At 31.7% G+C, this 72,089-nt stretch overlaps 5 protein-coding genes across 6 annotated transcripts; 3 read left to right on the top strand and 2 right to left on the bottom strand.

The window, feature by feature from the left end:
• Positions 1-6,935: 6,935 nt before the first annotated feature.
• Positions 6,936-7,385, bottom strand: LOC137817955 (uncharacterized). The gene has a single exon (XM_068621180.1). It carries the CDS (start codon positions 7,383-7,385, stop codon positions 6,936-6,938), a length of 450 nt encoding a protein of 149 aa, XP_068477281.1.
• An 81-nt stretch (positions 7,386-7,466) lies between these two features.
• LOC137817954 (predicted GPI-anchored protein 58) lies at positions 7,467-7,973 on the bottom strand. The gene has a single exon (XM_068621179.1). It carries the CDS (start codon positions 7,971-7,973, stop codon positions 7,467-7,469), a length of 507 nt encoding a protein of 168 aa, XP_068477280.1.
• Positions 7,974-18,547: 10,574 nt separating this feature from the next.
• Positions 18,548-22,652, top strand: LOC137818792 (uncharacterized). Its single transcript, XM_068622401.1, has 3 exons — positions 18,548-19,879; positions 20,533-20,635; positions 21,816-22,652. The coding sequence occupies exons 1-3, from the start codon at positions 19,253-19,255 to the stop codon at positions 22,331-22,333; spliced, it is 1,248 nt and encodes a 415-aa protein (XP_068478502.1). The 5' UTR covers positions 18,548-19,252; the 3' UTR covers positions 22,334-22,652.
• Positions 22,653-42,482: 19,830 nt separating this feature from the next.
• LOC137819570 (UDP-galactose/UDP-glucose transporter 4-like) lies at positions 42,483-45,069 on the top strand. Of its 2 annotated transcripts, none has more exons than XM_068623455.1 (7): positions 42,483-42,750; positions 43,155-43,183; positions 43,273-43,474; positions 43,599-43,820; positions 43,959-44,060; positions 44,151-44,258; positions 44,567-45,069. In XM_068623455.1, exons 1-7 carry the CDS (start codon positions 42,625-42,627, stop codon positions 44,822-44,824), a joined length of 1,047 nt encoding a protein of 348 aa, XP_068479556.1. In that variant the 5' UTR covers positions 42,483-42,624; the 3' UTR covers positions 44,825-45,069. The 2 variants fall into 2 exon arrangements, with proteins under 2 accessions (XP_068479556.1, XP_068479555.1); XM_068623454.1 differs by having other exon boundaries at positions 43,599-43,841.
• Positions 45,070-62,577: 17,508 nt separating this feature from the next.
• LOC137817953 (uncharacterized) lies at positions 62,578-62,910 on the top strand. The gene has a single exon (XM_068621178.1). It carries the CDS (start codon positions 62,578-62,580, stop codon positions 62,908-62,910), a length of 333 nt encoding a protein of 110 aa, XP_068477279.1.
• The last annotated feature ends 9,179 nt before the right edge of the window (positions 62,911-72,089 follow it).

Here is a 72,089-nt window from a genome sequence, read left to right as displayed (position 1 = left end):
TAGAAGGAGATGGTCTAGCTTGTTGTACCTCCATCTTTAGCATTTTCTCCTCCAACCGTCTAATTGTTCTTTGAGCTTCATGTAATTCACCAAGAATTGAAGCTTTGGAAGGAGAATTCTGCTTGTAGGATGCATCACTTGAAAATCCAGCCATTGGTAATTAAAAAAACAGCAAACACACAAAAACAGCAAACAAGTTAAAAATTAGCAAAAACAGTGAGCTTATGGCAATGAAACTGCCGAAGTGAACTAAGGCTGAAAAGATATCACTCTCAAAGAAATAATGTTCTTGCACCAATCTGATCTTGAGGCCTTGGAATCCTCAAATGAAATATGTCAAAGCAAGCACACCAATCTTAAGAGCAAACCACCACAAAACCAAAGAAACAATAAAGACAAACAAGAAAAGGTATAAGCAAGGAAAGGTAATTGCAAAAGGAATACTATATGTAAGACAAACTCAAAGAGTAAGAAAGAAAGACAATCAAGAAAAATAAAGAACTCAATGAGAAAAGTAGGCACACAAAAGAATACCTAAGGAAAAGCACTAGAGTAGATGAAGAAAACAAAAAAAATTTAGCTACTGGAAATTTTTTTTTTTATGCAAACTGTGTTTGATATTCACTGATTTAACTGGAACGTTGTAGAGCGAACTGGATTATGAAATTTATACCACAGAAACTTCAAGATGTTAACTCAATAATGGCACTGGAATCAATTAAAAACAGTAAGCCAATTGAGAGAAATAAATTTTTTAAAATCACTGCCAGATTACCGTATTTTTTTCGGCAGGAATGTACACTTTTTTTATTTTATTTATCATTTTTTGTGTACTTCATATTTTTGAATGATTCTTTTTTCTATTCTTTTCTAACACTTTGAATATCTCAAATCCAGAATTTCAGAATTTTACAGTACGTAAATCAGTTGCAATAAGGAAAAACAGTAAGCACTTTTTTCAGAAACAGAGGAATCCTAATAGGAATAAAAAACAGGATGATGAACTAGCAAAGACATAATAGAAAATGATGTATTGGAACTTGTATAGGTCTAGAATACAAGTATGAACTCAAATCTAAAAAGAAAATGCACAAAGGAGCAACATCAAATCAGAAAATTATATGACACCAAAGCAAGAAACAATCAAAACAATAAAAGTACTACTAGAAGTAATGACATATATGGAATAACATGACTAAGACAAAACTTGACATGATTCAAAAATTAAAAGACACATCACAAATTGTAACAAGTGAAAGGAAGCTTAAGGTAAACTCTAGGAAGGATAATGCCATTCCAAAAGAGCAACCATACTCATAAGAATTATGAGTGCCATAAACCTTTCCACAAACACTTGGAGCAAAAGAAAAACAGCAAGAATACTCAATTAAAATTCTAAAACAGAAACTTAAATTGCAAGAAATTAAAGAGCTCTTGAAATAAAGTGCACACAACTCAACAATTAAACAAGAATGAACCTAAGACTCATGATACCACATGATGTGATTCCAATATCCACATAGAACAAGATTCTTGACATTTTTAGGAATCACCTTGAGCTGGAAAATATAGAGGCACTTTTCTTAGAGTTGGATCATGGTTCTAAGACAAGAACTCACCAATTACTAGTACCAAATCCCAAACTCATTTGGATGAACCAAATATTGTCAAATTGAATCAACAAAGGAATTAAAAATGAAATGACCGAACAGAAATAAACCAATACTCAATTGAACCGAACAGAATTAAGAAACAAAACAGAATATAGGTGCTGGAAAAATGGAAGAACCGAAACTAAAACAACTCAAAACACAAGGCAACATGAACAATAGAAGAAGAAGAAAGGAAGGAGAAGAGAATGCTCATGAAGATGGAAGGAGGATGGATGATCTCGCCACTAGAAGTGTGGAATGCTCCTAGATGAGAGTGATGCCGCCACTTGAGGACTCCATGGATCCATCAAGATAAGACTAGGGAAGAAGGCTCCAAAAGCTCTCCAAAGGTCACTCAAAATTTGAGTATAGTTTTCTTAGATTAATTCCAATCTGAATTTTACAAGGAAGGCACCTCTATTTATAGCCTAAGGTGCTGAAAATGAAAGCTAAAACAATTCAAAATTCCCTCCCAAATCATTCTAGAACCGGCGCCTATTTGCAAAGCAAGGAAGGTGTGATCCTTTCCTTCACTTTGGCACCTCCTATTCTACTCCTACACCTATCTACTAATACACCCCCCTAAAGCTTCTAACTAAAGCCTAAAAGATGCTATAACAAAAGAGGTTTCTAAAGTTTCCCTCTAAGCACCTTCAACTAAAGAAACTACAAAAAGAGAAAATAAATGTCCTCTAGCTCCCAAAGCTTTGAACATGCTTCTTGTAATCCTTTGAGGTGGACTTTGACCTCCATGGGCATCCTCCATTTGTGCCTCCACCTCTTCTTGAGCTTGATGAGTGGCCTCCATGTTCTCTTGAGCTTGATCTCCATCAGTGCGTCAGGGTGTAAGTTGCTCAGCTTCTTGGATGCCTTCTCAGGATACAACCAGATTAAGATGCATCACATGGACGAGAAAAAGATCGCTTTCATGACAGAAAGGTCGTGGTACTGCTATAAAGTGATGCCCTTCGGGCTGAAGAATGCGGGGGCCACGTACCAGAGGCTAATGGACAAGGTACTCGCCCCTATGCTCGGAAGGAATGTGCAAGCGTATGTTGACGACATGGTCGTAACATCCCTGGAAAAGAGCAGGCACGTCACTGACCTAGAAGAGTTGTTCACCACAATAGCCAGGTACAAGCTGAAACTAAACCCAGAGAAGTGTATTTTTGGCGTGGAGGCAGGAAAATTTTTGGGTTTCCTCTTGTCGAAGAGGGGAATCGAGGCAAATCCCGAAAAATATGCCGCCATTCTGGTGATGAGGAGTCCTACCACTGTAAAGGAGGTGCAACAGCTTACGGGTCGGATGACCGCCCTATCTCGATTCGTGTCCGCCAGTGGAGAGAAGGGCCACCCCTATTTCCAATGCTTGAAGCGGAATAACAGGTTCGTCTCGACAAAGGAGTGCGAAGAAGCTTTTGTCAAGCTTAAAGAGTACTTGGCGAGCCCGCCGGTTCTGTTTAAACCTCAAGTGGCAACGCCCCTCAGGTTATATTTTGCCATAACTGAGAAGGCGATAAGTGCGGTGCTTATTCAGGATCAAGATCAAGTCCAGAGACCCATCTATTTTGTTAGCAAGGTGTTGCAGCGCCCAGAAGTAAGATACCAGGCTTTGGAGAAAGCAGCGCTGGCGGTTGTGTTCTCAGCAAGGAGGCTGCGCCATTACTTCCAGAGCTTTACAGTGTTGGTGATGACTGACTTACCCATCCAGAAGGTTTTGAAGAAACCAGATGTGGCTGAGAGGATGGTGAAATGGGCGGTGGAGTTGTCGGAATTTGATATCAAGTATGAGCCCCGGGGACCGATCAAGAGCCAAGTCTTCGCTGACTTTATGGTCGAGCTATCCTCCGAAACAATATAGAACGCCGGGGATGATTTTCGTTGGGTGCTCTCGGTGGATGGATCGTCTAACCAGTTGGGTAGCGGGGCTGGGGTTATTTTGGAGGGACCCAACGGTGTGTTGATAGAGCAATCTTTGAGGTTCGCCTTTAAAGCAAGCAACAATCAAGCGGAGTATGAGACCCTGATCATCGGAATTCTTTTAGCAAAGGAGATGGGAGCAAAGGTACTGATGGCCAAGAGTGACTCGTTGTTGGTCACTGGACAGGTAACCGGCGAGTTTCAAGCCAAGGACCCGCAGATGGCAGCCTACTTGGAGTACGTGCGAGAGTTAAGGAGGTCTTTTGTTCTGTTTGAAGTGATACACGTTCCGAGAGAGCAGAATGCCCGAGCTGAATTGCTGGCCAAGCTCGCCAGTTCGGGCAAGGGGGGCAGGCAGAGGACCGTCATACAAGAAACTTTGAAGACACCTCGGGCTTTTGTCGCGGATCACCAGGTCCTTCACATTTGCAGGTCGATGGAAAGGACGGCGAGGAGCCATAGATCCCTAACGCAGGAAACTTTGAGGACACCGAGGGTCAAAGCGTGCCCAGCGGAAGAGGTAAGAACGATGCAAGTTTGCGCTATCCACGAACCAGATACATGGATAACGCCATACCAATGCTACATGGTGGATGGCGTGCACCCAATGGACTCGACGGAGGCCAGAAAGATGAAGAAGAACTCCAGCAAGTTTACCCTCATCGATGGTGAGTTGTACAGGTTCGGGTTTACACACCCTCTTCTTGTATGCGTACACGGAGAGAAGTGCACGAGAATTATGGCCAAGCTCCATGAAGGGATTTGTGGGAGCCACATCGGGGGTCGAGCTCTGGCAACAAGGACTGTCCGTACAGGTTATTACTGGCCCACAATGAGGGAAGATTGCAAGAGATATGTCCAGCGTTGCAAGCAGTGCCAGCAGCACGCCGATTGGCACAAGGCGCCCCCAGAAGAGTTAAAGTCAATCTACAGCCCCTGGCCATTCCACACGTGGGGAATCGATATTCTGGGACCCTTCCCGTTAGCGATAAGGCAAATGAAGTATTTGGTTGTCGCCATCGAGTACTTCACGAAGTGGATTGAAGCAGGACCAGTAGCCCAGATCACCACGCACAAAATCCAGAGTTTCGTGTGGAAGAATATTGTGTGTCGCTTTGGTGTGCCCAAGCGTTTAGTATCAGATAATGAGACTCAATTCGCAAGTCACCTATTGAAGAAGCTGTGCGAGGACATCGGAACGCAACAGGTGTTTGCTTCTGTGAGCACCCGCAAACGAATGGGCAAGTGGAGTCAGCTAATCGAGTTCTGCTAAGAGGCTTGAAGAGGAGGTTGGAAAAGGCCAAGGGGTCTTGGGCTGAAGAAGTTCCTCGCATAATATGGGCATATCACACCACTGAGCAATCAGGAACCCATGAAACCCCGTTTAGCTTAGTGTATGGATGCGACGCGATGATTCCAGTCGAAATCCAGGAAAGCTCGCCGAGATTCCAGAACTTCGTGGCAGAAGACTCGAACGAAGAAAGTAGAATGAACCTGGATTTGCTGGATGAGGTCGGGGAGGAAGCACGGGTGAAGGCTGAGGCAGTAAAGAGAAGAGTTGAACGCAAGTACAACTCTAGAATAAGACCAAGGCAGTTCAGGGATGGCGACCTGGTGATGAGGAAGGCCCATCAGTATGAGATGGAGAACAAATTGTCGCCCAAGTAGACAGAACCGTTCAAAATAACCGAAGCACTCGGGAACAACGCCTACCGCTTGGAGACGCTGGAAGGAGGGGTGATTCCTCGCACTTGGAACGCCACCCATCTCAAGTTTTATTACAGTTAAAGCATTGTAAGTAGCAATTATCTTGAACAGTTGAGGATGTTTCGGTTTGAACAGTTTTTCAAGGGGGCACTCTTTTTCCCTAAGTAGGGTTTTTAACGAGGTCACCCAATAAAAAAGGTTTTGAATTTTATCAAAGTTTCCAAGTTATTAAGTTTGCATGCTTATCGTTTTTTTAGTTTTCGAAAAGAAACTTCTATGCCCTTGCGAAATTTAAAACAACGGCGAATTCAGATCGCATGCATTCAGCGCAAAGTTTTAAAGCACATAGTTCTAAAACCCTCATCGCCGGCTGGCGATCGGAGGTATAAGATAAAGTTTTTAAGACCTCCTCGCCTCGAGCGGGTGTAGGCGAGAAGAGATTAAAAAGACCTCCTCGCCTCGAGCGGGCGTAGGCGAGAAAAGAGTTAAAGTCCTCCTCGCCCTGAGCGAGCACAGGCAAGAGCAGATTACAAGACCTCTTTGCATAAGCAAATTGAGGCAAGTTGAAAGCCCTCAGTGCATCCGGGGGGGAGGAGATGTAGCCCCTGGGCAAGTTGAGGCACCAGAGAAAGCCCTTCTCACCCTCGAGTGAGTTCAGGCAAGAGGAAACTGAAAGGTCAGAGTTGTTAATGATCTTAAGGATAGGAAAGGAAGGTCGATAGAAGACGCCTTTCCCCTTGAGTGAAACATCAATATTGACCTAGTAAGACCAGTTAAAAATAAGAGGTTAAGGGCGGTTGGGGGAGGTTCGCAGAGGACACCTCACCACCTAAATCATTGTTCTAAAACTCAGGGAGGTAGAGAAGGATCCGAAAGGCGGCTCTACCCCCAGATGAGGGGACAACGATATAAGCTATCTCAGGTTAAAGACTCGGGAAGGTAGAGGGAGATCCGAAAGGCAGCTCTCCTTCCAGATAAGCAAAGATGAAGTCACCAGATGGCCCCGCGAGGAACGTTTTCAGTAAAAGGGAAATGGCGTCGCCAAAGGCCCACGGCTTCGAGATCGAAATAGAAAAGGGATCACACGGCGAGAGCCGAATCGGAGAAGTTTTGGGCGATAAAGTAGAAGTGCGCTTGTCCTTTGGCAGACCGGGCGGCCGAGATTTCGGATGCTAAGATCGACTTACGCCCTACTGCCAAGTAAGTGGTTTCGCGTTAAACGTTATTGTTACAGACTAACCGCTCGTTTAAGTTAAGGTGATTTCCAGAGAATTAAGTACCAATTTGTGCGAAGTGCATTGGGTTGAACAAAAATACCAAGCGATCACACAACAGATAAATTAGAAGACCATATATATATATATATATATGCACACGAATATCAAACAGTTTGAGCAGAATGAAAGTTATTACATACAAGTCAAATCTAAATACGAGAGTTTCAAGGGCGATAAAGTTGAAGTGGCAGGTGGGAGCAGCAGTTAAGTCGGAGGCATGATCTTGCCATCCACCACTTCGTTATACACCGAGAACTCGAAGAGGTCGAGGTCGGGATATTTGCAAGCGAACTGCTCCAAAGCCGGAGGTGAGAACTTGGGCAGCTTCAAGCTAAAGCTCGTCGATCTTCGTCTTGAACCCGCTGTTTTCTTCACGAACTCAGGCAAGCTCGGCAGCAGTTTCGCTCAATTCTTTGGAGGCCTTATCCCGATCTTGCTCGACCTTTCCCAGAAGGGTCTCCCTCTCAGTCGACCTCTTCTCCAGATTGGCCATCTTTTTGGCGTTAGCTCTTTGGGCCTCCTCTAGCGTGGCAATTTTCTCCCTCAGGGGGACGAGCTTGCTCTCCAACTCGACGGCATCCTGAAGCTTGTCGTGCAGTTTCCGGTGCAGTTCCTTTTTGTCCTTACGCAAGCTTCGGAGCTCTTCGTTGAGAGCGTTTTCGACCCGCGAGAACTCTAAGCCTTGCATCAGCATGTCGCACTTGGCTTTTTCAGCTTCGGCTATCGCGGTGCTCGCCACCTCCTGATGGACGCAGTTGTCAAGCTCGAATTTTTCCAAAGAGTCTTTTAACCCTTCATCGACGATTTGAGGAAGGCACCCGTAGACCATGGCGTGTAGGCGCACGGTGAAAGACTTCAAGGCCTCTTGGAGAGGAGCAGGAAGGCTTGGGGCCGAGGGAGGAGCTGAGGGTTAGTGCTCACCGCCGCCCTCGCAAGGTTGGATGGCGAGGGGAGCCTCGAGGCGAGGCGGTGAGGCGGGATGTTCTGTGGCAGCTTGGGAGGAAGCTTGCGTATCAGCAAGCTGCTCAGGCGCAGCTTCGGCGGCCGAGGTGTTTGAGGCGAGAACGTCCCCAGCGGACTCAAAGGGAGTGGAGGCGCTGGGGGGATTCTCGACATAGTTGGGAAGGGCGGCCTCGGCAGCTGGTGGTTCTGTTGGAACTCTCCTTTTTCGTTTGCAGATTAGCTCGTCCTCGGTGCTCTCATCCGCCTCATCGTCCGACACGACCCTGGGGGCTTTCCTCTTAGCCTTTTGGGGTGGTATATTCTTCTGTTCAGGGGCAGGAAGAGCAGCAGCGTTGGACGGATCAACTGGTGAAGACTGGCCTTGGGCAGCGGCGATCTCTGCGACGGAGTTGGGGACGGTTTGAGAGCCCGCCGCAAGTTTGTGGAGTTTAGCTATGGTGCGCAGCTCAGCCATCCTATCTTTCCCTAGCATCATATCTGCATAAAGACACCAACAATTATGAACCAATACAGAGATTCAACAGTCGACGAAGCATAGGAAAATAAGCAGTGTAAGTCAATGCATGGAATAAGTTAAAACTATGCGTTAACCAGAACAGCGGCACCAAAGTAAACACACAGTTAGGCGAATTCGAGCCAGGGATAGAACTTAAAGACAAACCTATGTGGACATCCAGCTGGTCTTCGAAGAACTCAAAGGCGATGATGGAAGAGGTGGGCAAGGTCACGTTGGAGGAGGCAACTCCTTTCCAGAAGTTTCATAAGTCCCTGTCGAGCTCTTCATCTTTTCTAGCCCCCTAGCCCTCCTGAAGCTGGACTCTTTCTTTCCCTTGTTCACCCAATACAAGGGAAATCCGTCGAGGAGGGTAGGGTCTCGGGCGTTGCAGCAGACGCGCACGAACTTCCCTTTCCAGTCCTTATAGGATTGCTGGAAGATGGAGAGTATGGACCTCCCAGCGACCCCGTTGAGGCTAACCCATTGACGATCGCCCGGGTTCTTGTCCTCGAACAGGTAGAGGAACATGTCCACTGAAGCTGGATGTCCCAAGTGCGCGCAGATGATCTGGTAAGCCCGGACAAACGCCCAGCCGTTGGGATGAAGCTGGGCGGGGGCAATGTCAAGCTCGGTTAGGAGCTCCCTCTCGAAGCGGGTAAAAGGGAATCGGAGTTTGACCTTCTTGAACGTCGTGGCGTAGACGAAGCAAAACGGGACATCGTCGCTCCCTTGGTTATCGGTGCAAATAAGTCCTCCGGGAGGACAAGGACGCACAGATACCTTGTCATCGTGTTCTTTGCTGAAAGAGAGGTGATCCTGGTCACCTTTCTGGAGGCGGAGGATGTCGCGGTCGGTGTTGATGGAGGAAGTCTCGACCAGCAAAGCTGAAGAGGCCCAAGGGTATAGTTGCTTGTAGTCTGGAAGGGACCTCACAACTGCGCTGGTGTGAGGTGGGTTTGGCTGTGATTGGCTATGTCGAGAAGACGCAGGTCTCATGACCTGGCTCGAAGGGACGTTAGGATCCCTTGGGGGGACGCGGGAGGAGGAAGGGTTGGCCTTACGAGTTTTCATCGGAGGGTTGCGAGGAGATGGAGGAGGGTTTGGTGTAACTTTGGAGCGAGCCATCAGAAAAGTTGCAAGAAGACGAAAAGGGGAAGAGATGAGAGTTTGTAATAATATTAATAATATTAATAATATTAATAATATTTAATAATATTAATAATATTTAATAATATATAATATTTAATAATATTAATAATATTTAATACTATTAATAAAATTTAATAATATTAATAATTTTTAATAGTTAATAATATTAATAATAATAATATTTAATATTTAATAATATTAATAATAATAATATTTAATAATATTAATAATATTTAAATAATATATAATAATATTAATAATATTTTATAATATTAATAATATTTAATATTATTAATAATATTTAGTAATATTAATAATATTAATAATATTAATAATATTTAATAATATTAATAATATTTAATATTTAATAATAGTTAATAATACTAACAAAATAGAATAATTTTAAGAATATTTATTAATATTAAGAATATTTAATAATATTAAAAATATTTAACAATATTAATAATAATAATAATGATATTAAATATATGAATAATGTTACTAATTTTTATTTTATTAATTATATTAACATTGATAATTATACTCATAAGTATAATAATAATCATAACATGACAACAAAACTTGATTGGTGTAGTGGTTAAAGTTTTTATGGACATTCCTTAAGGGACTTGGCTTCGAGTTCCACCTGCTGCAGTTTAGTTTTAACATTAATTGTATCTCCCACATCATATATAAAAATTGGCAAACAATATATTTAAATAATTGAAAATAAAAAAAAAAAGATTCAAATAATAATTAAAATTTTAAAAATAAAGTATATTAACATTACCTACTGCATTTCGTAGGTAATTGCTGTTTTCGTTACCCACGGACACATTATGCGTAGATATATTATTGACGCCCACATTACATACGGATTTTTTTCCGTAGGTAATCCGTAAGTAATGTTGATTTACCTACGGATTTTGGCTGTTACCTACGGATTTCTTCCGTAGATAAATTGAATTTTTCTTGTAGTGAATTTTCTGACATTAAGCAACAACTAAGTTCCAAAGTGTTCAATTTTCTCAATTATAAATACTACACATTGGCACTTATCAATAATCTATGGAAAGCACAAAGAAACATGTAGTTGTTACAATGTAGTTGAATGGGGAAATATTGTACATTGTGAGCACTTCCTTCTTAGAGGAATTTAGGGTATGATAGAGGTCGAAACAGTATCATAAAAAAAAGCAAAACCTACTCTTTACATTGTTGAGTTCATTCTTGCAAACCGACTCGTCCAGGTTGTAAGCTTGAATTCCCACGCCTTTCTCATTAGTCTTTCTAATCGCTTGAAGATTGCAAAAAGTCTTGACCTTCTTTAAACAAGTATACCTTGATGTCTCCCTAAGGAGTTTCATTGTTTCCCCGGGGTAGGACACATCATAAGTAGCCATTGATAGAGGTTAAGAACTTTAAACCTTAATCTCAAGTAAAATTCTAGAAAAGACCAGTAGAAACAAAAGACGATCTCAAAAGCGAAACAAAAACTTGAAAATAATCAGAAAAATGGAAAACAATTTCAAAGGTAAAATGAATCTAGAAAAGAAAAACAAAAATGATAGGGTAATTTCAGAAACAAAATGGGAATACAAAAGAGTACAAGCAACAAGTGAAGAGAAAGAACAATACATATTTGAGAGGAAGAGAAACTCAAAGTGAACATTGCTCTAGAATGAAGAAAGAGGAAAGTGAAATAGAAACCCTTACATTTAAACCATTTGAAATAATGCCATGTGAAACGACACAAAGATAAAATAGTGTTTCATAATCGCTCAATCCAATGTGCCAAGCAAAACGTTACACATGGAGGGACCATTCAAGTAGGCGCAAAGTTTTGAAACGACGTGACAGTACGGTTTTAAAGACTCACGTGTATGTGATGTTTGAGTATCCACATAAGAGGTTTCTAGAATACTTTTTCAGGCTTTTCGCCTTATTCGGCTCAAGGTTGGGAGGTTGTGTACCGTCCCAAACTTAGGGGTCGATCCTTGTTTGGTCAAGTACATGGTGAATGGAACACCTCATAGTAAAGTAAATTAAAGGTTAGAGAAGTTTATGGTCTAAGCCTTAGGTAAGAGTTAGTCTCCCTTTAGTTAAATATGCCAATAATAGGGTGACATCCTTAACTAGTTTAGCGATATTATCGAAATTTCAGAAAGTTAAGAAACAACTAAATCCTTGAATTCTAGAACTCAATTTTTTGGTATCCTAAACATTTTACCTTTCAAATTTGTTTTCCGTACTTAACACTATCTAATGAAGCACTTAAAAGAATAACCCTTTTTAAATATGATATATATATATATATATATATATATATATATATATATATTTGAATTGATGCGAGGTTTTCATTAAAAATTTAATATTTATTTAGTTATTTTTTTTCAAAGTTAGAAAAACATATACATATTGAGAAGTAATGAGTTAGACCATGTCTATTTTTTAAATATGGGTGTGATTTTGTTTTTCAAGTTATTGATTTGTTGAGACTATTGTTCCTATAAAGTGAAAAATTACATGGCATTTAGTTGATAGAGAATGTAGTATGTGATAATAGGATAAAATAAGTACTTGTGCGTGTGCTCACTTTTAAAATAAGATTAAATCACAATTAAAATATAATTTAATAATACTTTAGTACTGAAAACTTATATTTAATCTAAATAACTTAAATGATTGGAGTGTGTTTATGATTGTACATGAATTAATATCATGGAATTTTTAAGTGTTATGAAATTATTACAATTGAAAAAAAGTAATAGCTAATTTAAATAAAAAATTATCTACTATATCTTGTTATTAATCTCTCTCAATCAATTTACATACTTATATTATTTATAGAGTAACATAATCAAATGAAAAAAAAATTATAAATAACTGCAAACATTTTGCAAAACTGATTTTTTAATGTTGAAATAAGTTTAAACATAATCTCCTAATATTATAAACTAAAATGTTGTACTAGTACTTAATTTTACTATTATTGAATTCATAACCAATTGTTATTTAAAAATAATAATTTATTAAGTTTAAATTTTTTTAAGTTGGTTTAAATAATAAAATAATAATTTAATATATTTTAACACTCTTTACAAATATCCGGAACTAAAGTCACCCGTGCACGAACATCACATGGTGCTAGATTTTGTTAAAAGTTCACTGATTTTTTTTTTCAAACTTTTTTTTATAAAATCACACTTTAAATTATACAATAAAATACCTCTTTTTTAGTATAATTAGAAGTTTAAGTATGATTTGAGTAACATGTATAGAAGAAAACTTATAAATTTATGTCTAAAAGGTAATGGATTAAAAGTGATATTATAATTTCTTAATTATATAAATTTGTTCATGATTTATTGATAGTAAGTTTTTTTTAATTTATAATATTCAAGAGATATTTAGATAAGATATTGTTCATGTTATTAAGAGAACAATTTGGTAAAAAAAAATCATTAAATGGGTGAGAGTAAACATATAAACGAGAGTAACAATTGTAGTCACTGATACAAAACATCAATAACACGACGACACTAGTGAATATATATTAATTGTATGCTAAAAAAAGAAATCAAAAGAAGGATTTCTACAAGTTTGACCTAATAAAAGATTGAAACAAAAACTTAAGAATAGAAAGGAAGTAAGTTAAAATAATTGAGAGTATGAAGCAATTAAAAATACAACACAAGGTAGATTGTTTGTGAGAAGTGTGAATAAAGAAAGAATGATATTGAAACATGTGTGAATATATAATTTTTGGTAGAGTGTTATATTATGGTTAAAAGCATAAGAGAAATGTGATGAAGTGGTAGGTATGTTATTAAAGTAAGATCCATGCATGGTCCTGTTGCAAAGCAAATCCTATATATGGACAAAATGTGGAAAAATAAGAGTGTCCCTATTATGCTATCGTCCAGACAAGGGCACAGCAGAGGCAGTGAGGAGTTGGTGTTTGTCCAAATTCTTGCATGTGCTCGGGCCCTGCACAGTTGCACATTCATTGGAGTCAACTCATGTTCTCTACCTTCATATCATTAATAACAATTCACTTTGTTTTTAATAGTTATCTTCTTAGATGTTTCATCATACGTGTATGGGATAAAACAAAGACAATTTTTACATATGATTAGACGTTTTGTTTTTTTTAAGTAGTGAGAAAAAGAATGGAAAGGGAACAAAGTCACTCGAGAGTGAAGTTGTTTGAATTAAAAAATAATGAAAAATAAAAAGAAGTGAATAGAAAGTTTACCACCATGAGTAGATTTACACAAATTTTGTAGACCTTATCCATTAATGTGACAAATGTTGATACTACACTGATGTGCACGGAAGAAAATCCTTCAATCCTTCATAAAAATGCCTTGAGGATACAATCAATGTGATGGAAGCAGTTCAGTCACAATACCCACAGAGTAAGGAAGTCCAATAAAAAGATAATTATAGGAGGAAGAAATGTACGTAACATATTAGAAAACACTTCTACATAATACTAAAATCTTGGTGAGATTTCTATAAAAAGACTAGGATTTAAAACAAAGTCAAACATATTTTTAGGTTAGACTTAGTTTAAATAAGTTTTAGAAAGTATATTAGAACATTTTATTTGGGTCATCTACTGGATCTTGGTTTAATTTTGGGTCTTGTATTTGAGCTAATAGAATAGTGGGTGCATATAGTAATAGACCGTCTAGGTTAAAAAAGAGTGACTCACCACTTGGCATGGATGTGATATGAACGTTCACATGACTCTTTCTCAATGGAGAGAATTTACACCAATTAAGAGGTGACATTTGTCAACCTCTCGTTTAAGAGGATTCTCTCAAATGAGAGGAAAACACTTGTCTCATTTGAAAGGATCATGAGCATGGAACATGTGACACCACTTGTCACCTTGCTAAGAGACAATTTTTAGGTTAAAACTCTTAATCTTAGACATCAAAGTCTCTTATAAATAGAAGTACACATCTCTTACAAATTTTAGCTTCAATGTGAAGAGTTATGTTGCCCATATTTTGTCATAAACACCTATTCTTGAGCTCTCTAAGGTAGTATCTTGTGTCGTCTCCCCTAGAATCCTTCCTAGTGAGTTAACCTCACCTCTCACTCTCCCAAACCTATTTTTTCCACTTCAAACACAAATTCTTCATCTATTTCCAGTAGCTTCCGCAACTCCATATAAAAAATCCAAATCAAAACAATGCTAGAAGAAGAGGATGCTATCACAACAGAAGGAAAGATGACCTAGGCAAAATATATAAAAGGGCAAATCTAACTCCAACGAAATCAAATTATACAGTCCATGTGTACCTCACTTTATAGTCCATGTATATGTGTCATTATGTGTACCAAGTCATCGTCCACTTAACTTTGTTGAAGACAACTTATAACAAAATGGACCATTTAAATAATGCTCATATCATATTGAACTTTCAAAAAACCAAGACACGAAAACAAGTTATAGCCTTTAAAATAGGGACACAAAATTTAATTAAACCTATTAATTTTAATATTATAATTATTATTTATGATTATTTTATATATTATTATTATTTTTTAGGATTTTATTATTGTTACTATTTATGATTTTCTAAATTTATTTTGAATATCATTATTATTATTATTATTAATTCATTATTACTATATACATTTATTTACATTATTATATTATTACTACTACTATTATTATTTATTATGTAAAATATTATTATTATTATTATAATATATTCGATTATGCTATAATTATGTTTGTTCAAATAAATTGTGTTCTAATAAAGATATTTTTTATGTGAGTTTCGTCGTCTTATCTCTTCGTATCTTTAAGGTTTTATTTGAATTTGAGAGATAGAAAAATGTAGGATTTGAGGAGAAGAAAATGCAAAATGAGATCGTTTAAATTAAGTTAAAGAAAATAAAAAATAAAAAAGAAAATTTATAAAAGTTAATAAATGATGTGATGAGTATATTGATATTTTTTTAATTGATAAAATTATAAGATTATAAATTTTTCTTTCTAGTTAAAATTAATTTGAGATGAAATATTATTAGTTATTTATGCTTGTAACTCCCTTTAGATTAAATTTTTTATTGCTACATCTACTGCACTCAATTAAAAAATAAATACGAATTGTTTTATATTATAAATACATGCAAGATTGTTGAAAATTAATTTTGGTAAAATTAAATAAGATTGTAAAAGAATGAATTATAAAATTTAATCAAAATTTTAAATTTTGTAAAATCTTATAAAATGAATCAAAATTGATATAAAAATTGAACGTCAAATTAATATTAAACATCAAAGCAAACAATACAATATGATAAAAAAATAGTGAAATTAAAATAATTTGAAAAAAAAATAATCATATGACGATGAATCATATGAGAACAAATATTATTCGAAAAAATATTGTGAATCTTCAAATTATTTTTATTGTAATTGGTCAATTTTTTTATATATAATAAATCCTCTTAAAATAAAATAATTATTCTTTATATTATTATTATTATTTTGTAAATTTATTTTGTTATTATTATTTTCATTACTACTATTATTTATTACTTTATTATTTTTAAGATTTTATTTATTATAATTATTATTTAAGATTTTATTATCTTTTAAAAAATTTATTACTATTATTTAAAAAAATATATATTTATAAATAATTAAACTCTCTTTATTATTACTAGTGGACACACAAGTGCTCCACATCTTTTATTTTTATCATTAACATTTCCAAAGTCATAATATAATATGACTACAACAATAGAGAAAAAAACGATTCAATATTTTATATTTATTAATAATTTTCAATTTAATGGAATGAAATAAAAAGAAGAATAAAAAGTGAACATGTCAAGAAAAGAGTGTGAGTACCGTCCTCAAACAATGATTTTAAAGGTCTAGTTGTGAAAGGCGTGACAAGAAGGTTGCCATTGCAAATCTAAGTTACGAAGACCAATTTTCTTTAATAGTCATTGTTCTATAATGCAGAGAACCTCTTACCTTCCTCACGCGAGAAAGATTCTGTCAGAAATCATAGATTCAAAATTCTATTAGCGAATTTGGAGTGAAGAAGAATAAGTGGCTTTGCTCCTCGTTCACATCTCCATCCAGATCGCCCACGCGAGACATTCGAAGATGGTTGTTTGCCAAATGTTGTTGACGGTGTCGCAGTCACATATTAAGTCAATTGCTGCTGCCATTCATTCATTTTTTTTGCAAAGAAAGAATAATAAACCAAGTGATAAGAAGGAATAATAACTATGATTTTTAAGAGAGATGAAGACATGGGAGAGAAAGTGCTCCATGTACAAAACATTTGAACGTTTGATAAACTACTCCACATTCAAAATTTAAAATTGGTAACTGTTTTCTACAGAATGATAGAATGTTAGTTTTAAAAATAAAAAAGAAAAACAATTTTCAATTAACTATAAGAATAATTAGTTATTTATTAAATACTTAAAAAATAATGAAATGATTAAGACGCCCAAAATAAAACAATAAAATAAATATCAATATAAGGACATTAAAATAACAGTTAAAGAGATGAATTCCCTTTATATACAGGTATAGATAAATAATTAAATATTAATTATATTAATATTATGATTTATTATTTTATTAGTAATATTATTATCTATGTTTATTATATACATTTATTTAATATTTATTATTATTTTAATTTATTTTAATAATATTATTTTAATTTATTTTTAATATTATTTATTCTTATTTTTATTTTATTTTATTATATTAATAATCGAAATAATACAGTAATATATAATCGATTATATATTAATATAATCAATTATATTATAATATACATATAATCAATTATATTATAACATAATCAGTTGTATGTAAACATTTAATTGATCATACATTATATAACCAACTTTTTTTTTATTTCGTGTTTAGTTGTAAGATTTCTTCATCACTTTATATTATCATGAATTTATTTTAGCTACCAAAAAAAGTGAGGGCTACAAAAAAGAAATTATTAGTAAGGGTGAAGTTTATTCAAGTTGGACACAAAAATAAATGTAAAATATTGTATCTATAATGGAGACCTTTAACTCACATTAAAAATTATTAAAATAATAATAATAAGTTAACATCTAGAATGGGGACACAAAATAGATGCAATGAAAAATTAAGTGACAAAATAAAATTGAGTCTAGAATGGAGACACAAAGTGAATCCAAGTTAAAAATTATTAAAATAATAATAATAAGTTAGCGTCTAGAATGAAGACACAAAATAGATGAAATAAAAAATAAGTTGCAGAATGATATTGCGTCCAGAATAGAGATACAAAGTGGATGCAAATTAATATTTTATTACATTCAACATAGGTCTAGGCGACACTAATATTTGTTTCCCAAGTAGTGTCCCCAATTACGATAATTTACTCACATTTGTTTTCTCACGTAGTGTCCCCAACCATGACGTTAAGTTTAATAATTGTTAGAGATCCCATATCGACTAGAGATTAGGACATTTCATAGTATATAAGTGGGTGCAAACCTCACCTTATAAATTAATTTTATGAGGTTGGATTAGACTTAAAGTCCATTTCTTAATATGGTATCAGAGTTATTTTAAGCCTATCGATCCTAACCATTGTTTGATGGGTTTATCAGGCCACCTACTATCGGTTGGTTATCTGACCACCCATAATATATAGTCTCACACATATAAGTGAGTGCAAACCTCACCTTATAAGCCGGGTTTATGAGATTGAATTAGGCTTAACATCAATTCTTAATAATTATTTAATTTTATATTCATTTTAGTGTTCCCAAACTTACACTATAGTTAAATAATATTTTCTTTTTTATGTAGGCTTAACCAACACTACCTTGTAAATTTGTGTTCCATTGGAGACTGTCTCTAATACATAGTCATCAAAAGATTAATTTCAATTTCTATTAGGAGACATTCCGCACTAGCTCCATGTAATTATTTTTTGCTTTTTTAAAGACTCTATCATCATTATTTCTTGTAGTTTTTTTTTTCATAAATAAGTAAATATAAAGTGGAAAAAGTAGGTTTTTCCCTCAGTCGAAAACCAACGAAGCTTTAAGTTGAATTTTACAGATAGAAAAAAATTGATTGGATACAAAATCTTACTATAAGTAATCCATCATAATCTGACCATTCACAAACCTACCTATAATATACTAAAAAAGGAAGATTAAAAAATAAAAGTTGTCTAAATTACTGAAAGACATGTTTCCAACCTCATCCTCCCTGTCACTATCTCACTCCTAACATAAAATACTATCCACCAATTCTTCCCAGAACCAACCACTCATCTACACTTCTTTTGTCTCTTTCCCCTTCACAACCCACACATTCTTAATTCATAAAATACCCTTTTATTTTCTGGACTTCTATAAGGTCTAAATATTACCGAAAATATGTTATTACTCGTTACTCTACTCGGTCATTCTTCTTATATTTTCCTTTCGTATTATTCTTTAGTATTTGATCGAAAATGATTTTGCAATTTTTTTTGTATTAAAATAAATAATATATTAATAATAGTATACCTTATTCTTATATAATCATAATAATGTTTATAATGAGTTATCTTATTTAATGAAGAGTTACATTTTGTGTTCTTAGCTTATGTTATGCATATAGTTTTCAAATTTAAAAAATAATATTTATATGAATTTGAACCAATAATTGAGTAATTGAACCAAAAATCTATAGACATAAATGTAACTGCTTTCATTTGAATATTACACAACAACCAACCACTATAGTTAGTTTCTGATCACTGCTACTTCACAGTCACTTCCAGAATTCACTTGCTTCAATTCACTATATATTATTATCACAAAAGGATGAGATATATATGATATGATTATGGAGATCTCCACCTAGAACCTACCTCTCTCCTTCACCCTCTCTCAGTCTCTCTCTCTCTGTTATATATATATATACTATTCTTATTCCACTCTTCAATTCTCCAACAACCCCATTATTTCCATTTCTCACTTTCTCAGTTTCTGAGTGTTTCATTATCACTGCTACACATTATTGCATTCATTCACTTTTCAAAATGAGCACACAGGTGCAGCAACTAAGAAGGTTCAACTCAATGGAACGCAGGCCCAGAATGCTGAAGGACTTCCTCACCGACAACCTAAACTCTTGTTCCTCAAGCGGTTTCAAATCATTTCCAAGAAAACCAACAAGCATGCACACCCTCATAGAAATGGAGCTCAAATCATCATCACCACCATCAAACTCACCCTTCCAAATACTCATGAACACCATAAGAAGCATCTCTTTCTTCACCTCAATCAGAAAATCACCCTCCGTACTTTCCCTTCCCAGAAGCCTCTCTCGCAAACTCTCATCATCAAGGAGAAGAACAACAAGAACAAGAAGATCCAGAAGCCAAGGTTGCAGCGATATCAGCATCACCACGGTGAAGATCAAGGACATCATACGGTGGAAATCGTTCAGGGACATCGTGGAACCTCCCCCACCACCTTTGGATTTCATGGTGGACCCCACTGTCACCACCACCACCACCGCCACTTGGAGTATCAGCAGTGGCTCTAGTTGGAGTGAGAGTGACTTTTTAACCTCTTCGTGGGAAGATCCACAAAACGACAGCGTTGAAGCGAGTAAAAGGTTTTCGTTTTCTCCCCTTGTTGTCGGCAAGGACCCCAAAGCCACGGTGAGCAACAATTTACTGTCACAAATATTCGTTCATCAATGGTTGTCTTTTGTTTTATTTTATTTTTTTTGTTACTTTTCATTTTGGATCTTTCCCTTTTTAATTTTACAAATAAGGACAAAAAAATGAAGCTTGTAGAAAATAAAGTTGAAGAACATTGTTCCTCGACAATATTTTATTTTATTTTATTTTTGTCTGTCGGTGGACAGTTGTTCAACACTTTTTGACTGGGGTTTTTTATAATTTCTGGTTAAGTTTATATTTTTCACTTTTGTTTATTTCTCTTATATTTTAATAGTGTTTTTAATGTTATACGCATATATGGTTTTTATAAATATGTATTTTTTTTCTTTACTTTTCATATGCTAGTTATATATACATAATAACGTGTTGATGAGTGTTATAAACTCTACTACATGTGAAAACCATGAAAATATGTAGTAATAATATTCTTTCACTGTTACCTAAAGCAGAAATATGTAAGTAACACTAGAAATTTATAAATAGAATGAAGTTAACTATTTGAGTAAAAAATAACTAATTTTTTGTAGTGTTGCTTAGAAGGGTTTACTTTAATGCTAATTTCGATACAAATTGGTTATTGGAATTATATTTTTTGACTGATTATATATATAAATATGTAATCTTGATAGGAAGCTTTAACTTGTGAAGAAGAACAAAGCAGTCCAGTTTCTGTTCTTCAAGTTGGAGAAGAAGAATTCTCACCTTTTGATCAAAGTCTTGCAAATATTCAAAGTAAGTTCCTTATTATTTTTCTTCAATTCTCTCTTTGAAGTCCTAAATCATTAACCAACACATTCTAAAGACCAATTGTGTGTTTGAATAATTATATTTTTAGATAAATAGTCGTTTAGAATAGATTTTTTTTTCTTAAATACTTGGAAAAAAAAATGAGTTTTTTCTTTCAAGTAAACTGAACCAAAGTTGCATATAGCTGTGTTGTCCTGATTAAGTAAGTAGAGCCAAAATTCAATAAACATAGTATTAAAATTTACACAAAAAGATTTGTGTTTTTCAAAATAATTAAATAATATATAATAAATATGTTTTTATAAAATATATTAATTTCAAGTTTACATATCATTCGTGAATCATTTATACAAAATAGTTTTTCAGTTACGCATATATTTTTTAAAATTCTTATTAAATATACTCGAAAAATCAACTAAATTACAATAAATTTAATTATTTATTAAATTGTGTTTTAAGAAAGAAGTAACCAACAACATTAAAAATAATTTGTCTTAAAAATTGAAAAATATAAGAGGAGAAATATATATCCGGAAAGATTTTAACTCTTACATCGAGTTCCACGAAAAAGCATTTGATATCTAATTTGTTGGTTTTCTAATATTTAGATAACACAAAGAGTTTCACTTCTGCACTTCAGACTAAAAATATGCTGAAATTTTACAATGATAAAAAAAAATACGAAACAGGAAAAACAAAAACAGACTATGATAGGAAAATAAAATATTTGTTAAGAAAAATTTAAAATTTTCATTTATATTTAACAAGGTTAACTAATAATATTTATTTCTCAATTTAATATTAAAATATTAATAAAATCGTTTTTTACAAATTAATAAATCTATTTATTTTTTTATTATAAATTATAAACTATAAATTACAATTATTTATAACTTTTTAAAAATATTAAAAATTAAAATATCTTGGTTGTTCAATTAGTCTAGAAATGATAAAAAAGAACAATTGTTTTATAGTAAAACTTTAAAAGAACATAGTATTTTTGTAGAACTAAATAAATATTAGCTGCATATTTAAATTTCTAAATAAAAATAATTATATATATAGTTAAGTTAAAAGATCCAGGGAGTCCAAGGACTTCTCACATGTCTACATGCTTTCTCTCTACCTAAGAAAATCGTGCTAATAACTTTCTACTTTTGAGCAGGGAGAAAGCAGAAGTTCATACAAACAGTTCAGAAATTGGAGAGTCTTGCAAAATTTGACCTTACAAACATAGATCAATGTCTCTCATTGGATGACAACTCTGTCTATGAAGAGTATGAAGATGATTGTGAAGAGGATAATGATGACATTGTAGAAGAAGATTGGAGTGAGGAAAAGGCACAAGAACTGCTGCATTGTGTGAAAGCAAGATGTTCAGCACATGGTTATAAAGACTACTTGGATACACTTCTGTTGGATTTTTTCAATGAAGAAGTAAGTGTTAGTAGAAAGCAGTGTAAGGATGAAAAGGAGTTGGAGACATTGAGAATAGCTGAGGATTGGATAAATGGATCATTTTGTTTTGATGCAGGGCTTGATAATAAAGAAGCTTATATCAAGGACATGGAAAGGAGAGATAACTGGAGTAGGTTTAAGGAAGAGCAAGAGAAATTAGCTTTTGAAATTGAGAAAGTTATATTTCATACTTTGATTTCTGACCTTCTTGACTCAGAAGGTTAACATAGTTTCTCCTTCAACCCAATGATATTTCCTTAAGCAACCTATAAATATCTTTTTCACTTCAAAAAGATTAGTTTTCAATGTAAACTTTATATTTCAGAATAAAAATGTGGACCAAGATATTTATAAGGTGCAAAAAGTTGGTATTGGAAACTTTCATGAAGGGGTAATAGTTACAAATGTGAATAAATAAATGGGTTATGGCTTAGTTTTTGGACATTGGAATGTAGCATTTAATGAATTTCAAGGCATACTATTGCCTACTTTTGTTAAGATACAGGTATTAGCAATATAATATGGTTGATTTTTGAAGAGTTCATACCAGGCCTTTCTCTCTTTCTATATATAATTTGTTAAACTTTTCTTATATTATTTTATGATCATTCTTAAATTATTTATTCTTGTATATATTTGCATTTCAACTTATATTTCTCTCTCACTTCTCTAGTTTGTTGAGTGTTATAAACTTGATTTAGGATTTTGTATAAAAGTTGGATACTCATCAAGTGTCTCATTTTATTTTATTATAAAAAAATTTAAGTTGATGATAATTGTTCCAATTATATTAAAGATTGTGTACCGGGATGACCGACCGGTCTTGTGACCCGGTCAACCCATGTGTCAAGACTATACTTTAAGGTACGAGGTCGACCATGTGTCACACGTGGCCGACCGACATAAAGTGCTCAAGTCAAAGGTTGACCCAATTAACAAAGGTTAACCTATGGTTAGGAAACGACCTAATCCAACCCTAATCGCTAAGTAACCCCCTAATCTGGCCCAACAGCGAGGGCCCATCAAGGTAATATAAATATCACGCATTCCAAGAAAGAAGGTACGTCATTATCTACAGTATTCTAACCAGCCGAATACGATACCCCACTAACTTGAGCGTTGGAGTGCCATCTGCAGGTACCCCACCCGCCTGAGGAGTCATCCAGCGAGAAGAACCGAAGGAGGAAGTGAGATACGACCGACCGAGTGACATCTGAAGACAATAGTTCTCCCAGTCCCCAACCTAGTTCGAGAACAGATTGTAAACCTGATTCCTTTTAGTTGCCAAACCTTTATTTTAGTTGACAAAAGTATTACTTCTGACAAGACATTGATATATTACTATTGTGCTCAAAATTATATTTATTAGTAAATATTATCTTATTAAATATACAGTTTTAATAAGTTTAGAATTTTCCTTTCTATGAATCTTATTATTTGTTTAGTTTTGAAGGACTTCTAGGAAAGGTATTGATAGATAAAAATAAAAACTTGTCATAAATTATTGATGTAGGAATTTGACATTATATGACCAATACATACATACAAATACTTGAGAGAAGGAAGAGTGGTTTGTGGAGAGAAATTAAAATAAATACAGTTCTTTATGTGCCTGGATTCAAGTGTAGCATGACTTTTGTGTTAAAGCTAATTTATGGTTATGATTTCGTTGTCCAATTCGTTAAAAATTATGATATGCTAATTGTAACAGAAGAACAAATAGACTTTATTATGAAGACGTGGCTATAATGCATATTCATAAGAATTCTGAACATTAAATTTTTCATTAAACTTGCTTTATCAAATCACCCAATAGAAGGAGCAAGTGAATAAAAAAACACCATCATATTCTCAATATAGCAAGAGCTTTCCTTTTCGAGAACACTATGTAGATATAATATACACATTTTAACCTTTTGGATTTTAACTTTTTGAATGTTTATGTTATGACCATTACCATTATTGAGACAAAGACAATTTTGCTATTTGGAATGGAAATGCATTTTTTCATGGATAATTATATCATTGGATAATGGAGAATATTTTATTTTAAGAAATGTTATTTTCGTTGAAATAATGTTTTCATATTTTACTCTCTTTTTTTATCAGTAAAGAATAAATAAAATAAAATGAGGTACTTCAGGGGTACCCCAACCCTTATACAAAAACCAAAAACAAGTTTTCTTGCACCAGCAAGTATCCACCAGACCTTACATGACAATACCCAAAAACACGTATAAAATATCAGATACAGAGATCCCCAACCCTCAACCCTATGTTGAAACACGCCCTTAAAACAGGCATAAAATCCAACAGCTAAAGAAGATCTTTACTAGCATTCTGACTACGTCAAACTCAATGCCAAAGACAACAATCGAACCTGCAAAAGAGAGCATAACCAGAAAATCCTACACAAAACACCAGCAACTTCCAATCGCAACCTAAGACACTCACATCAATCCATCCATGCCAAGAAAACCTGCACAGAACAAACCACAACTTCCAAACCTGGGTATAAACATTAGATAGGAACAACAAATCAATCTTTCAAATACCTCATACAACAATGGGGTTCCAAGCACCAGTCTGAGAGAAAGTAGCCAGCTTTTCTTTTACCGTGATCCAAGACCAAGTCTTTCTTTGTACCACAGTGAAAACCTTTTTTTTTATCCCAATAGGGTTACAAATTACTCTGTGGAATATGAGAAATCATATTTACACAACAAATAGGATTAACAACAAATTTCAATCTTAATTCTAAGTGTGAACTTGCGATGAATGTTGGGAGAAACAATGATGTGGATATACCTTCATATGGAAATAATGGGACTGGAAGACAAAGGTAGCAACATAGAAGTGCTTATGATATTAAGAGGAAAAAATTGACAAAGGAAAAAAAGCTCAACAAACAATTTGGTGTAATTGTACACAATTAAAAATTACTTCAAATAGATATCCATAATACCTTCTCACATAAGGAAGAAGTTGGATCAAGAGATACATAACAAGTTTCCAACTAATTTTGTTTTCCCAATGTGTAAGGTATAGTCATGTTCATTAGGCACCTAGATGTTGCTTTACCAAGTTGATAACATTGAACACTTATAGATTTCAAGATAGTTATATTATGGTTACTTCTTGTTTACTTACACATATCGACACATTGAACTAAACATTCCAATTTATGTTAATGAATTATGTGAGATTTGACTCTAAATCATACCATCTAAACAAAGAGATTGTTTATTGGATTGTGAATCTAGTGATGTTAAGACTAAATGGTCATATACTAGTGTTATGATTAGATTATCGTCTGATGTCTTAAATAAGAAAAATCAGTATTATCCATGGAACAAAATGCGTAGGTCATGGATTACCCATGAAACAAAATTCATTGGTAATGTGGATGTAAGTAATTTGTGTCCGTGAGTAACTGAATTTACTTACGAATTCAGATTTGTGGATAATATTTTGTAGGTAATGTTGAATTTACCTTCAGATTTAGATTCGAGGGTAATATCCGTAAGTAATGATAAATTTACCTATAGATTTAGATCTATAGGTAATAATCTATTGGTAAATTTAATTTTTTTGTAGTGTTTTTAAGTGTGTCACTACAACAATTATTAATTTAGGCAACAACATAAAATTGTGGTCAAAAGCATAAAAATCATGGCCTAAGGTTTAGGAAACGATTGTTTAGCCGAGGTCGAGGTGAGCGTGGTCGTTTGTAATAGGCCACAATTTTTATAAAGACAACAATTTAAAAAGCGTTTCTTAAAGTATTAACAAAAACAACAATACAAATTTTTTAATTTTAGAGTAATTACTCATACAAAAGTTCAGGATGGAAATAATAAGTATTGAAGGATAATGTATATTGAAATAGAAGTGACCCAACAAAAAAATCTCACATATTTCAATGGATGTGTTCAAACTACATAATCAAAAAATTTGTTTTAAACTATAATGATAATGATCAAGTCTCCAAAATTAAAATTACAAACTTAGTTAAAAAACATAATGTATTATTTCTTTACTACATACCAATAAGTTCATTCTTCTTCAAGATTGTCTTCATAGTCTTCATTGCCTTCAAGCTGCAAAAAATACATAAATATATACTAATTAAATCTAATTCAAACAAAATAAATATAGCAACTACCAAAATATAATTATATAAATAATCAATAACATGTCTCAATCAAATTCATTAAACTTTGATGTAACACTAGACAATTGCATGTATGTGTTTACAACACAACATCAAGAGTACCACATATTTCAATCCATACCACTAAACTTATTAACATGATTGAAATTCCAATGTGGTTATGTATGTGTTTATATCTCTATGATCCAAGCAAAAAAAAAAAAAAAACAACTTAAGGATAAAACAGTGACTTTTAGATGTACTCCTCCGACATTACAAATCAAAGCAATTTCATGTGTAACTTGAAAACATTTCTCAAAGCCCAATAAACAATTTTCAATTATATATACCTATTCATAATAAGGATCATGGGTGGATGCAGATGAATGTAAACCCCACTCCACTACTTTCTTTAGTTAAAACATGTGTCATCATATTATTTATGTCATCTTCCACTGAATCTAAATTTTGTTGCTTTACCACAAATTTTATCATTGCCTCTAGATTTTCAATTTTCTTCACCATGCCACTTATTTCATTTGCATGTTCTTTTCTTATAGCAAAACTTTCTTCCTTTTCTTAAATGTTGATGGTGTCATAGTCTTTTCATAACAACATACTCTCCCAGGTTTCTCTTTCCCAAATATTGATTGAAATGCTTGTTTCTCAGATTCACTTTAGTTTTCTGTAGAATCTTGAAGCTTAGTCTAATGAAAGAGAATGAATTTTAATTATTAAAAAGAATATATTTATATGTACTTCATAAATATTTGTAAACTTACAATGATATTATATGTTTCTTCATCCATTTCTTTTCCTCTTCGGCCTTTTCGACGTTGACGAATTGTAATAAATATTTTAGCTTGGATAACTTTTTCTCCTACCTTTTTCTTGGCACGCTACAAAAATTACATATTAAAAAACAATAACAAAAAGTTAATAGGATGTTTTTGTATTGGATTTAAAATATTGAGACATAATTAGAAGTATCTTACTAATTCAACATCAATTCTAGCAAAATTGGTTGGTCTCATGCGATGAATGTACTTTTGTTATGCCTTATTTGCAACATTTTACTCATTAATGCTCTACATTGTAATAATATAAAAATAACAATGAAGGTAGATAGTAATGCAATTTTAAAGTAATAAGACATTAAATTATCTAACCTTGATAGTGCTAGTGTTCCAATATTTCAACAATTGTTTGAAATGATCTTCATAAATGAATAATGGACGATGTTTGAGGCGATCATTCAATATGGAGTACTTTAAAAAGTTTATTTTTCTTGATAAAACTCTTGTAACGTCTTCATGCATCATTTATGTAAGTAAATATCGCTTTCTCTCCTTTATCACTAATGATGAACATTTCCTATGAAAAGAGTATTAGAATGATTGTATTTCCATAAATATTTAATCATTAAATCAATATAAATTTATTTTTCATACCATAACATATGCCCATATACAAGCCTTGTTATCTTTGTCATTGAGCAAAACTTTGAAATTTGTGTAAATCAAGGGACAAAAGGAAGAATTTCTAGCTATCGTGCCAAGGAAATAACTTAAGTCAGTTACAATCTTGTCAGTGGGAGCAATTGGTTCCCCATCAATGTCTAAGATAACTTCTGGACGCTCTCGAGTATATCTTCCATGTATTGCTAAGCATTGAGTTTGTCCTCGCGTTTTTTTCATTACTTGTTCTTATTTCTTCTTCCAATTTTATATGAGTTAATCAGAAGTTAAGTTACAAAACTTGACTTGGAGCTAGCAAGTTGAATTCTTGGAGGAATTACTAGTATGTGTGTTGGTGAGAGAAGATGGGAACAAATAAAGGAATCTGAATGGTAGAGTAGACTTGCAATACCTACTATATATCATACTAACTCAATTATTGCAATAATTAAATATAGTTGAATTGAGTCAAATTTTAAAAAATAATTTAATTTAATTAAGGTAAAATCATTATTAAAATAGAATTTTTTAAAGGTGATGCACTAAATTTATCAATAAGGATTAGTTAAAAAAAAATCTAGGTCCATGAATCCAAATATTTCCAGCACACTTTTAACCATTAAATAAACAAAATAGTAAACATGCTTTGAATATTTAAAATGAGAAATGAGTTAAGTTTCACTACAAAAAAATTTGTATTTGGTGGCGGTTATTAAAAATGCCACAATTTTCTGTATAATATGACAGCTTCATAACCGCCATAATTATCCTCTGAAATGTGGCAATTAGAACCACCATAATTATCCTTCGAAATAAAACTTTTCCCGCATTTAGTTCCCTCCATATAATTCCCACACAATTCCCAAAATTTATTCCCTAAAACCTTTGAAATCTCTCTTCTCTCTGCCACTTACCGTCTTCTCCCCGCCGCTTTTCGCCTTCTCTCTGCCACATCCACCATCTTCTCTGCAATTCATCGTCTTCTCTCTGCCAGTCACCATTTTCTCTCTAGCACATCCACCGTCGGCTCCATTTGCGCTAGAGCTTTTCAAAACAACCTTGTTTTCTCTCTCTTGTTTTACTTTCCACTTTCCATCATCTTTGCAAGTCCCTCGTTCGCTTCCTACATTTCCCATACTTCCTCAAATTTTTTATTTCCCAAAACCCTATTCTCATCTTCATTCCATGATTCTCCCAAATTTCCAAAAATCCTTTGAAAACCTATTCCCAAAATCCTTTGTTTCTTTGTTTTTCCCAATCTCCAAATTTCTTCTTCGTTTAACCTAGCCATCACCTGCACCTTCACAGAGTAAACCCTAAATCTCATTTTCTTTTCTTATACACTCTTCATTCCCGTCATAGAAAGGAGAGGGAAGAGAATGAAGTTCAAACCTAGGGTTTCTTTTAGTCGGTATTCACGGCAAGGCGCATTTCACGACACCGCCAAAGACCCTGACACCCCCGATGACCTCAAATTGGTGCATTAGCATTTTCAATTTGTTTGATATTTTTGTGAAATCTCGTTTTCGCACTAAGATTTTTTTATGCAATTTCCTTCCCTCTCTTTACAGACTGAAGAAAAGTTTGTTTTCAAGCCCAATGATCTTACCTCCAACAACAAAGCTCGATGTGTTGTTAAGAATTATGAAGAGTATTTTTTAACTTTTTGTTTTCGTATTTTCTTTCCTTAAACTGGTTGTGTATATGAACTCTTATTGAATTTTTTGGAAGTTACTGGCCTCTTAAAGTTATTGAATTCACAATATCTTAGTGTTTTCACTGATACAACATATGCATTACTTTTGATTGTCATTTTTTTTTTGCTATGTTGGAAAAATATTTAGGTCTTAAACATAGTAAATAGGGATCAGGCTTACCCTTAGGACTAGGGAACGTTTCATCACAAGAATGGAATGTATTTGTGCAACTTCTCATAACTCATTTGCTCGCATCATCTAGGATCAATTCCACGTATTCATTTACTTATTTCTATTTAAAAAATGTTGCTGTATTTATATGTGTGTACACTCACACATATAGATACACACATATACATACACACATATACATATATACATACATATATATGTATGTATAAAGAGAGAGAGTTAGAGAATTTTGTTTAAACTTTATGTACTTTGTTCAATACATGATCTCAGTGTGTTTGATCTCACCGTTCAATAAAACATTTTTTTTCTTGCTCTTTGTTTCTATTGTTATTTCTTTCTCTTGTTCTTTTTTTCATTGTTGTGTACCCAACAATTGACTTTGTCCATGAGAATAAGAAACAAATAAAGTTAATAAAATAAAAAATTGAGACATAACTACCAAGTTTGATATTGAGAAGTTCTCTAGTGATAATGACTTGGGTTATCGAGGATCAAGTTGGAAGTTATTTTTGATACAACAAGTTTGTGCTAATTTGATAAAGGCTAACATGAACATGTCACCTTCTATGTCATAGAAAGAGAATACTAACATGATCAATAAAGTCAAAAGTGTCATAATTATGTGCGTTGAAGATAAGGTACTAAGAAAAGTTACAGAGGAGATAATTGCTACAATAATATGGATAAGCTTGAGTCATTGTATATCATGAAATTTTTGGCACATTTTGTTTGAAGTGACAATCATATTAGTTCAAGATGACATAATCAAGAGCAACAATGGAGCAAATGACAAATTTTAACAAGATTTTGAATAATCTTGAGAACATTGAAGTGAAGATCGAAGATGAAGATACGACATTACAACTTTTAAATGCTTTGTTTAATATTTTTTTAGCATTTCAAGGATCTTTTGTTGTCCAAGAATGAACAAATGATTACTCCGGAAGAAGTTCAGACCTCAATTAGGACTAAGGAGTTTCAAAAGTTTTAAAGTCTAAGGTAAATGATAATAAGGTGGACTTAAATGTTTCAAAGTTGAAGATAAGAAGAAGAAGAGGGTTGTAATGTCTCATTTAATACTAATATACTAGTATATATATATATATATATTAAAAAAATGAAACATTACATTCTCAAAATAGTGTATACAATATTAAACAAAAGGGAAATAAAAGTAAAACCCTAGCTTTGTTATGATTTACCATGGGCACTTATAACCTCATCTACTCCCACATTAGGTATAGCCACACCTATGAATGACACATATCATGTATCACATACAATATACAACACAATGTATATTATACATTAATAATCAAATAACTTATCATATAGGCATCATGCATTAATCATACATATATAACATAAACAATTGATATAACATATAAACATTATCAGTACCATCAATTAGGTGTCGTTTGAGTGAGTTGTTTTAGCTTAAGTGACCTTGCTTCCTACAACCAAGGAAAACTTCCTTACTTGAGTGGGCTCATATTGTTGAGCTAGACAACTCCAATAGTAGAATGTGCTAAGAATAATATGACCAAGTTCAAGAGAGGAGGTGGATTGAACTAGTAAAACACTTTCAAAAAACTTTTAAAACCTTTGTTTAGTTAGATAGAAATTCTATATTAAATCAACAAATTAAGGAGTTTTAGTATGCCATTTTAACATATCTATATGATATTGTCCTTTACGCATCTATACAATATTTCAAGCACCAAATCTTACACCATCAATATTTTCCTTTTACTAAAACACCTAAAGAGAAATAAAAGATGAAATCCTTAGTAGAGAATGAATGACTTATGCAAATCTAGGTAGACTTGATCATCTAACTCTTCAAACATATATACTCTAACAACACAACAAGATCCTAATTATCTTTAGAATCTAGAGAGAGTTCATAGAACTAAATTTTCAAAGAGATAAAATTCTAATGAAATAAAGAATGAACATTTATGGCCTATTTATAAATTTTCAATTCTTTACCTTAGGTCTTACATTTTTCTTAACAACAAAATTTTCATCCTTCAAAATTCACGTACCATTGAAAAGGCAAGGATAAGACTCTTTTATTTTATCTTCTAACTTATGTGTAGAATCATCCACTTTCAAGTCCCACAACATTTTAATCACACTAATGCCATTACATTTGAGTCGTCTTGTCAAATAATCTTTGACTTTCACCATAAGATAAATCTTTTTTTATATGAACCTCATTAATTAGGTTAAAAAAATAGGACATGAATCTAGTATGTATGTTTCTCACTATTTATGGTAAAGGAGTAACAAAATCCATAAAAATGTTATCTTACTTTTACACTAGTATATCTAATTGTTGTAACATGTCACGTGGTCTTTGGCACTCTACCTTTGACTTTTAACAAATCAGAGAAGATGATAAATATCTTGATACATATTTATTTATATTTGACCACCAAAAATATTGTTTTAAAATCTGATACATTTTAGTTATCCCATAATTAATACTCAACTTAATTTTTTTGACATTCATCAACAATAATTCTTTTCAACCATTCATTAGTAAACACACATATTCTTACTTTTGAACTATAGTATCTCATCAAACCCAATAAATTAATCCCTAACAAATCTTTGGCATGTCTAAAATTAAACCCTAAACCCTAAATCATTAATCATAACCAACATATTGCAACTAATATGGTCAAATATAAATTATACATTCAAACTCATATTTCTAAAAGTTTCAATCAAACTTAAATTTTTAACCATTGTAGAAGACATCTAAATTATTTTTTGACTCATTAATTAACAATTACATTAGCCTTTCATTGATTGTAGAATTCCTTCTAAACTGGTAGAAAAAACCAGTTATTACATTATATAACTTGTAATTTATCATTGTAAACCTATTTATTTTGAATTGGTAAAAAAAGTTGGTTCTTGCATTTGATTAATATATTTTATTTGTTTTTAGGTATTTACATTGAACATTATTAAGTTATGAATATCTTCATATAGGCTTAGTAAAAAATATATGTATTAAAAAAATTCCTTAAAATCAAACTATGATTTTGATATAAAAAAATAATATACCTGGAAAAAAGAAACTATGATCTTTGACTTTATGTTGAAGAATAAATAAAGTTCGATGGATGTTTCCAATTCCTAACTATTTAATGTTTATATTGAATATAATTAACTTATTTCTATATTTTTAAAATCTAACTAAAAAGTATTATCATTTATTATCAATAATTAATTCATTAAAGGCATAAGCTATGGTTTTAATTTTCTATTGAAGAATAAACAAAGTGCGATTGATATAAGCTCATAGGGTTGCCAAAAAGCCGTTTTATTTCATAGCCAATGCTCTAACTTTTATTGACTTACTCTAAGTCTTTACCTAAATAACACATAATTAATTTCATTTAATATGATTTTTTTGAGAGAGATTCGTTCTAATTTAAACACCATTATACAAAAGAAAAAATTCAACCGTATTCGAAATTTCTATATTTTCTTTAATAACGTGATTACGACATTTACCAAATATGTAAGATTCTAATTTGTTGGGTAACGATGCAAGTGGATGATCCTATCATTATTGATAAAATTTAGACAAAAACACTCACTTGAAAATAAATAAATTATTTGAGCTAATTGAATTATTTAAAAGTATCTAATAATTAAGATTTAAAAAATAAAATAGTTTAATCGTTCAATCATTCTCATTTTTTAATTAATAATTAGTTCGTTAAATGTTCTTTATTAAAGAGATATAAACGCAGAGGAATTTTAACAAAGTGAAAGAGATGGGACGAGATAGATTTCAATTTGAATGGAAAGTAGAAATATCTGTATTATAGGTTAAAGTTATTTTTTTTTATTACATAATTTGAAAAATATTTTTTAAAAAAAACTTCTAAATTACATAATTCGAAGTTAATTTTAAATTTTAGATAATTTGGATGACTTAAATAATCTTAATTGTTTTTTTTTCACTACAAGAAAATCATTAAATAAAAACTAATTTTAGACAAAATAATTAGTTGCTATATTGACTAAATTAGATATCATTTTAGAAACTAGAAAAATTATTGGTTTTTAAATTAGTTTCTATTATTAATAAATAATTTTTAAATTGATATCTAATTAGCTATCAAGGTTTTTTATATCAAATTTAGAAATTATTTATCAATAATAGAAACTAATTTAAAAACCAATTTTCTTTTTTCTAAAATATTTTTAATTTAATCAATATAACAACTAATTATTTTTAATTATTAAAAATTAATTTCTATTTAATAACTTTCTAGTAGTGTTTCAAAACTATTCACTTTCAATAAAAAAAATTATCACTAACAACATTGTCGTCTCCTCGTTGTTATGACTTTTGAATTATGGAAACTGATTTTTTTTTTCATAAAAAATGATTTTGTAAATTGTACAATTCAGAAATGAGAAAATAAATCTTAATTTTCATACTTATAAGAGTGTAGATGAAATGTATTGAGATGCATGAAGAAATGTCCCTCTTGTATCCTTCTTTTAATGGAGAATACTAGTAGAAAAAAAATAATAACTTATTAAAATACTTAAATTTCAAATAAATTTGTAACAATTTAAGTAATGATTTTTATTAGTTAGATAAGTTTTATATTAAAACCCTTTATCCTTTGCATTTATCTTTTCTAAGAAAATCTGGGTGAAAAATATTAGACAAAATTTCAAAAGATACATTTATCACACAATAATATAAAAGTTTAATTAGAATGAAATATCAACATATTTTTTACATTGTCGTATAATTATAAATTATCATTTGATTAAAAATTGTAGATTATGATAATAGATATTTTAAAATGTACATCTCCTCAGTTTCAATTAAATGTTAATATAAAAAATTATGTTAAATATATTCAATTGATATTTAAAAGGATTTTTTTACATTAAAAGTAATGCATAACTTAAAAGATTTTATAAGAATATTACGACTTCTTAAAAACTTGTATGAATTAGATTTTATAATTTAAAATTTAAAAGATTAGAATATTTTTTATGAACTTACAAATTCATATACAATTTAATGAGTACAACTTATTAGACTTCTTTCAACTTCAATTCTTTTCTGAGTTTTTCTTTTATTTTTTGGAGTAGCATTTATTTTTATTTAAATAGATCATCTCTCTCCATTTGTTGCTATTTTGAGAGGGAAAATAATCTTATATATTCTACTATTAAGTTTTGTTGTTATTTTTGTTGTTATGTGTAATGTACATTAGTCCATAATATCACCTTGACACCATCTCCGACCTTTTTACTAATCTCATTTTCAGATCATCTTATCTAACTATCTTTTTCATATATTATTCCTAACTTTTTTTCACCAAATTGAGTAAATAACCTCATTCCACTAAGTGTTTTCTTGTATGTTTCGCCTCTATTTTTCAAGGAATGTTTTATTAAATGATAATAAATGTTTAATTCCTAGATAATGCTTCTGTGATCAAGTAGTGTTGTCCCAACGTACCACTACCATAAAATCATAAAATAGAAATTAAATTTAAAAATAAAAAATAATTAGTCATTATATTAATTAAATTAAATATTATTTTATAAATTAAAAAATTATTGGTATCTAAAGTGGTTTTTATTATTAATAAAAATGTATAAAATAGTTTCTACATTGGTATCTCAATTAGCTATCAAGATTTTAGTTTACTAATATTTTAGATTTTAAATTAGTGTCTATAAGACTAATTGTAAGAACACTTTTTTAAAAACAAAACAAAAACCCTCTGCACCTGCACACATTTTTTTTCCTTTCTTCCTTATCTCCCTTTCTCTCTCTACCAACTTCTCTTCTCTCCCTTCTCTCTTAATTTCTCACCTCATACCTCATCTATTTTAGAATCTCATCGTACCACGTTGTAGCTAAGAAGTTAAGGAACTGTTCCGTCCGGTTGACTGGGACGTCTTCGTACGCGACCTCAGATCGTCAGCTAGGGACTCCTTCCCACTGGTTACCTGTGGATTCCTGCAAAAAGAGGACAAAAGGGCGCCCTAGCGGCCGTTTGCACTCCGACGCTCAAGTCAGCCAGCAAGAAACACCAAAACTGTGCACCTCCGTCTCTGAGCACCGCGTATGGCACTCTGAAGGTCTTAAAAATGGATTGTGTATTGTGTGTATATTCTCGTTCTGGCAAACAATCTTTCCCTAGTCCCTTGTGCGTAACCTCAGGGCTCGAGCAAGCAACTAGAGTGTCTCTGGAAAATTTGCCAAAAGTTCGAACCCCGTTCCCAACATTCTCAGCGCTATTTAAACTACCCAAGCATTTAAAGCGCCTTAAAGCGCTTTTAATCACAAATGTAACGCACTCAATCAGTGTGTCTAATTAGAAAACGTAGCGCATTTAAGACGTTGAAACGCTTGGGAGCCTTTATAGTACCTTAAACGCTCGAAACAAAAACTGTACTAAATGACTTTAATTACCTGGTACCTGACTAAAGGGTGTTTCTATTATGAACCGGCTGTCGTACACGTGGAGGGCCTCACGACGCCATGACCCCATCTGGGGGCGTTTCTGCCCAGCTGGGGACGTTTCTACGTGTGAGTCCTCCTGCCTGGGAGTGCTACTGCGCAAGGGGTGACTTTTTGGGTGCCAACTCATGCCCCCAAGCCTCTAGTCACTCACTGTGAGAGCGTATCTACCTTCCTCTCGTGCCCTGTGCCTGGCTGCCCCCGGGCGTGACCCCTCTCCTGGGTCGTATCTATCCCAAGGGCGTTTCTGGACGACAGGGGCACTTCACGAGGCAGGTTGCTCTATACTGGCGCTATTTCTATGGCCTTGAAGCCACCTTTCTCTTCTCTTTATTATTGTTCCCTGGTTATCCAGGGTTTGGGGCCTTCCCACGGCGTCGCCCCCTCCATGGTCTTTCCTACCCATGGGTATCGGGGAGCAGCGCTGTGGTCACCTTGCCCTTGTGCCATTCCATCTTGGCGACACCCAGTTGGGCGGCGCCCTATCTCGGCGACGCCCTGCTAGGCGACGCCTTACCTTGGCGACGCTTTCTCTTGGCGAGGCCTGTATTTGGCGTCACCTCCACCTAGGCGATGCCTTACGTTGACTTTGACCTTGACTTTGTCAACGCCCGGGTACGGGACGGTACAGGAACATTTCTACCTGATCAGATTTTCAAACAGAGTAAGTTCATTTTTACTCTAAATATCCTTTGTTCTCTGTTTTTCTTTAGGAATTAGTCATCAATATTGGTGGGGTCAGTTGAGAAGTTTAACCCTTTCAACTTATTCTACTATATACTGAATTTTTATTATGTTTGGATAACTTGCATTAGGCCCGTAAATCTTGAAGTTTATCCAGACTATGGGGAATAAAATTCTAAAAGTTGCTTGGAAAGGAAGCAATTGAGGTAAGGGAAGCTAAATTTAATTTTTAATAGAACCCTAGGCTAGAAGATCTGGATGTGGAAGGGACGTGGTCCCAATATTCAATTTCTCTTGCAGGGATGTTGTGTGTTTAAATATATTGGGTTGTTTGTTTATATGTAATTTAAATTTGTGGAAATATTAGGTTTTGATGATTTAGTATTAAAGTGTTATTTTTTTATGTCAAATAGACTTTTGAATATTGTGGATCACTTTTTGAATGATATTGTATGACAGAATGGTATGGAATTGAATTCATACATTTGGGATAATGTATGGATTGATGTTTGTTGTGTATTAAGTATTGATGCCTATGTGGTAATAGAGATCTCCGAGCTTCACTGATGATCTAAGTCACATAGACTAAGATATCAGGTGGTAAGAAGCTGATGGGGGAGTTCATGCACACCGTGACATATGAGATGCACGGCTTGGGTTGTATTGAACTTACTCTGATCCTTTCTGTTGGATTCGCTAGTAATCTTTGGATCAGATGTTAGTCTCTGGTAGGACTTACTTAATACGGGTCTTCCGGAAGACGTTGTTTGTTGAATATTCTAGATGTGTAGATCCATGTGAGATCTATGTGATTGTTTTATTGTTGAGATTTGAAGAAAATTGAATAATTTGATAAATTAATCATGTAATTTGGTTTTATCTTTTGATTTAATTGTGTATATTATAAAATTCTATTTTTACTAGCTTACCCTTGCTTTTCTTGTTGTGTTTAAACTGCGATGATTGTACTATGTACACGAGTAGATGACCATACAGGTGCAGGAGATCCTTAGAGGTTTCAGAGTATTGTTTTGAGTTATGGATATGTAAATATTTGTATTTTTATAAATCCTAATCATGTACTAGGAATGTTTTGACAAACTCCAAGTTTGTATAGAAACTGGTAGAACTTTGATTGTAATAGTTATATGTAAATTATGGGGTGCTACACTAATAAAGACTAAGACTAACTTAGAATTTAAAGTAATAAGTAACTAAAACCTTGGTAACTAAAAACAGAGAGGCAAGAAGCATTTTGGGTCACTTTTCCAAGCCTTTTCACACATTTGAATGTTCATATGCAAACAGCGACACACATGGAGCTTATGGAATAGATAAGGAACACATATGCATTAGGTTCACCATTTCTACTGAATTTCAAAGGAGAAACATATGATATTTAAATTTGAATTTTCCTTAATTTTAAACTCACGACTATTTATATAACCTTCATACACTTGTAATTTCAACTTCATCCTATCTACTGCAATTTTGTTTTTACCTTCCTTATAGAATCTCTTCGAGAAAAAATTATGTACTTCATTATTCATTTGCGAAGGGTTATGCACCTAGTTCCCTTCTACATGCAACCTTGTTATTTTGTTTTTACTCCTTTTCCAAGTGAGAAAATTTACAGTTAATATCATCTTCTTTAACAATCTTGTTTTGTTTTCTGGTTATTTTAATCATTTCTAATTCAAATTTTCTCTTGACTTAAATTTTGCATCTCTTTTATTTTTTTTCCATATCATTAAGTTTCTTTGTTTTATCTTGGTGTTTTTGTGAATATAATTGAAGTCTCCTAGTATACACCATAAAGATCATGTACTACTTTCTTTCCTCTCCCTCAATTCTCAACTTTTTTCATATGATGAACAAATATTTACCAACACAACATTCCTCCTATTGTCCTTCCAAATTCCTTCAAAGCCCACATATCTCAATCCCAAGAATGATAATGTAACTTCAAATACCTTTGAATCTCCTAAACATAGTAACCAACAACAAAATCTCATAAACATAGTACTCTTTTCCAAGTACACCACCCTACCTCATTTTCACCCACAAGAGAAAAAATCATTTTCCAACATCCTCATTGATGGCAGAGCCCCTAGCCACACATAACCACATAGATGAAGACCTAAAGGTTGTTTATGGATTTATTTGCAAATATGGGTCTAATTGGGGTTTTATTTATTTTAGTAATCCCAATTAAAAGGATAACTCTAGGATGAAAGAATGTACAAACATATCCAAGAAGACCTTCAACTCATCAAAACATAAACTAGAGTTTTGGTCAGAAAAACACAAGAAGACTAAGTTTCGACTGACTAGTTAACATTATTTTTGGGCCAAGCTTTAGCTTAAATAAATTGTATAAAGTTATATAGGATTTCATGAGTCATGTATTGGGCCTATTAGCATAAAATAATTGGACCAAATATTTGGGCCAAGTAGCATATGTTTTTGGGCTTGTATTTGGGCCAATAGTAAAATAGGTATAGTTAAGGTTAAAAGTGACTAATTAGGGTAATAATTGAGCTTCTTTTAGCCCAATGTAACCCTAAGACGTCTAGGGTATATTAGAGGATGAAAATTACCTTGGCATGGAGCACATGAAAATCCACATGGCAACCTAGGAGTGGAGAGGATTTAGCATGTAAGGTGTAAGCTAAACATGGAAAGCATGAGTCCACATGACACCTTCTCATTAGAGAATTTTATTTTGAATTTTCAAATTTTGGCTCCAAAATGTTCAGCCCTCTCTTCTATCAATTGAGGTGCTTGGCTCACAAATTAATAAGATCAATTTTAGAGTGTTATGCTGCCAAGTTGCTAGCTTTTGCACTCTCTTGTCTAAATCTCTCTAGGTTAGACACCTTTGGTCTTCTCCTTCACCTCTCACTAGTGCAGAAACATAAAACAAATGCGGTTGTTTTGAATTTATAAATGCGGCTTTATAACCGCATTTGATCAACACGCACTTGTAAATCAAGAAATATAAATGCGGCTATATAGCCGCATTTATAAATACCATTTACAAGTGCGGTTATTTGCTTTAACCGCACTTGTATATGCCGAATCATTAAAAAAATTAAAAATTTTAAAACATCGTCAATCTTGTGTGAAGCCAAGATTGATGAAGAGTCACGGGAGCAAACAACGGTGGCGGCAGCAGAAGCGACGACGGACAGGGAAGCAACAACGGAACAAACCAAAAAATCCACAAGAAACCACGAAGACAATGAAAGAGTGCTTCGAGACCACCAATGCAAGGAAAAAAACATATATAAGAAAAACGAAAAACATTTATGCATATATTTGTGAAGATGAAGAGGAAAAAAGAGAGTTCAAGAAACTTACATTGCACAAATGGAATGCAGATGCAGTAGAAGGAGACGAACTCAGAGTGCGAACGCGAAACGAAGGCAAAAACGAGAAATAAAGTTTGAAATTGTGTGTGGCGCGCTTCAAAATTTAGGGTAAAAAAGGATTTACGAATGCGGTTAAAGGTAAAACCGCATTCGTAAATCAAAGAATTTTGATTTACGAATGCGGTTATTCAAATAACCACATTCGTAAATCAAGCGCTTTGATTTACAAGTGCGGTTATACAAATAACCGCATTCGTAAATCAAAATAATTTCAAAAATGCCACCGCGTTTTTTTCAAAAGCGGGTAGCGCAAAAGCCGCACTAAATAAAGCGTATCCTTTTCTTCTTTTTGCACTAGTGTCTCCAGGTGATATGACCCAACCAATCACTCTCCCTACTCCTCATGTACCTTCAAGGAATCCATAGCTTCATTGGAGCCATCCTTGTTCCATTTCTTCCATCAAGCTTTTGCCCAATCCTCTAAAAAATTCAATAAATCAATTCAGAATAAAGATACACATCATCACCCATTCCATGTCTCTTGCATACACAACACTTGGACCCTTTATTTTTACATTAATTGTTTTATATATCTTCATTTAACCTCTCCCAAAACCCTGACATTAAACAAAAATATTCTCATTTATCCACCGAGTGAATCTCCCTCTTATTTTGAGATCTTATCTTTCATTCTTTTCCCATTATATCCTTTTTTTTTTCCATTGGACAAATGATCCTTCATAGATTTCTCCTTACTTTCTCCTTCCCAAACACAATATCTTTGCTCAAATATCACAATTTTACTAGCTTTAAGGACATCATCTTTCAATTAGAATAGTTTGTTATAACTAACAATATTAAATGAAATGCATGTCTCAAAGTTCTTTTACTACTAGTTGAGTAGTTCCCTTGATGCATGAGTAATTTTACTTTTATAAGTTTGGAAAATTATGTAAATCAAAATTCATTTCACTAAAAATTAGTGTTGATATTATGATACAAAAATAATATACATGAACAACAAAATAAAGTAAAAAAAATGAAAAATAGTATCAAAATGACAAAAATAAATGAGAAAAACGCAAACTCATAAGTAAGAAGATGAAACAAATACATATTTAAAGAACTATCACACTTCATTTAAACACTCTACAAATCAATCGTAAATAATGAGTTCAGGTGCATAACTATTTTCTTATTTTATTTATCTTTTTTATGTAAATAGAAAAGTCCTTCAACAAAATTGTTTCATGAAATAGTGTTTATACACAAAGTCAACCACATTTACAAAAATCCTAGCATTGAAATATGCATGATTTTGAATATGAGATAGATTCTTTTTTCATCTTTTAAAATCTCTATTGAATATTACTTCATTTTGTTATCTTTTAAAAAAATTCTGGTCATCCTAATTAACTATCATATGGTAATCTTAATTAACTATCATACAATATTTAAAATTCTCAATTAAATATTATAAGCTTATATATATATATATATATATAAATGAATAGATGGCATGGCAATTAATGAAACGTGATTTATAAGGAGGTTTGCATCTCTTCTTGAAGTCGTTTTCATTGAAAATTTTCATCCAATTAATTTTTTTAATGACAAACTTTAAACGTAAGTACAGTTGCAATGAAAACTTTAAAAATATACTATTAAATGTTCGTTCTTAAGAAGTCAGGTACGGTCAAGTTTATACTGTATTTATATATTATGTAGTTGTATAAGATTATTTTGAATTAACTTTCTATATACTTATTTTTTATTCAAATCATTTTTTTATCATACCTCACATAGGACCCTTGGACCAGTTTCTATAGAACTAATTAAAATTCATTAATACAGTATGTTTAACATAATTATATTATAGAATAATATAACTCTGAAATTAACTCTTTTATTTATTCTAATTTATATCAACGTTAGAGGTTCATTAGTATATCAAATAAGATAAAGTCACGCTAGTATTTATTATTTTCACCTAATTTATACTTAATTTTAACTTAATCATTAGAATACCTTTTGCACTATACTACCTACACTAATAAAAAAAAATCGAAGATTTTGTGTGGCATAAGGGAGGATAGAGACTTTTCCGAACTTTCTAAAAACAATTTTGAATTTAAAAAAAAAAATTATAAAATATTTAAATGAACTAAATACCTTTTTAAATATACTCTAATAATTGCTAAGTATAATATTCATAAAATTATGATTCGTGTCAAGTGTGGAGTGCCTTATTTGTAGTTGTACAGCTATATACCAACGTATGGATTGAACATACGATAATTTTGTACGTTTGTTTTGTCTCCATTATATTTTTGTCTGTGTCCGATGTTGGAAAACAAAGCTCACCCATGCAAACTTTTCTTTCCTTAAACATTGGCTTTGTGGTTGAGCGTTGCAGAAGAGGAAGCATTCATGTCAAACGCAGATCAAGCTCGTACTTTATTTGGAATTTCTCTCTCTCAGAGACCCAAATGGCAACAATTCTTCATTTGCTCTTCCGGCTTCTTCTTTGGATACCTTGTTAACGGCATATGTGAGGTATGTATATGCATAGACACACTTACCTGGTATTTGCTTCAATATATATGTGGTTTGAAACTGCAAAACCAGAATAAGCCATGGTCTTTCATATATTCTTGTTGCATACATCTACTTCCTTTGTTTTTTCATAACAAGGTAATTACTAGTAACTACTAACTGGCTAGAAGATTAGTTATGTTTTTGCTCCAATAATTTTCTGTCTTTTGTTTTTATTGCTTTTATTTGTGCTTCAATTGGACACTTTCTGTAAGTAAAACCAGACAATCATCCGGATAAATATGTAACTTTTTTTCCTTTTTTGTTTGATGCCTCTGAATATTTTGCAAGTTTCTGTATGTGCAAGTTATCCTTGAAATGATTTAGTATTTGATATTGATTCTCGCTCTTATGCTGAGTTTCAGGAATATGTGTATAACAGGCTTCATTTTAGGTAAATTTTGATAACCTTGGAACTCTTTTTATTGATTAGTATCTTTTCTTTGTGATGAAATAGTTGATGCTTGACTTGGTTTGTTTCAGCTATGGTTGGTACTTTACATTTATTCAAGGAATTGTTTACTTGTTGCTGATTTATCTCTACGGCTTCACAAGCAAGCAAATGGTGAACCCATGGAAAACTTATGTGAAGCTTTCTGCTGTGCTTATGGGGTCCCAAGGCCTAACAAAGGGATCTTTGGCTTTTCTGAACTACCCTGCACAAATCATGTTCAAATCCACAAAGGCAAGTGACAAAAAGGCACAAGGGAAAAAAAAAATCAGAGTTGTGCTTTATGACTCAGTCCCTTGAACTGTGTTAATTTAGAATATTGGAATTAATGTAATGAGAATCAACTTTGTTACTTCAGGTTCTTCCAGTGATGCTGATGGGATCCTTCATACCAGGTCTAAGAAGGAAATATCCAGTTCATGAATATGTATCTGCTGTTCTTCTGGTGATTGGCTTGATCATGTTCACACTAGCAGATGCACAAACATCACCCGATTTCAGTGTCATTGGTGTTCTCATGATATCTGGTGCTTTGATCATGGACTCCTTCTCGGGAAATCTGCAAGAAGCAATCTTTAAAGTAAACCCTCAGACCACACAGGTGATTTAATTTCTGTGATATTCCACATACTAATGCCATCCATTTGTAAAATGTGTGACTATTTAGTTGCATATATTAGCATAATAGATGATTTTCTTGTTCCTTGTTAATACTCAGATGGAGATGCTTTTCTGCTCTACTCTGGTGGGTTTGCCTTTGTTAATCCCTCCCATGCTTTTTACAGGAGAGTTATTCCAAGCATGGACTTCATGTTCACAGGTGAATTTGAAAATTGGAATAACTTTCTCCTTTTTCCATACTTGACTTTTGCTTATTTCTTCATAAAGTCATCTTATCCTTTTCTTGCAGAATCTGTATGTGTATGGAGTCTTAGTGTTTGAAGCAATGGCCACATTTATTGGCCAAATTTCTGTGCTGTCACTCATTGCCCTTTTTGGAGCTGCCACTACAGCCATGGTAAATTAGTCTCACAAGTTTTCCTAGTTCCCTTATGTTTGTTTGGAATTGGGACCATTATATGACTCTAACATTAATTACTCTCTTATGTCACCATAACTTGATAAAACATAAGAAAAGCACCATAGTGTTTTACTTAAACATTATAAAATTATCAGTGCTTAAAACATCTTGTAACTAAACATTCAAAATTGGAACTGAAATTTGATTTGGAGCAAGATAAGAACAGCACCATAGTATTTTAATCAAATATTAAACCCTTTATGTGCTCTTAAGTGAGTTTTTTTCTTCCTTGAATTTCATGACAGATAACAACTGCTAGAAAGGCAGTGACACTGCTGCTATCATACCTCATATTTACCAAACCAATGACAGAACAACATGCTGTTGGACTTCTACTCATAGCTATGGGGATTTCATTGAAGATATATCTTGATGACAAATCTAACAAAAAGACCTCAAATTCTTCTCCTATTGTCAATATTCAAAAACCTCCTGAGCGCAAAGAATTTACAGCACAGTCTTATTATGCAGGAGAAGATGAAGAAAGGAGACGATTTGTCTAACACTTTCAGATACAATTTGATCATGAAGTGCATAAAACTATAACTTGATGTCAAGTTAGAATGTTTTATATATTTGAACACTCTTTACAATAAGCTACTAGAATTCAACAAGGAATGAATGGCTGGTGAGGGGGCTTATGTAGTTGTATGAAGTCATTAGGGGCTTATGTAGTTGTATGAAGTCATTGCTAATTATTGGAAAAACACAAGTTACATTGTTTTTATACTCTAACATTTTACCTTAAGATTCATGAAGAAGCTTACGAAAGTAGATTAAATAAAGCTTATAAACGTTTTAGTATAGATATCTCTAGAATTGTTGTTTTGAAAAATGGTCCTTGGAACTCAAGGATGGCCTTCAATGTGATTTCCTTTTACTTCCAAAATTTAGTTCATCTTTAACCTCCATTAAAGTTTTATCAAATGAAGTTCTAATCTAAACATCCCATTGAAAGTATCAGAACCCAGCTAGATTTGGGGGTTCGCTTGGACAAGAAAGCAAGCAATGGAGACAAATGTGGTTATAAATGATCGTCTGATTACAAAAAAAAAAAGAGCTATTTGTATGAAAGTTGTTGTCTTGAACAATATCATATTTTATTGCTTACACATATTTTTGAGAATGTTAATCAAACTTTTGCGCTGCATTGATTGTTGCAGGTGGCTAGAGTGTTATGTGAGGGAACACCAAACTTTTGGGTGAATGCTGATTTAATACAGGGAAGAGTGACAGAGGAATGATAGGGGTGTATATGGGAAAAAGTTATTAGTGTTGAGATGCATGTTTCCTTTCCTTGTTTGGTTTTTATAGTAATAACAACTCAACAATATTTTTAAATATTTGGTTTAGGAGGACATGCGAATAGTACAAGAACAAGAGTAGATATTTGGTCCTGTGATGGTTCTCATGAAGTTTATTAAAATAAACACATAATATAACTAAATAGTTATATTTCTTTTTCGGTTCTTACCATGTTTTTTTTTTGGCTAATCACTTGAGTGGGATGTGAAATAGATAACTTGGTGCAATTTATTTTTTATAATAATTTAGTTTGGTTTTGCAAGCATATTTTGACATAATGAATATAGGTATGTGACCATCCTTTCATTGGCTCAACTTTTCTAATGGTAACAGATAACAAATAAAAATTAGTCTTTACTCCTTAATGGTTAATTGGATCCTTTATTAGTTAGGTTATGTGCTTTATGTTGGAACACTTACATGTATTAGTTAGGTGACCAACAACTTTATTCTCGAATTGATGTGGTTTATTGCACTTTAAATCACATCTCTACTTACTTTCTATTGTGATAGTAAATTCACCCTTCTTGGAATGTTTTCTTAAATGTGTTTTGTATATCACATTATATTCATGTTCTTTTATTAGGAATGAATAAATATTTGCCAATAAAAAATAAAAATGAATAAATAAAGAGCTATTTTAAAAGGGTAAATTGTTGGTGGTCATTTACTAATGAATTAGTACATTCAGTGTGTCAGTGGATTTTTTTTTTTTAAAGATTTAACCCGTTAAACATTTTTATTATTTGTCACTCATTTTTTTAATATACGTATCATGTTTGGAAAATTTATGAAAGTAACGGGATTTCAAAACCGTCGAAAATAACGGGGTTTCCAAACTGTCGAGAATAATAGGGGTTTTCACACCATCGGGAACAATGGGGGTTTTCAAATCGTCAAAAAGAGCGAGAGTTTCAAAGAATCATCAAATTTTCAGGAGTTTGTAAAAAACGTCGATAATCCGTTAGTGACGTTGAATCTTTTAAGGAAAAAACAAACCGCGAATAATGTACTTAATGGGGTTAAAACCACCAAAAACGCTAAATATAACCCGTTAAAAATATTTTTTCTTATAATGTAATATGAGCCCATAAAATAATAAGTATTACTTCTAAGATTATAAAAATAATATTTTAAATTTGTAATAATAGTATATTAAAATTATATTATGAATATTAAGAATAATAATAGTTTCACAGAGAAATTATTGTAATTATGGAACATACATTTTTTAAAGTAATGAATCGTACGAAAATGAAATTAATATTCATAATATAATTTTAATACATTATTACAAGTTTAACATATAATTTTTACATGTACGCATTTTAAATTAATATTTATTATTTTATTAATTGAGATTATAATATCACTACAAGAAAATTATTAAAGATCTATTAATTAAGAGATTAAAAATAATTAATTATTATATTAACTAAATAAAATATTATTTTAAAAATTAAAAATTATTAATAATAAAATAATTTGTATTATTAATAAAAATTTATAATAAAACTATATGCAATATTTTAGTAACTAATAATTGTAAAAATATATTTATTTAGTTAAAGATAATGTTTTTAGTCTTTATGTAATTGAAAACTATTTTTTAATTTATAAACTATATACTTTTTAGTCAATACGAATAAAAAAATTAAAAATTAATGTTTTGGTTTTTAATTATAGTATCATTAAATACTTAAAATTTTAGTCATTATTAATTAATTCTTTTAAAATTATAAACTAATCTTTTTTCTGAATATGATCTCCATGTGTGGTATTCCTAAATTTCCAAAACTAAGTATGCATTTGGAGGTTATATTGACCAAAAGCTATATATTATTATGTTTACAGTTTAATTAATGGTTTTGTATATGTGAAAAGTAACTGGAGAATGTGAAAAGGATATTCTAACAGGGCCACGTGTCAAAAGGGGAGTAGCTTGGTGACATATATTAATAAACTATAGTTTATGAAATAAATAAGATATAGATATGTACCATATTAATTAATTGCAATAGGCAACAATTTTAATAAGTTTCTGAGGTGGTTATTGTTATTATAGGCATGCAGAGAACTATTTATAGTATCCTTAGTCATTAATGTTTTTGCATGTTTAGCTGCAACAGCTGCTATTCTATTTTCTTCATCAAGATATTCTAATGAGAAGCATTTTAAATAGCACAACTACTTAATCATTAATCTTTATCAAAATAATTTTCTTATACTATTCTATATATTTTTAAATTTTAATTTCTAATATTTTTTGTTTTAAATTTTTCGCCGTGATGGAGAAATAAATATTTCTGCAGTTTATTTATCATGAATGTTGTTGGAATTATTTTTATTCTTTTATGGATATTTGAGATATCAAATTTTATCAATTTATTCGTTTTATAACTATTGTAAATATATATAGTAATTATTCAAATTCTGACTAGCTTTGCAACTTTCACATACATTTACCAACCAAAAGCTTATTTTTTTATTTTATTTTAAGTTTGATTGTAAATATTTAGAATATAATATAAAGTTAATAGTAAAATATATAATATAATCACTTAAACTAAAAAATATAATTTTAAGTTTTATTGTAAATATTTAGAATATAATATAAAGTTAATAGTAAAATATATAATATAATCACTTAAACTAAAAAAATATAAGTAAGAATTTGTAAGACATTAAAATTAATGTTAAATCTAAAAGGCACTTTTGTCCCAAGGAGGTGGAGTTCACTTTAGGAGTGCATTTTGTTTATTGTTTAATGTATTTTATTTAAGCATGTTAGGGTTCTCATTTAATTGTGAATCTCTAATTCATGTTACACGGTCTAATAATAATTAGATTGTTTGAAATTAGACACTTTAATCCTCCTTAATTATAATTGTCTAACTCAAGTTTGACACTCTAATCCTCATTTAATTATGAATAGAAAACTGTTGTTAGATAATCTAATGATAATTAGACTTTCTGAGTATTAGATACTTTAATCATCATTTAGTTCTGATTGTCTAACTCATGTTAGAGTTAATTGTCATTGTCTAACTCATGTTAAACGATCTAATAATAACTACATTGTCTAAGAATTAGACATTTTAATCCTCCTTACTTACAATGTTTAATTCTTATTTAATTAAAAATGAAAAAATGATAATTACATTGTCTAGGTGTTATGTATTTTAATATTTCATTGTGACGGTCTAACTCATGTTATAATTTATTTCAAACATGTTAAATAATGATTACTTTAACATATTTATCTCTCTATATATAATCAATATCTTATATAATTTATTTTTTTATATAACATAAATTATAAATTAATAATAATAAATTAAGTATGAAAATAACTATGTATTTTTTTCACATTTTTTTTATAATAATGTAGTATGAAAAGGTTATATCTTTTATTATTTTCGTAAAAATTCAATTAAATAAATAATTAGGTTTTTAATGACAATTAAATCAAATAAATACTTTGAAATTATCATGTTATTCATGCAATAATATTATTAGTTAGGTTACTTTTTTAACTTTATGCGAAATTCTTCTTAAATACATTATTAAATCTTTTGAAATTGCACATCTCTCACTCATCATATCAATATATCTCTAATTATACTATTCATATATTCATATGACATGTCACCAATCACAAAATATATAAATAGTAACCAAAAATAAAATTTAATTAAAATTTAAAAGCTACAATTTTTTAAAAACACACTAATCTCATAAAATATCTCATTATATTTTATATTTTTTTTTATCCTCCAACCCAGTTTTATATTTTGTTTTTCAATAATAAATACGCGAAAGTTAAACCTACACAAACAAAAATAAATAATTATTTACTTAGGTCAACTAAACATTCATACACTTATTATAAATTTAAATTTAATTTAAAAATAAATTTAACTAGGTTAAACTTTCTTAATCTTAATATTTTATTAGTATTTATATTACCTTTAAAAAAATCTACCGTGGAGTTAACGTTTATTAGACTTACATTATTTTTGTTTTTTTTTCTTTAAGTTAACATGAACTAAATTTTCACAATCTTAACATTTTATTATTAGTTTTAAAAGGAAAATTCTCCTTACACTTTCATACATTTTCCCTACATCTTCATATTTTTTTAATTCCAATCCTATCTTTATAAGTATATGTTAGGATTTTTTGTTTACTTTTTTTTTTTTTACACTGGATTGTAAAATCCATAACACCCCCTTACTATGATATATATTTTAGATTACGCAATCTGAAAGATAATTCTAGATTTGAAAATATCTTTTGGACGGTACAATCCATAATACATTTTAAAATTACATTCTAGATTGTACAATCTGGAAGATTTAAGAACGTTAAAAAATAAAAATAAAAAATAAAATAAAAAAAATGAAAAATAAAGGTGCAGAGAAGTTGCTTTCCCCCACACTACAATTTTTTCTTCTTCTTCTTTCTTTTCTCTCTCTCTCTCTCTCTCTCTCCATATTCTCTTCTCTCCCTCTCTCTTTTTTTTTCTCTCCTAATCTTCATCTATTTTAGAATCTGATCATACCACGTTGTAGCAGAGGAGTTAAGGAACATTTCTACCTGATCAGATTTTCAAACAGAGTAAGTTCACTTTTACTCTAAATATCCTTTGTTCTCTGTTTTTCCTTAGGATTTAGTCATCAATCTTTGTGGGGTCAATTGAGAAGTTTAATCCTCTCAACTTATTTTATTATATACTGAATTTTTGTTCTGTTTGGATAACTTGCATTAGACCCGTAAATCTTGAAGCTTATCCAGACTGTGGGGAATAAAATTCTAGAAGTTGCTTGAAAAGCAAGCAATTGAGGTAAGGGAAGCTAAATTTAATTTTTTTATAGCACCCTAGGATAGAAGATCTGAATGCAGAAGGGACGTAGTCCCAATATTGAATTTCTCTTGCAAGGGTGTTATTTGTTCATATATTGTGTGTTTGTTTATATATTATTTAAACTTTATAAATATTATTATATTTTGATAGTTGAGAGTTAAATATTGTTTTTGACGTTGGAAAAGTTCTGGAATGATATGAATTTTTAAATGTTATGTGATTGAATGATATGTATTATATATGAATGATGTAAATTGTATGAAAGTGATGTCATACATTTGGGATAATGTATGAGTTGTTGTTTGATGGTACGTTAAGTATGAAAAGCCTATGTTTAACGGAGATCCTCTGGCTTCACTAATGATCTAAGTCATGTAGACTAAGATATTAGGTGGTGAGAAGCTGAGAGGGAGTTCATACACACCGGGTCCCACTGTAGACACTCGGTATTGGATGTTTGAACTTACCCTGATCCTTTCTATTGGATTCGCTGGTAATCTTTGGATCAGGTGTTAGTCTCTAGTAGGGGCATACTTAATGAGTATTCCGGAAGACGAAGTGGGATTGAAATGAAATCCAATATTGTGATTGAAAATAGATCCATGTGTGGTCTATATGAATGATGGAATTGGTATTGGAATTCTACATGAAATTACTAAAGAAATGTTTATAAATTATTAGTCTAAATTGGTTCTATTTCCATGAATTATGTTATGGATTTTCTTTGCATTAACTTACCCTTGCTTTTCTTGCTGTGTTTGAACTGCGATGAGTGTACTACGTACACGAGCAGATGATTTTACAGGTGTCGGAAGGTCTAAAGAGCTTTAGGGTGTTGATTTTGAAACCTGTATTGTAAATATTTATATTTCTATAAATCCTAATCATGTATTAGGAATGTTTTGAAAAACTCCAAGTTTGTATAGAAACTGAGAGAACTTTTATTGTAATAGTTACATGTAAATTATGGGGTGTTACAGAAGGTATTTTCAAATCCAAAAATACATAGTATGATAATGGTTACAGATTGTACAATCCAAAAGCTATTACCAAATCCAGGAATACCTTATGAATTTTGTAATCCATAATGGATTTTTTAAAGAAAAGGGAATATTTTAGATTGTAGAATCCAGGAGGTGTAAATAGAAAATATAATATTTTTGAATGGTAGAATCCATAAGTATTTTTTAATAATAAAATTGTCTTTTTGACGGATCTATTGGCGTCTACAGAAGTGCAGTAAGAAACCGTCTTTATAAAATAGTTTTATTTCCCGTACAATATTATTCTCACGATACTTGCGTAATAAGATTGGGTAAAAACTTATAATAATATTTTTTATTTTCAATAAAATTTAAATTTCAATCGTACTAATAAATTGACTAATAAAATATTTTATTAAAATATATATTTTTTTAAGGTAATACATGTAAACACATGTTTACTATTCCAATTCAAAAAATAATATGAAATATTTATATATATAATAATAATAAATTATATTTTAATTTTATTATTAAAAAGACTAAGGTCTTAAATTATATACATAATCTTCATTTAGCATTTGATGAGTATTGAAACCTAAACCACCTATGTGTTTTAGAAAGACAATAAAATATTATTAAATATTAAAAATTTATTGTCGAATTTTGTGAGGGTGTCATGAATTAGAAATTGAAGATAGTTTCTTCATGCACCTCCATACTTATCTTCTTTCACCCCATACTTCAAAAAATACTCAAATTACCTTTTGATATTTTTCATTGAATTTTTTTCTTTAATTTTGGAATGTGGAATTCACAGACTTTTCGGGTTATAGAATCTAGAAGTTAAAATTTGTCTTTCAGATTGTACAATATTTCAAATTGCACAATCCATACTACAAATTTGTATTCCAAGTTATAGAATTTGGAATGGATAATTTTAGAATTTTTAAAAATATGAGACTACAAGAAAAAATTATAAAGTGTATAAAAACAATTCTAAAATTTTAAAATATGTGGGTTATGTGAGCCAATCCACCCTACATTTTTTCTCAGTAGGTCACGGACCGACCCACACGGTCATCCCTCTTTGTCATCCTTATTTAGGATGTAAGTTCGCTTGAAAATGTTACCATGTGAATCACAAAGTGTGATTAATGAATAATGCATGAAATATAATGTATATAGAATGAAACATGCTGTTCTAAGTAATTAATAAAGAGGTAGTATTAAGTTGATGTTGTATTGCGTGAATATTAACTTGGAAGATTCAATTAGATTTCAAATTCTACCAACACATTCATATAAACATAGGTATCATGTGATAAAATTCGATAGAGAATCTTGAGGGTTTTTTTCATCATAGTGCAATTTTGTTTCATTTTTCTATAAATGGACAGATTTTTTTTTAATTTTCAAATTAGAAAAATATATAATAAATACGATTTAGTTTCATTGAAATCGTTAACGTTAATGTTCTATACGGTTTTTCTAAATATCACAGAAATCATATACATCATATACGAATTCAATGTATTTTAAAACTATTTTTTTTACAAAAGAAATCATATACAAGAAATACAAATTTAATTAAAAAATCAAATACGATTTTATAAAAATAAATTCATGTAAAAATCGTAGATCACAAATTTGATTTCAAATTTACAACCGTAAATCACATATACGCTTTTTGAAAAATTAATTTTTAAAATTAAAACCTTTTTATATTAAAGAAAATCGTAAATCACATATTCTTTTTTAATATAAAATAATTTAAATTTAAGTTTCTTTTAATACATTTAAATTATTTTAAATTCTTAATAAATTAATTATGTAATATTTTTATAATATAAAATGACCAAAATAAATCTAATTCATGAGATAACAAACTAAATTATAGAAAAATAGTACAAGACTCTACATTCTACTATTGTGGATATGGACAATTTGATCTATTGTGGCCATCATTTCTACCGTAAGAGCATTTGTTTGGCTTATCTTTCAAAACCGATAATTCAAATACAAAACAGAGGTGATTTGTTAATTGAGGCACCTTTCCCAAATGATAGTTTTTTGGCCACGGAAAAGATTTTAGGATTAAAAACTTGAATGACTTTCAGGAACTTAGCTTTAATACCAATTGTTAAAAATTTAGGCCTTAAACAAGAGGAAGATGAATTGTTTATGAAAGATTTTCGCAAATGTTGAAAGTATATTGAAAGCCAATGAGGAATCAATGAAGTATAAATCAATTAAGCCAATTTCAAAACTGTTTTTAATGTAAATCTAGAAAATCAATTAGTTGTTTTTGCTAAATCGGTTGTTTTTATCAGCAGAACATAGCAAAAACAAACTTAAAAGAGAGTAGGGATAGAGAGATCAACACAAAGAATTTATACTGGTTCACTCTTAACCAAGAGCTACATCCAGTGCTCATAAACCTCTGAGAATTCACTAAGCAATCAAATACATTGATTACACAACACACACCAAAGAGGTGATCTTGAACCCTTCAAGAACACACACCACCTTTGGCAAAACACCACAGATTTCATAACAACTTTTGAATCTGTACAACACCAGTCTTTACAGAAATACAGTAGTAAAGAGATAAAGGAATGAGTACAGGTACAATCTCATATTGAAGTAAAAAGAATACAATACAATCATATTCCACTCTTAGAAAAAGATCTAAAGCTTCAAGCAATCTTGGAAAAACTGTTTTAAAAGTGTTATCTTTAATCAATCACAACCAGGAGCGTATAACCACTTCTTTATACTCCAAACTGTTGTTAAAAGCATTTAATGAAAGAACCAAAATAGTTTTAAATCAATTAAAACATATTAAATCAACTTAACAAAATTCTATTAAGGATTTCAAAAAATCAACCGATTGAAAACACGAAACAATATTGAATTGGCTTGACAGGAAAGTCAACCAATTTCAAGCCTTTTCAAATTCTTTTCAAAAACCTCTAAGTGTAAAATAACCGGTTGAATCAAAATTTCAACAGGTTGATTTTCCACTTTCTTTAGAAAACATTTTTTTTTTTAAAAGAACTTGAATCAAGCAACCTTGGATCATAACTATGAGTGAATTAACAAATTCAAACTACACAAAACACACACACAACAAGCAGTAGAGTCTTCAAGCAATCTACTTGGATTTGGAGACATCAAAGCTCATGTTCAATAATCACCCCCTATTTGGTGAAGACAAATCCCTAGTTTACTTGTGTTGCTCTATTTGAATTTGGAAGCACCTGCAAAGCAGAAATTGTGCATGTACAAGATAGCAATAATAACCCAGGTTTTAAGAGTACCCAAGAACCAGTTTTCATCAATAGGTTTCTAGCAAGAAAACCAACAAAATCAGTGTGAAAACTAATATGAATGAGGTGAAAGATTAGAGCATTCAGGAAAAACACAATAAACCAGAATATAAAAACCAGATAACTCTCCCCCTATTTGTCTTTACAAATAGAGTAAGACAAGGGATAAAACAAAAACAAAAAAACAAATTGTTCAGCAGGCTAAAATAGGATAAGAAATAAAGCAATAAAATTCTTCAATCATCTTTGCCATATTAAAGCTCAAAGAGCTGATTTTGAACAGCTTCAATCTGTTCATCAACGTTATGGAATCTTGTCACACAAAACTCATGATGACTCCTTTGTTCATTTGCAAAGTTGTCCATCCTGCTTACCATCAATCTCTCAAAGGTGACATAGATGTGATGCGTTCTCCCATATTTCTAGCACTTGCACCAACACCAAAAGCATCATCGTAACCAACATTATCTTGCCCAACTTGGTTTCCATCATCACCATCACTTCCAGCAACAACAACAACAGGTTCTCCTTCATCATCTTTAACATGGATACCACTTGAAGAACCAGCTTTGTCACCATCTTTGCTCACCCATTTTCCTCCAATTTTAGTGAATCCCATCTTGCTTAGGGATCCATTGTTGACTTAGTGTGATGCCTTTACCACTTTAGTTATCTCCTCTTCAAGATTAAATTCAAAATAATGCAAAAACTTAAAGATAACTATAGCATATGGATAGTGATAATCACTTAACCTCATGGATTTTTGCATATGCTCCTTGATGATATGGATCCAATTAATCTTGATCTTGTTCATGATGTAGTAGATAAGGACAAGATCTTCCTCAGTGAGTACTGAATGGTTGCTTCCTCTTGGAGTTAGCATCCAAGACATAATAAAAGCAACAACCCTTTCATTTAGCTTTAAACCTCCCACCGAAAAGTTCCTCACTTTAGATTGAGGATTCTTGAGACAGTTTCTATAGAACTACATTTTGTTGAATTCCTCAACAACCCCAATGTTCCCTTTGTTTATCCTTAATACAACATACTTCAGCCCAACAACAACATACTAAACCTCTACAGTTATCTCCATGTTTTTGCCTTTCACATGACATCAAAGATTGTCTCCATCCACATGAAGACTTGTGTAAAACATATTCACTAAGTCAGGATAAATATTCCCTGAGAGCTCCAGAAATCTTTTCAGCAGTTGCTCCTTCAAGACATGCCTCACTTTAGTGAGATTCTGCCCTTTCAGCTAGTTGAAAGTAATAAGCTTTGAGTTGTTGATAGCCTTCCTACTAGATTCATGTAGGAACTTTTCAATCTTTTCATCATCCCTTGAAAACCAGTTTTCAAGGTGCCCTCCTCTATTCACAACATGAGTCTTCATCCTTTGTTATGAGGGAGGAGTTGAGTCCATGATTCAAGAATGATTTTTCATAAAAGAGAGAGAGTCCAACAGATGCAAGATGCAACCAGAGGAAAAACAATGGGTTGTTTCTATGAAGAAAAACAACTAAACAAGCACATGTATATAAGTAGTAAAGGTAGTTAACAAATTTTGGCTTTTAATGGGTTGTTTTCCAGAAGAACAAGAATATGGTCAAAGGGAATATTGTCATACGTCAGCCCCCAAAGAGATTGCCCAGTGACAGCATAGTCCAGATTTGACCATCCATAAAAGCACTTAAACTTTCAAGAAGTTATGGAATATAATTCATTTTGACCATAATAACTCCCAATCAGATTGTATTCAAGGCCATAATAAATGTAATTTTGACCCATGACAACTTTGAATGGGAAGCAACAATTGTACCAATGCACAGAGTTTCAAAACAGCTTTATCACAATGCTGTCAGAGATAAAACAATCGGTTGTTTTTCTGTGACTACACTTTTGAGTTTTCATAAACCAAATGTCTTTGGAAGAGATAAAACTATATAGTGTTGATCACATAAACTGTTGCATAGAGATGTTTCACAACAATTTTACTCAAGAGTAAGAATCAATTAAGATTTCATTTAATCAATGTGAGCAAAAATATACAAATTTAAAAGTAAGAAAACACATGTTCTTAGCTTTTGAGAATTTTTCTCTTAAGACAACCTCTATATATAAGTCAAGAATGTCACTTGACTTTCAATAAATTCTCTTGAAGCTTCATCCTTCACATCAGTATGATTTTATACTTTCAAGGGTACCACATATGCTGATTTTCCATCAAAGAACACTACAAGAAACAAAAACCAAGAAACAAGATTTGGTCCCCTTAAAAATTTGGGCCTTTGGGCATTAACAGGAATATTTTGATCATTGGGAACTTTAGAGTTCTTAGGAACCCACTTCAAAACATCCTTGGGAACAAAAAATTTTCTAACTCTGCAGAATCTAACAGAGTGACCATTCTTCATGCAGTAAAAGCATGAAACAATCGGTTGTTTCAACTTTTCAATCGGTTGCTTTTCACAGAAACTTGAAAAAGGCTTTGAAACAGATATTTGCTTGCTGTGTGAATTAAAACTCAATCCCTCTTTGTCAAAAACACAATGTAGTGATGCAAGAACTGTCTCAAAGTTTGATTGACCTTTTGAAATTTTATCCACAGTTTTCACAAGATAGCGAACCTTCCTTTGATGAGATTCACAATTTTCACAAAAATGTGAGTCACATTTGTAAGAAGAGTTTTTGTAAATTAATTTCAGATTTTCAAAATCATTTTTCGAATTATTCAGCTATTCTTCCAATGCTTTGACTCTATTTTCCATCCAATTATTCATGTCTTTCAAGCGATTGTTCAAAAAGGCCAGTCTATTAGCTTCTTCACGAGTTCTTTAAATGCATCAAGAAGCTAGTTGTAATTTTCAAAATTGATTGAGATGCTGGAACTTACACTGCTTGTGTCAGATTCTCCTTTAGCCATCAAGTAAAGATTTACTTGTTTAGCTTGAGGAAGAGACATCATTGTCTTGCCAAGCAATGTAGACTCTTTTAGATTTTCTCTTCTTTTCAAATTTCTTGCCTTGCCCTTTCTCCTTGCTTTCATTATTTGGGCAATCAGCTTTTATATGACCCTGTTTACCACATCCAAAGTAGGTATAATTGTTAGCATTAAAATCATTGAGTTTCTTGTTGTTATACCTATTGGAGGATTGATTCTTGTTGTTGTTTTTCTTCAAGAATTTGTTGAATTTCCTAGTCACCAAACTAAGAGTTTCTCCATCACTATCCTCACTTGATTCTTGACAGTTTTTGTGACCTACAACCTTCAAAGCAATGCTTCTTATATGTTTCTCTTCATGCTCTTGATCATTAAGTCTATTCATCTCCAATTCATGTTCCCTAAGCTTTCCAAACAAGGAAGTTGTTGTCAAGGTTGTTAAATCTTTGGATTCAGAGATGGCTGTGACTTGGGCTGCCAAGATCTGTCTAAACACTTGAGGATCTTGATATTGAGTTCCTCCCTTTCTAAGTTTTTTCCTAGGCTGATGAGATGATTGAAAATATGAGTGAACCTCTTGTGAACATCAACAATGGTCTCCTCTTTTTGCATTCTGAACATCGCATACTCCTGGATAAGAGCATGCTTTCTTGCTTTATTTACATAATTGGTTCCTTCATGAGTAACTTCAAGAATATCTCACATTTCTTTTCCTAAAGTACATTGTGATACCCTAAAAAACTCATCAGAATTTAGAGCAGATGTTATGATGTTCTTAGCAATGCAATCAAACTTAGCCTTTTTTGCTTTCATACTCAGTCCATTGGGACCAAGGTTTTTCAATAGAAACATTATCTTTTTCAACTTTTGGAATAAAAGGTCCATTTTCAATGGCATACCAAACTCCTCAATCAATTGATTCCACAAACATCTTCATTCTTACCTTCCAAAACAGATACTTCAAACCACAAAGCAGAGGTGGTCTGTTAATTGAGACACCCTCTCCAAAGGGTAGTTTTTCAGCCATGAAAAAGATTTTAGAATAAAAAACTTGAATGAATTTCAAGAACTTAGCTCTGATACCAATTGTTTATGAAATATTTTCGCAAATGTTGAAGGTAGATTGAAAACCAATGAAGAATCAATTAAGTAGAAATCAATTCAGCCAATTCCAAAACTGTTTTTAATGTGATTCCAGAAAATCAATCGGTTGTTTTTGCGAAACAATCAGATGTTTTTATCAGCAGTGTTAAAAACAAATTTAAAAAAGAGTAGGGATACAAAGATCAACACAGAGAGTTTATGTTGGTTCACACTTAACCAAGAGCTACATCCAGTTCTCATAAACCTCTGAGAATTTACTAAGAAATCTAACACCTTGATTACACAACACACACCAAAGAGGTGATCTTGAACCCTTCAAGAACACACACTATCTTTGGCAAAACACCACAGATTTCATAACAACCTCTGAATCTGCACAACACCAGTCTTTACATAAATACAATAGTCAAGAGAGAAATGAATAAGTACACCTGGGTACAATCTTAGATTGAATTAAAAAGAATACAATGCAATCCTATTCCACTCTTAGAAAAAGATCCAAAGCTTGAAGCAATCTTGGAAAAATTGTTTTGAAACTGTTATCTTTAGTCAATCACAACCAGGAGCGTATAACCACTTATATATACTCCAAACAGCTGTTAAAAGCATTTAATGCAAGAGCCAAAATAGTTTTAAATCAATTAAAAAAAATCAAATTAACTTAATATAATTCTGTTAAGGATTTCAAAAAATCAATCAATTGAAAATACGAAACAATCGGTTGAATTGACTTGACAACAAAGGAAACCAATTTCATGTTTTTCAAGTTCTTTTCAAAAACCTGTAAGTGTAAAACAACCGTTTGAATCGAAATTTCAACAGGTTGATTTTTCACTTTCTTTAGAAAACATCTTTTTTTCAAAAGAACTTGAATCAAGCAACCTTGGATCATAACTATGAGTGGATTAACAAATGCAAACTACACAAAACACACACACAAAAAGCAACAGAGTCTTCAAGCAATCCACTTGGATTTAGAGACATCAAAGCCCATGTTCAACACAAATGTTATTAGTTGTAAATGACATATCGAATAAACAATGATAACATGAGCACACGGAAGACGGAGAGTTTGAAAATCCTCGTAATCACATCACCAGTCATTTAGTCTTATTGTATATGACATACACTACAACATTTTTTAGTTTAGGCAAGACTAAAATAGATTACAGGTATAAAAGTGTTGCCTAAACCTACTAAATGCCATAGTTTTAGAAATAGGCTTAAAAATTATAAGAAGCTACATTTTTATCTATTGAACTTCAAACTCTAAATTTTATCTATTGTACCTTTGGACATGACACATAACAAACTGTTGTTCATTTTTTCGTAACAAGGCAATAATATCTTATGGATATTGATGATCAACTCTTAACATGCACTTGTCTTCGCCTCTCGTTCAACAAACCAAGATTTGGTTCTTTCAAAAGTTGTCTTCACAAGAGCACAAGTGTGTAACAATCATGCTCCCTTTAATACAAAGTTCATGACCTCAGCTAAATTTGTTGTCATGTGGCCATACCTCCTGCCTCCTACCATGCATTGTTATTGGTCCACAATGCCTTCATTGAGGTTTGATATTTCATCTGACGATAATGAAGTGGAAAATAATGATGATGAATCCCTCATTCGTCAAGACGTCCACTGAGACAATGAAGAAGGCGCCTACGTGGAACAGGATCTCATAGATAGTTCGATCGTCTTTAAGTTAAAACAATTACATAAATTGTTCAAATTAAATTGGGTTGTCATGTTTGTGTGTTTCACATAATCTTATACTTTCATGTTTTTTTTTAATATAACTTTATTCAAACATGTAATTATTCCTTTCCGGTTAACATTTTCAGTTTTAATTTTCTCGTTAAAGTTTTCGGTTTATTTTTAGTGTCTCGATTTTAGGTTTTACCAATTTAGTTTGTTATCCTATGAATTAGATTTAGTTTGATCATTTTTCTCAAAATAGTTTAGTTATGTTATTTTATATTATAAAAATATTACATAATTAATTTTATTAAGAATTTAAAATAATTTAAATATATTAAAAAAATTATATTTAAATTATTTTATGCTATAAAAGTATTTGTGATTTACTATTTTATTTAATATAAAAAAATTAATTTTAAGAAATGATTTTTGAAAAGAGGTATTTGTAAAATTGTATATGTGATTTACTATTTTCAATTTGAAATCGTATTTGTGATTTACGATTTTTATGTAGATTTATGTCCATCAAATTGTATTTGTAATATACGATTTTTTAATTAATTTTTTATTTATTGTATACGATTTTTTTTTATAAAATTTTTGTTTTAAAATACATTGAATTTTTATATGATGTATATGATTTTTGTGATATTTAGGAAAATCCTATAAGAGATTCAAGATTTCAGTGAAATTAAATCGTATTGATTATATACGATTTATTATTAAGAGATATTCATTTTAACTTTTTTTTGTCTTTTTTTTTTAATTTTTTGTTCATCTCTATTTTTTTTTCGTCAAACCGATTTTTGACATCAAAGTTGAGGTTAAAAAACATTGATATCTTGATAAGATATGTAATTTCTCATGAGGGATTGTTATACAATATTTATATTGAAAAATGTATATGTTCTTAAGTTAACAAGGTATTCTCACATAAATCAGTCTCTTGCGTCCAAACTTAATACAAATAGTCTTGATAATTTAGAAGTGATTATTGGTTTGTTATAACATTATATGTTTAATTGGATAGTTATTTCACTGTAATATGTTTTCATTTTATGATCTAGTTTGGATATAAAAAAAATATTAAATAACAATTAATTTAGAAAAAAAAATTAATTATTTTAGTTTATAAACTAATATAATTTTTTTAGTTTATAAACTAATATAATTTTTTAGTTTATAAACTAATATATAATTTAATCAATATAATAAATAATTATTTTTTATTTTTAAATTAGTTGTTATTTAATAGTTTTATTATAGTACAGGAAGAAATAATTATAAAAAAATAAACATGTAAAGTTTAGTATATGCCTCTTTGTTTTTTTATATTTTTTTTCTTCTGTATATATTTAGACATGTATGATAAACATAGTGAATATGAGACTAGAATAGAAAGTATATACCTGTAAGCTTTACATAACTTCAAACTAGAAATTTTGAGACGTTATACAAATGATCTATAACTTCTTAATATCTTAATTTATTGCAATACTTTTATCCAAACACGTTTTTCTTCCGTTCACTGGATGATAAACTAATATTATTCAGTTGATCCCAAACTCTTTTGCATAAACAAAAATTAAACATGAAAGTTTTCATTAAGTATAATTAAGTTTACATTGAAATCATATAATTAATGTCTAAAACTAAATTATGGTAAGAACTGTGCATGAATCTCATGTGGTCACAGAGTTTTAGACGTTTTCGTAGATGCTAGATTGCCCTAATATGATGATCAAATTTGGCGACACCTATGACAATTCCGTTGGTTTTGCAAACTCCAAGTTCAAAAAACCACATGAAAAAGATTTTTATAAAACCAAAAACGAACTTAGAAAGGTAGTTTTGGTTCCAAGAAAAGGTGATTGAATCACGTAACACCACTTTCCTCATTTTCCTCAACCTCGTTCTTTATTCTACATAACTGCTAAATAACCCTCTCACAACATACTTTATAGTTTCAAACTCTCATATCTCTGGTACCCCATTTTTTTTCTTTCTTTCTCTCTAAGTGATGGCTTCAGACCCCAGAAAGGGACTGGTTCTGAGTTCAAAGGCCCTAGCTGATGCAGCTTCATGGTACTGTGCCTTTGTTCTTGTTGCCCTTCTGCTCCTAAGCATGTTCAGAGACAGCTCCATGCTTCCAACCCATGCCAACTTCGTAGACAACCAACTCCTGTTCCGGCCATGCGAGGAAATCTATGTTGTTGGAGAAGGTGAGACACTTCACACAATAAGTGACAAGTGTGGTGACCCTTTTATAGTTGAGAACAACCCTCACATCCATGACCCTGATGATGTCTTCCCTGGCCTCGTTATCAAGATCACACCCTCGTATCATCCCTAGAAGTTAAGGTTTTTTTATATATAAGAAATAATCCATTATGCTTTTTTTCATCATCCTTTTTTACTTCCATTCTTGTATATATATCTTCTCAAAATCAACATGAACTTATACAAACGTTTTCTATGTTAGCATTTATTTCCCATTTTGTATAAATAAAGAGTAAGGGAAATTCAACAGTTTATAGCCTTTCTGGTGGTCTTTAACAAAAGAAAACAGTGTAGTAAATTCAGTTTTTCTCTTATGTATTTGCTATAATTAGAATATACTTAATATTGTGGTAATTAGATTTTTTAGAAAGTGAAAGAGTTATATATTACGAAGCTTTCAATAGATTAATTCTGCAATTAATGTTACAATTTCGTTTATGATTGTTGACAAGATTCAAAGCTTTTATTTGTTGAGGTTGAGGAATTATTCTCATAGCCACATATGGGCTTGGAAGTTTTGAATAAATTTAATATTTTTTATGGACTTTATTTTGTTTTATATGCAATCGATTGAGGGCAAAATTGTCACAAGCTATGTATCTTGTTGAGTCTATTTATTTGGTCTACGAATGTTAATATTCTTTAATATGTTTTGATATACCTTGAAATTTTATTATTATAAAGTATGAAGTGTGGGTGGCATTTATTAGTTTAAAAGTGGAGTTAAAACGCCATTTTGTGTGTTTTAATAATTTTCAAACATAAACATGTATTATTAACTATGGTGTTAATACTTTTGTTACTACGAAACAAGAACAAGAGAGAGAATTTTGCAAAATTGGTTAATATACCTTGGTGCAAGGATGATTTTAGAAGTTTGCTATTTATTGATTATTTAAAACTTACAAAAGAAAAAAGAAATTCAGGTAGTTAAATGAAATCACGAAAAGAGTATTCTATACGCCTTTACGCAATTTCTTTTGATATAAAAACAATACTTCTCTTGATTTTTATTAATGTTGATGAAGACTCATTTTCACAAGTTTGGCACCAAAAGATGGAAACCTCCATTGAATAGACACGAGTTTAGACCTTTATGTCATTTTTTGTTTTACAAAAAGATGAATTTGGGTTCCCTAAAGGTGACCTACATATCTTGTCATGCTAACCCTCAATTTTAGCTGGTTACCTTCTCCTTCACTCTTTACATGAAAGATTGCTTCATATTTTGAAGTTGTTTTAGGTTAACTATATTTAGAGTGTTCAATTCACGCCATCCTTAGGTGTATAATTGGAATATTAAAACAAAATAACTCAGATATACAACCTTCTTCAAAATTGATTTGGAGTTCAAATCGAAACTTCATGTGTTTTTTTCTCTATTTAAATAATAAATTGAAAAAAAATATGAGTATTTAAGGAATACATAATTCCTTTTGTAATAATAATAATAATAATAACTCTCAATCTCACATCTCTTTCTACATAAATATTTCTCTCTGCCACATAAGTAACACTTGACATCATAAGGTGAGACTTAACATAAATGACCAATTTGGATACATTTTAAAAAACATAGGGACGAAATTGATGTTTTTAAAAATCATTGTACTAAATTGAATATTGACCTCAAATATAAGGATGAATAAGGTAATTAAATCAATTTTGGTGTTTCACTCTCTTAATTCACTCCGGGTTAACTTTTCCTATCCATGTTACAAAGATCAAGGTCAAAGACTCATGAGAATAGGGAAAAACCATAAACCGACAAATGGTTGGAAGTTGACAAATCTTAAAGGGCAGTTATAATTGAGAAAGAAGTTGTGAGAAAGAGAGAAGATGATTATCATCAGTTGAATCGTATTTTGATAATTGAAGTGCTTACAAGTTGAAAAAGTCTCAATAAAATTTAAAGTGTAACATTTTATATCTAGGATTTTTTTTTTCTATCATTCCATTAATATCCCATTTTGCAAAAATAAGAAGTCGAAGGTGAGGTTGAATCCTGGTAATAAAAAATCTCAACAAAGCAACAACAATAATGGTTTTCTGAAGAAAAAAAAATCTATTCAAAGCAACAACAATAATGGTTCTCTCTGGACGTTGCTTCTATAACCTTAGTCTAGGCTTTCCTTTGCATTCCCAGAAACATATTTTGAGATTACCATTTTGTACTTAAGTTTTGAGTAATGATTAGTGTACATATTTTGGGAAGAATGGGGAAAGGTGTTATTTTTGGTTCAAGAAACTCCATTTTGAGGGTTTGGTTCATGTTAACATGAGAATGAAAGTAATAAAATCAACAATATTAAAGGATAGATGGAAAGGGTGAATGATGTTTGTGTTAAATGTATAAGTGTAAATACTAACTATTAGTTTATTTTAAGGTAGAGACACGAGGAACATACACTAATAATTGTTTTGCATATTTTTTTTATTTTTACTTTACAACTCTCATTAATATAAAATATTATATTTAATTAATAAAAATAATAATAAATAAAATTGTAAGATAAAATAATATTATTATTAATTATGAAAATGAAAATGTAAAAGAAATATACTAACAAACTATCATAATCCTAAAAAAATGCGTTCAAACTATCATCATCGTTTATTAAAATATTGAATCTAAAATATTACTTTCCATACTTAATGCTACATTAAGTTAATTACAATGTATTTAAATATTCTAATGATCTTATAAAATGTTACGTTATGAAATATTTAATTTTTGTTTTTCAAATTTAATATTTTGTGTTGATTTTGAAAAAAATTAAACATAAGTAGTTTTTCTTTCAATAGTTTAGTTAAAAACAAATATTTGTTTAATATATTTTAAGATTGTCGCTTTAATAAATAAAATGGAAAAGTATGTAACTGAGCACTACAAAAAAAATCAGTATTATCTACGGATTTTTATCTACGGATCTGAGTTCGTAGGTAAATTCAGCATTACCTACGGATATTACCTACGAACAACATTACCTACGGACATTACCCACAGATTCTGAATCCGTAGGTAAATTTAGCATTACCTACCAACTATTACCCACGAATTCTGAATCCGTAGGTAAATTCAACATTACCTACCAACTATTACCTACGGATCTTATTACCTACCAACTTTTATCTATGGATCTCTATTACCTACCAACTATTACTCATGAATCTCTATTACCAACGAACTATCACTCACGAATCTCTATTACCTACCAACTATTATCATAATAATTATATATATAATATTAAAAATATTAATATAATATGAAAAATCATAATTCATATTCATAAATAATAATAATCATAACTAATTTATATATATTATTAATATTAATTTAATAATTTAAATAATATAATTAGTATTATATTAAAAATATTAATAATAATAATATTAATGATATTAGTAATATAACAAAATTAATAATAACATTAATAATATAAATACTATTAATAAAAATATATATAAAATTAACATTATTTATAATATTAATAATATTAATAATATTTATAATATTTAATAATATTTATAATATTTAATTATATTAATAATATTTAATAATATTTATAATATTGAATAATATTGAATAATATTAATAATATTGAATAATATTAATAATATTGAATAATATTAATAATATTGAATAATATTAATAATATTGAATAATATTAATAATATTTAATAATATTAATAATATTTAATAATATTAATAATATTAATAATATTTAATAATATTAATAATATTAATAATAATGATGATATTAAATATTTGAAGAATGTTATTAATTTTTATTTTATTAATTATATTAATATTGATAATCATACTCATAAATATAATAATAATCATAACAAACAAAACTTGACTGGTGTAATGGTTAAAGCTTCTATGGACATTTCTCAAGGGACTTGGCTTCGAGTTTCACCTACTGCAGTTTAGTTCTCCCAAGCCCAACGAATCACTAGGAGATGGTTCTTCCTAATAAATAGGTGTGTAAGTAGTAAGGGATGCTAGGGGAGTGTAGATAGGAGTTAGGAGGTGCCAAACTAGGAAGGAAAGTCACACTTCCTTCATGCACTAGTTGGCGCCGAATTTGTTTTCCAGCTTTGTTTTCAAATTCTGTTCGGTGCAGTAGCATTATTTTCAAATTCTGTTTGGTTTCCAATTCTAAGTAAAGTGCCACTTCATGACCAACTCAAGTTGCTCCTAAGAATGTCAAAGAATCATGTATTCTTGTTATTGCATTCACATCATGTGGTATCTAGAGTCTAGGCTTGTTTTTGCTTAAATTTTGAGTTGTATTGCACTCTACTTTCAAGAGCTCTTAAATTCAAGTTGTTTACCATTCTGTTTTAGGATTTATTTTGAGTTTCCTTGCTGTTTTTTTTTTTTCTTTTGTTACACCAAGTGTTTGTGAAAAGGTTTATGGCACTCATTGTTCATATGAGTATGGCTGCTCTTTTGGAATGGCACTCTCCTTCCTAGAGCTGACCTTAAGCTTCCTTTCACTTGTTGCTTTATCTTGTTATATGTCTTTTAATTTTGTAATCATGTCAAGTTTTGTCTTAGTCATGTTATTCCATAATTGTCATTACTTCTTGTAGTACTTTTTTTGCTTTGATTGTTTCTTGCTTTGGTTTACTTTTTGTTTTTTGAGTTTATTGCTTGATCCTTTGTGCATTTTCATTTTTAGATTTGAGTTCATGCTTGTATTTTCATTCTATACAAGTTCCTTTACACAAATTCCATTATGTCTTTGCTAGTCATCATACTGTTTTTCATTCCTAAATAGGATACTCTATTTTCTTACAAACGTGTTACTTTCAATTTACTGCAATTAATTGGCTCACTTGAAATTTGTGAAAATTTGGATTTACATTCTTCAAAGTGTTACAAAAGCATAGAAAAAAGAATTACTCAAAAATTCCAAGTACACAGAAAATGATAAATAAAATACGGAAAGTGTACAATTCTGCCAAGAAAAATACGGTAATTGGGCAGCAATTTTGAAAATTTTATTTCTCTCAATTGGCTTACTGTTTTTACCTCATTCCAGTGCCATTATTGAGTTAAGACATTGAAGTTTCTGTGGTTAATTTTTCACATTCCAGTTCGCTTCCAATCGTTCCAGTTAAATCTGTAAACATAGCACAGTTTGCATTTAAATTTTTTTTTCCAGTAGCTGTTTTCTGTTTTCTTCAATCTACTCTAGCACTTTTCTTTAGGACTCTTTTGGTGTGCCTTCTTTATTCATTGAGTTCCTTATTTTCTTGCTTGTCTTTCATTCATATTCTTTTCCAGTTTGTCATACATTGCTTTCTGTTTTTGGTTTAGCTTTTCTTGTTTCTACCTTTTCTTGCTTGTCTTTTTTGTTCTTCTAAAAGTTTTGTGGAAGACTTGTTCTTAAGTAAGTTGGTTTGCTGTGACATTGTTTCATTTGAAGCTCCTCCATTTCACAAGAAAGGCTTGGTTGAGGACAGAATACTTTCTTGGAGTGGCTTGAGTACTTTCTTGGGCATTTTCCAGCAACCTATATCTCATTTTATTTGTCTAACCACTTTCTTTCACTATTTGTTTCTGTTTTTTTTTTTGTATTTTTTGATCATGGCTCATTTTTCTAGTGGAGAATCCTCCAAACCTTGCTCCCCACAAAAGGCAGCCCTTTTTGAAGACTTAAAGAATGCCAACCAATCCAATGCTCACTATCTTGAGGTGATAAGACAAATGGAAGCAAGGCTCCAAAGTTTGGAGTTAAACCGTGAAGAAATCCATCAAAATAGGGAGAGAAGACCTCATCCTCCTCTTCGGCATTCTTCAAGACATTCACATTCTTCTCATGGTTTTTATGAAGACAGTGCACGACCAAGGCATCATCACCATGAAGAGAGGCGCCAACATGTGGCTGGCCCTTGTTCTCCTAATGTAAAACTTCCTAGTTTTAGTGGTGAAAGTGATCCCAATGTATACTTAGGATGGGAGGATAAGGTTGACCAAATTTTTAATGTAAATGGGGTGAGAGATGAGCATAGGGTTAGATTAGCTTCTTTAGAATTTTTGGACTATGCCATGCAATGGTGGCATCAATATCTCATGGACATTGACCTACACAAGAGGCCGCCCGTGGTCTCTTGGAACGATTTGAAAGCATGTTTACGCGCTAGATTCGTACCCCCACACTTTAGGAAAGACCTAATGTTGAAACTCCAACAGTTTCATCAAGGCACGCTAAGTGTGGATGATTACTTTAAACAACTAGACACGTTTTTAATTCGAATTAATATGGATGAGAGTGAGGAAGCTAAGATAGCTAGGTTTGTGAGTGGCCTTCGAAGGGACATTCAAGACGTGGTAGAGTTACAAGAATATTCTTCTTTGGAAAATGTGGTGCACCTTGCTAGTAAAATTGAAAATCAACTTGCAAGGAAAAATGCTTTCAAAAATTCTTCTAAGGATAACTACTACCACTTTTCTTGGAAAAATAAAAATAACTCTTTTGCAAATATCCCTTCTAAGGACTCTACTTTCAAACCTAGAGAGTCTAAGCCTTCCACTTCCAATTCTAGGCCTAAATCACCACCTAAATCGTCTAGTAAGAAGTGTTTTAAATGCTTAAACTATGGACATATTGCTTCTAATTGCCCTTCTAAACGAGCTATGTATATGCATGATGGGGTAGATGGTAGTGAGCATGAGTCCGAATCTTCTAGACATTCCTCACCTTCTAGATCCCCAAGTGAGAGTGAGAGTGAAAGCCCACATGAGGGTGACCTATTAGTAATAAGACGCATGCTTGGCCAAGTTTTGAAACCTTTTGATGAAACTCAAAGAGAAAATATTTTTCATTCAAGGTGTCTTATTAATGATAGGGTATGCTCTTTAATTGTGGATGGGGGGAGTTGTGCTAATGTGGCAAGCACAAGAGTGGTGGACAAACTTGGATTGCCTACCATCTCTCATGCCGAGCCCTACAAGTTACAATGGTTGAGTGAGGTGGGTGAGTTAGTGGTGAACAAGCAAGTCCTCATTACTTTTTCCATTGGCAAATATAAAGATGAGGTCTTGTGTGACGTTGTTCCAATGGAAGCTACTCATATACTTTTAGGTAGGCCCTGGCAATTTGATAGAAAAGTTTTTCATAATGGCTTTACCAACAAAATTTCTTTTAACTTCCATGGGCACAAAGTCATTCTTAAGTCTCTCTCTCCAAAGGAAGTGCATCAGGACCAAGTCAAAATGAGAGAAAAGAGAGAGAAAGAAAATGATAAACAAAGTTCCAAAAGAAGCCTTCTCATATCTTCCCAACAAGTTAAAAAGGTAATAGTTACTCACAAGCCTATTTTTTTAGCTATTCCTAGACCTATTGAATGTGAGTCGGCTAAGGATAGTCCCACATGCTTGGACCATTTGGTAAAGGAATATGAAGATGTGTTTCAAGATCCTCCTAAAGGCTTACCACCTCTAAGAGGGATTGAACACCAAATAGACTTCATGCCCGAGGTTTCTTTACCAAATCGCCCTGCATATAGGACCAATCCCCAAGAGACCAAAGAAATTCAAACACAAGTTGAGGATTTATTAGCTAAGGGGTGGGTACAAGATAACATGAGCCCATGTGCTATGCCTGTCATACTTGTCCCAAAAAAAGATGGGACATGGAGGATGTGTACGGATTGTCGCGCTATAAATAACATTACCATCAAATATAGGCATCCCATTCCTAGGTTAGATGACTTGTTGGATGAATTACATGGGTCTAAAATATTTTCCAAAATTGATCTTAAGAGTGGTTACAATCAAATTAGAATTAAACATGGTGATGAATGGAAAACCGCTTTTAAGACCAAATTTGGTTTATATGAGTGGTTGGTCATGCCTTTTGGCTTGACTAATGCTCCTAGTACCTTCATGCGACTCATGCATCATGTATTAAGAGCATTCCTTGGCAAGTTTGTTGTGGTTTACTTTGATGATATTCTTATATATAGCTTGTCTTTAGAAGATCATGAGTCACATGTTAGACAAGTATTAGAAACCCTTAGGAAGGAGAAATTGTATGCTAATCATGCTAAATGTTTCTTTGCATTAGATCATATAGACTTCCTAGGGTTTGTGGTAAGTCATAAAGGGGTGCATCTAGATCAAACAAAAGTTGCAGCAATTTAACATTGGCCTACACCCACCAATGTCAATGAAGTACGAAGTTTTCATGGACTTGCTAGTTTTTATAGGCAGTTTGTGAAAGACTTTAGTACAATTGTCGCACCTTTAAATGCCATAGTAAAGAAGGATGTGGTTTTTAAGTGGGGACAAGAGCAAGAAAACGCTTTTCAAACTTTGAAGGATAAATTAACTAAAGCCCCCATTTTAGCCCTTCCTAACTTTGCTAAAACATTTGAAATAGAGTGTGATGCCTCTAATATAGGCATTGGGGTCGTTCTCCTTCAAGAAGGACACCCCATAGCTTATTTTAATGAGAAACTTAAAGGGAGTCATCTCAATTACTCCACTTATGATAAAGAACTTTATGCTCTTGTTAGAGCTTTGCAAAATTGGCAACATTATCTTTTTCCAAAGGAATTTGTGATCCATAGTGATCATGAGTCCCTTAAATATTTGAAAAGCCAAAGTGATGTGATTCCACTAGCACAATTAGAATGATTCTTGACATTCTTAAGAATCATCTTGAGTTGGTTAAGAGCTAGGCACTTTATCATAGAAATGGATCAAGGTTCTATGAACAAGAACTCACCAAAACTAGTGCCAAAACACAAACTCATATAGAAGATCCAATTATTGTCAAATTGAATCGAACAAAAAGGCACAAAAGCTAAGCAAACTGAATTTGAAAGCTGGAAATTAAATTGAACCGAACAAAAGCTGGAAAAAGAAGAGAATAAGATGAAGAACAACAAGGAACATAAAAGAACCGAAGCTACACAAAATAAATCTGAAAATGCCGAACCAAAAACAACAAGGAAACAAGCTAAGACAAGGAATTAACAAAGAAGAAAGGAAGGAGAAGAGAATTGCTCATGAAGATGGATGTATGATGAATGATCACGCCACTAGAAGTGTGGTTGCTCCTAGATGAGTGTGCTGCCGCCACTTGAGGACACCATGGATCCTTCAAGATAATACTAGAGAAGAAGGCTCAAAAGCTCTCCAATGCTTACTCCAAATTTGAGTATAGTTTCTTTAGATAAATTCCAATCTGAATTTTACAAAGAGAGCACCTCTATTTATAGCCTAAGGT

This window comes from Phaseolus vulgaris, chromosome 10, assembly GCF_000499845.2.
Source record: "Phaseolus vulgaris cultivar G19833 chromosome 10, P. vulgaris v2.0, whole genome shotgun sequence".
Lineage (NCBI taxonomy): Eukaryota > Viridiplantae > Streptophyta > Magnoliopsida > Fabales > Fabaceae > Phaseolus > Phaseolus vulgaris.
Note: the sequence above shows the minus strand (reverse complement) of the source record. Positions and strands in the feature narration are given on the sequence as shown.

What these genes read in the sequence shown, in the direction of transcription:
- LOC137817955 (XM_068621180.1), bottom strand. Translation starts at nt 7,385, where the DNA reads ATGGTCTACGGGTGCCTTCCTCAAATCGTCGATGAAGGGTTAAAAGAC.
- LOC137817954 (XM_068621179.1), bottom strand. Translation starts at nt 7,973, where the DNA reads ATGGCTGAGCTGCGCACCATAGCTAAACTCCACAAACTTGCGGCGGGC.
- LOC137818792 (XM_068622401.1), top strand. Translation starts at nt 19,253, where the DNA reads ATGAGCACACAGGTGCAGCAACTAAGAAGGTTCAACTCAATGGAACGC. An exon ending in GCAAGGACCCCAAAGCCACG is followed by an intron (nt 19,880 to 20,532) that starts GTGAGCAACAAT and finishes TAATCTTGATAG; the next exon opens with GAAGCTTTAACTTGTGAAGA. An exon ending in AAGTCTTGCAAATATTCAAA is followed by an intron (nt 20,636 to 21,815) that starts GTAAGTTCCTTA and finishes ACTTTTGAGCAG; the next exon opens with GGAGAAAGCAGAAGTTCATA.
- LOC137819570 (XM_068623454.1), top strand. Translation starts at nt 42,625, where the DNA reads ATGTCAAACGCAGATCAAGCTCGTACTTTATTTGGAATTTCTCTCTCT. An exon ending in TATAACAGGCTTCATTTTAG is followed by an intron (nt 43,184 to 43,272) that starts GTAAATTTTGAT and finishes GGTTTGTTTCAG; the next exon opens with CTATGGTTGGTACTTTACAT. An exon ending in TAAACCCTCAGACCACACAG is followed by an intron (nt 43,842 to 43,958) that starts GTGATTTAATTT and finishes GTTAATACTCAG; the next exon opens with ATGGAGATGCTTTTCTGCTC.
- LOC137817953 (XM_068621178.1), top strand. Translation starts at nt 62,578, where the DNA reads ATGGCTTCAGACCCCAGAAAGGGACTGGTTCTGAGTTCAAAGGCCCTA.